Source organism: Vulpes lagopus, chromosome 20, assembly GCF_018345385.1.
Source record: "Vulpes lagopus strain Blue_001 chromosome 20, ASM1834538v1, whole genome shotgun sequence".
Lineage (NCBI taxonomy): Eukaryota > Metazoa > Chordata > Mammalia > Carnivora > Canidae > Vulpes > Vulpes lagopus.
The window spans coordinates 23771320-23843408 of NC_054843.1; the positions used below are offsets into that span (position 1 = coordinate 23771320).

General features: G+C 35.4%; 1 pseudogene; it reads left to right on the forward strand.

The window, feature by feature from the left end:
* The first annotated feature begins 23414 nt into the window (after positions 1–23414).
* Positions 23415–41353, forward strand: LOC121479366 (annotated as a pseudogene).
* The last annotated feature ends 30736 nt before the right edge of the window (positions 41354–72089 follow it).

Here is a 72089-nt window from a genome sequence, read left to right on the forward strand (position 1 = left end):
GATTTCCAGTTTCTCACCATTTTGGTCAGAGAAGATACTTGGTGTGGTTTCAGTCTTCTTGACTTTGCTATTACTTGTTTTGTGGCCCAACATATGGTCTATCCCAGAAAAATGTTCCATATGTGCTTGAGAAGAACATGTTCTATTCATATTAGATAGTGCTCTGCATATGTCTGTTAGGTCCATTTGGTCTGTAATGGTGTTCAAATCCACTGTTTCGTAATTGATTCTCTGCCTAGGTTATCTATCAATTTTTGAGACTGGTGTATTGAAGTCCTCAACTACTATTATATTAATATTTCTCCTTTAGCTCTGTTAGTTTTTGTATTATGTATTAGGTACTTTGCTGATGGATGCATAAATACTTATAATTGTTATATCTTCTTGATATGTGGAACCCCTTTATTGTTATATAATGATCTCTTTTGTTTCTTTTTATCATTTTCATTTTAAAATCTATTTTGTTTAAAATAAGCTACCCTGATTTTTTGGCCACCATTTGCTTCAAATGGTTTTTCCCATTCCTTCACTCTATGTGTATCTTTAAGGCTAAAGTTAGTCTCTTGTAGACAGCATACTGTTGGATCTTGTTTTTTTGTTTTTTTTTTATTCTTTCAGCACTTCTTAGTCTTTTAATTGGATAATTTAATTTGTTTATATTGATAGGCAAGGTCTTACTGTTTCCATATTGTTCACTGTTCTCTGGATGTTTTGTAGCTCTTTGTTCCTTGTTTCTCCTCCTGCTGCAATGTTTGTGTGTGTGTGTGTGTGTGTGTGTGTTTTGATATCTTTTAGTATTAGCATGCTTTAACTTCTTTATTGTCTTCTTTTTTGGTGAATACTGTGAGGCTTACATAAAATATCTTAAGCTTATAAGATATTTTTAAACTGATAAAAACTTAACTTCCATAGAACACACAAACTTTTTTTCATTTCCACTTCTCCCTACCCCCTCACATTTTGTGTTATTGTTGTTACAATTTAAATTTATTTTTATATTGTGTAACTAATAACAGATTATTGTAGTTGTGGTTATTTTTGCCATGTCCTTTTAACTACTAAAGTATAGGCATAGGTGAATTATGCACCACTATAATAATGCAGGATCTAACTATGACTATATATTTACCATTGCCAGTGAGATTTATGCTACTTTTTAATGTTTATATGACATTAACTAACATTCTTTTATTTCCACTCAAAGAGCTCTCTTTCATATTTCTTGTAAGGTAGGACTCTTGGTAATGAATTCTCCTAGATTGTGTTTGTTCAGGAAGGTCTTAATTCCTCCTTGGTTTCTGAACAACAGCCTTGCCAAATATAGAATTTTTGGTTAACAGGGTTTTTTTTTCCAATATTTTGAATATATTATCCCATTTTCTCCTGACCTGAAAAGTTCTTGTTGAGAAATTCCTTGCTAATCGTATGGGAGTTCCCTTGTATGTAATTTCTTCCTTTTCTCTCACTGCTCTTAAAATTCTTTCTTTGTCTTTGAGTTTTGACAATTTAATTATAATGTGTCTCTGTTTAGCCCTATTGGGGTCTAAACTATTTGGAATACTTTGGGCCTCGTGGATCTGGATGTCCATTTCTCTCGCCAGGTTTGGGAAGTTTTTGTTTTGTTTTGTTTTGTTTTGTTTTTAACTAGGCTCCATGCCCAGTGCAGTGTGGAGCTTGAACTCACAATCCTGAGATCAAGAGCTGAGCTGAGATTGAGTCAGACACTTAACTGACTGAGCCACCCAGGTGCCCCATGTTTGGGAAATTTTAAACCATTATTAGTTTGAATATACTTTCTGTCCCTTTCTCTTCCTTTTCTCCATCTGGAATTCCCATAATGTGAATATTGTTTCTTATCATTATATACCATAATTGCCATAGATTTTATTTGCTCATTTTCTTTTTCTCTTTTGCTTCTCAGACTGGGTAATTACCAGTGTTTTATCCTCCAGGTTGTTGATTCATTTTTCTGCATGGTCAATCCTACTTCTGACACTCTTTACTGAATTCTTCAGTTTAATTATTGTAGTTTTTTAACTCTACGTTTCTTTTTATTTTTTAAATGGTTACTATTTCCTTGTCAAATTTCTCATTTTGTTCATGCATTGTTTTCTTAGTTTTATTTGTCTGTCTGTGCTTTCTTGTAATCCATTAAACTTCCTTAAGAATATTGTTCTAAATTATTTGACAATTCAGAGAACTCTTACTTTAGGGTCAGTTATTGGAATTTTATTAGTTTCCTTTGGTGGCCTCATATTTACCTGATTTTTCGTGATCCTTGTTTTTTTATATTGCTATATGGACAGTTAGTAATTGGACTCCTCTTCCAAACCTTGTAGATTTGCTTTGGAGAGACCATTCTTCATTAGTAAAATCAGTTTGATTTCTGGGTGTGTCTTCCAGTAATGTCCTTGGGCAAACTACTATTATAGTCTATTTTGGGACAACTGTTTGAGCTCTAAGGATGAGTATGGGGATTTATGTCTCTAGTAGAGAACGTTTGGATAGGACTGCTGTAGATGGGCTCCATGGATACTGGATTGTCTGGTCAGGCTTACTACATGATCAGCACTGGGCATTACATTCAGTGATAAATAGTGATATGAATTGGCTGTAGTGCCATGGCAGGGCAGCAGGACAGGACCTAAGGGCAGTATAGCCTGTCATCTGGGAACATGAATCTGTCAAGGGTATGCACTGGATTTCCTGGTCAGATGAGGCCATCGATTTTGCTCTGTAGATGGGGAAATATATAGGCTATGCTCTCTGTTGAAGTCCACTCTATGTAGGGCTATCGAATAGGCTATGAAGTTTCCTGGTCAGATGAGGCCATCGATTTTGCTCTGTAGATGGGGAAATATATAGGCTATGCTCTCTGTTGAAGTCCACTCTATGTAGGGCTATCGAATAGGCTATGAAGTTTCCTGTATGTTCTGGTTAGGTTATCTGAGTGGACAGTCTGAAGGCCATACTCAGTGATGAGTTGAGCTATGAATTGGATTCCCTGCCTGGGTTCAGCAGAAAAAGCAACGTCAAAACTGGTGAAATTCTTTGTTATCTTAAGCTTATCCACATTCCAAGCTCCCTAGCCAAACAAGGTAATTGGCTTTGCGTTGCAAACTCTTGGCTCTGCTTGTCCTTCTGTTACCTTGAGTGCCATCGAACCACACAGCTTCCAGGGGTTGTTGCCAGTCCTCCTCAGATGGGGCTGGAAGATGCTCTTTACAGTGGTGTGACTATGTCTCAGCAACCTTGCCAGAGTGGGAAGGGGAAGGCCTACTCTAGAGTATTCTCAATTTTGATTTCCTAACAAGCTTTCTGGTGAGAGGTGCCAGGAGTTACTCTCAGCTTCGGCTATGAATTAATCACCCTGCCTATGCATAGCATAAGAATCCTCCATGCTTGGCACTGGCTTTACTCTGAGGATGATCATGGAGGATACTTCATAGTGGGTCAGGGTCAGACTGTGACATAGCATCTTTTCAGGGTGTGAGCAAACTAGGCTTTAAGTCCAGCAAGAATCCTTGTTTGAGAATGCAAATTAAGCAGATGTGTATCCCACTGAGTTCTCTGCTCATAGTATCCTGTTAATTTGTTTTTTTAGATGAGCAAACCCCTGGTTGGGATTACTACTTTGGCACTGTATGTATGAATGTGGTCTTCCAAGATCTGTGTGCTAATTATTGCAAACCCTTTCTTGCTCTTCCATCACAAATTCCCAGTGGTTGAGCCTTGCAGATTTCCCTGTAATCTCTATGGTGCAATATCAGAGTAGGAAGTCCCACAAAGTGATCCTAATGGTAGGGGTGCTGGTCGTCCCCCTGGAGTTCCCTTTTGCACCAGCGGATCTGGAGGTTCAGGGGAGACCTCTCCATGTGGTACAGTGCTAGCTTGAGGGAGAAGCAATGCAGTCAACATGTAGCTGCTTCTCTTCTCCCTTTAATATAGTCTATCTTGGCCTTTGTGAAACAGGAGGGCATATCAGCCTCACTCCCATATTCTAGGAATCTTTTAGTAGTGTCTTATTTGTAAATAGTTGCTAGTTTTTCTTCTTATGAGAACAAGCAAAGTCAGGAATAATCTATTTTGCCCTGTTGGTATTGTCATTCCCAGCACTTTAACAATTGCATATGACTGTTTGCTCTGCCCTGATTTAGTTTTCTGACCTTGGGCAAGTCACTTAATCTTCTCTAGAAACTCAGTTTTGTCTGTTCAAAAAATTAATATAAAAGGATTGGACTATATACTTTCTAAAATTTCTTCCAGACTTATTAAACTGTTTCTATGACTGCATAACAAAATCATTCAGAAGGATGCTATAAAATAAACAAAATAGAGGGGTATCTTGGGTGATAGAGTTAGTTAAGCATCAGACTCTTAGTTTTAGCTCAGGTCATGATCTCAGTCTCATGGGATTAAGCCCCATGTTCAGCTCTATGCTCAGTGTGGTGTCTGCTTCAGATTCTTTCTACCTCTCCGGCTGCTCCTCCCAGTCATACTCTCTTTCTCTCAAATAAATAAATATTTGAAAAAATAGACAAAACATAGACTTATTTTACACATGTCAATATTTGTTGTGAATGTGAGTGCTTTACTACTTTTCTTAAGTGTTTATAAGCCAAATTTGTTTAAGTAATAATTTTGAAGATTACAAATAACAATCATGGAGAGATTTATGCATAGTACAATGTTTTCTGATAAAATTGGTGATAAAATCTCTCTTTTTATTATTGACAGGTATATATTCAATAAAGTACAGAGAGGAAACATTCTCTGTCTTTCATATTTCTTCACAGCTTCATTTTAATTGAAAAATAATTGACCTCAAAAATTTTTCTTATCTTATTGCCACTACTTAAGTTTTAAGATTTGATATATCTCTCATATCAAAGAGTAGAAAATTTAATAGAAACCTAGAAACTGTCCTTTAATTTTTCATGTCTATATTGCCATTAATAAAATTAAATGTTGCCATTCCATGATGATTCCTTTCTTTTAAAAAAATACATTTTTTAGTTTTTATGTATTTATGTTTTTCAAATACTTTACGCATTTATTCAAAAGTGATCAAATATATAAACTAAATTAGAAATATCTTTCTAAATTAGAAATATCACAATTATTTTAATGATGGTTAATCCTAATAAATCATATTCTAAATTTTTAATATAAACATTGATAATACATCAGCAAAGGCTTGCTTATCACCCTATATGACCTCTTCCTAAGGAAAAAAAAATCTTTTTTTACCTATAAGTATTCAAAAGCAATATATAATAAATTTATTTTCAAAGAATTAGATAATTAAAAGAAGCATGATAAAATTCTAGTCAATTTTTTATTTAAATTTGTTAATACACATTCACTTCAGTTTTTCTATACATCTTCTAAAAATCTCAAACATGTTCTATCCCATTAACTAATTTATATCAATTTACTTTATGTGATACTCGACTGATGTCGAGGTCTTCTGATATAATTTATTAATGTGTCTCTTATAAATTAACCTCATTCTTCCAATAGTTTGAAAGATAGGTCTTTACCAGGAGAATATTTGAAACTTTCATGACATCTAGATTTTCATGGCATAACCTTATCCTTATTCTTTCTGAAGTCTTCTATTATTCATTATTTCCCAAATGTTTTCCAACATAAGGATTTGTATTCTTTTGCTGGGTGTAGTCTTCTCTATATGTTTATTAAGTCAAGTTGGTTGATAGTGTTGTTCAAATATTTCATATCTTTATCTACTTCATATTTACTTTATTAATTCATTGCAGGGAGAATTAAAATCCATCAATTTTGTTTTATATACTCAAAAGCTTTGTTATTGGGTGCATATACATAGTATTTTGTATTTTTTTGATCAGTTGATCTTTCACATCATTAATTTATTTTTATTTCTAGTAATTTATCTTGTCTTGAAATCTATTTTCTCTAATATCAGCATGACCAAGCCAATATTCTGACTGGTAATTTTTACATGTAAGTCATCTTTTTGTTTTTAATTTCAACCTATTTGTGTGTTTAGGAGTCAGTTGTGATTCTTTTTTCCTTCATCCTTTCTTTTCTTTTTTTTTTTTTTTTTAAGATTTTACTTATTTATTCATGAGAAACACACACAGAGGCAGAGATATAGGCAGAGGGAGAAGCAGGAACCTTTCAGGGAACTTGATGCGGGACTTGATCCCAGGACCCTGGATCATGACCTGAGTCAAAGGCAGATGTTCAACCACTGAACCACCCAAGCACCCCTCCTTCTTTTTCTTTTCTCTTTGTTTCTTTTCTTCTTTTTTTTGTTTCTTTTCTTTCTCTTCTTTCTCTCTTTCTTCTTTCTTTCTTTTTCTTTCTTTCTTTCTTTCTTTCTTTCTTTCTTTCTTTCTTTCTTTCTTTCTTTCTTTTTCTTCCTTCCTTCCTTCCTTCCTTCCTTCCTTCCTTCCTTCCTTCCTTCTTTCCTCTTTCCTTTATAAATAATACATACAGACTAATTTTCTTATGAAGTCTGGGAAATCTGCCCTTTAATTGGATCTTTTTGTTTGTTTACACTCAGTGTAGTTATTGATATGTTTTTATTTAAGTTCACTTCTTGTTATTTGATTTCTATGTGGCCCACTCACTCTCTTTCTTCATTACTTCTCTCCTGCTTTTCTTAAGTTGATTCTATTTTTTTTTTTAAGTTGATTCTATTTTAGATTTTACATATTTTATTTTAGATTTTACGTATTTGAAAGAGACAGAGAGTGAGTGCAAGTGGTACGGGGTAAGCAGAGGGAGAGAATCTCAAGCAGACTCCTTACTGAGCATGGAGCCTGATGTGGGGCTTGATCCTATAACCCTAAGATCATGACCTGAACCAACACCAACACTTAACCAACTGAGCCACCCAGATGCCACTCTATTTCATCACTTTTAATGACTCTCTTTTCTAGTGACTCTTTTAGGTTAAGACTCTTGGCAATATTTTTATGATAGTTCCTTTAGGAATTTCAACATCCTTCTATAATAATTGGATCTATGTACAAAAGAATTCTATCACTTCATGATTGTTTTAAGAATTTTATGACAATCTATCACTGAGAGATTGCCTTTCTACCTTTTATATACCGTTTTAATATATTTTTAGTTCTATAACTACTATAAAATGTACATTTATTTATTTCAACAACAAATAGTCTTTAAGGAGATTTAATTATATATATATATATAATATATATGTATATATAAAAATATATATATTAGGGTTTCTGAACTCCAGTACCACTAACATTATGAACTGGATGACTTTTTGTTGAGGAAAGGGCTTTCTTGCAAATCATAGGATGGTTAGCATCATCCCTACTCTCTACTCATTAGGTGCCAGTAGCACCGGCTTACAGACATTAAAATACACACAAATGTTTCCAAATACGAACATTAAAAAAATAAATAAATGTTTCCAGGTATCCAAATGCCCTCTAGAAGTAGGAAGGCAAAATTGTACTTACCCTTGGTTAAATACTACTGATCAAGAACACAAATCAATTGTATTTACTAACTTATTTACTTTTTCTGGTGTTTATTACTTGGTATCTATTTGATTTGTTTTTAAAGCTTATAGAACTTTATGAAGCAGTTCTTACACCAGTTTACTAGAGATATCTTATTTCAGTTTTGTCTCTCTGAAAATGTCTTTGCTTATAGGTTGTATACTGTACGTTGACAGTTTTTTTTTTTTTGCCACTGAAAAAAAATTGGGGTATAAAATGTCATATATGGACATGTCATATTTGTATCACTCATGAATCAGTGGTCTGCTAAAAACTGTAATATGCAAATAAAACATCTGTTAATTAAAACAGAAGAGGAAAGGGATTTAAATTGATGAATGAAAGAAGCAGTATATCTCAGGTTTCATATGAGGAGTACTGTAGGGGAAACTTTACTGGAACTGTGACTAGAGTTAGAAAGTGGGAATGATGAGGTGGGAGTTAATAAAACACATATCCATTTCTCTCTTATCTCACAAGTTTTGTTTTTTCTTTCACTCCTTTGTATCCAGTGCTAGCCATGGAGGCATTACTTTATAAGGCATGATAGATACAAGGGTGTATCTGACTTTGACTGCATGTATTGCAAATAAAACTTTAGGGGTGGATCTAACTTTACACTCTAAGGCTAAAAAAGTAAGCTAGTTGTGAAGTGGCTCCATTACCCAGTGGCAGGTACTTTCTTGTAATTTTTACCTATTGAATATTATGACATCATGCTGGACATTGGGCGAAGGAAAAAGTCTTAGTGTGAGCAGTGCTACTACTACCTGCTGAATATGTCTCAACCAGGTACTCAACTGGGGGAAGAAAGATATAGATTAAAATAAGTAGAAAGTGAAATAAAGGTAATGTGATGGAAAATGGAAGGAGGATGCACAATTTGATCATGACGCCAGGGAAAGTAGTCACTCCTTATCCACAAGAGTGTTTAAGAAACAAACAATACTCAGGCATTTCTCTCAGATGGATTACCAACAAGTGGCTGACACTGGAGAGGTCACTTGATCTATTTTGTCTGGAGAAGGGAAATTAGATTATTGGATCTGGATAATCTGGAAATTATGAAACAGTATCTCTTTGTTACTTAACTGACTAGTAGCAACTTGGAGTTTTTTTGATTAACAATCTATATTTAATACCTTTGAATATCACTGGATGGATACTGCTGAACAGAGGGGGATGAGGCTGTGAATAAGGGTGAAGTGAGATTGCTCTTGTCTACTCAATTCTTTAGAGATCTTTTACTCTTTCAACTATGACAAATGGGAGTGTGGATGCACTAACTCTAAGAGGCAGGGACCATAAGTAGGTTCGAGTGGTTTGGGTAAGGCAGGTGCGGAGGGGTCACATATCTTTTGAGGTTTGGAAGGTGCTACTTCTTTGAGGCTTTTTACGACTCTAAAACTGAGCTGTATTTAGAGGTACAATTTTGATAGTTTCATTGGACAAATAATACTTTAAGGAACAAACAATGTACCCAGATTGTACCCAAGTTATGAACATAAGTGATATCCCAACCTGTCATCAATATATGTGTTGGCTTAATCAGCAGCAACTCCACTAGGTTATACATAACTTGGGTAACTCATTTAATTTATCAAATTAAACTCTTCTGTTACCCAGCTCACTTTGGATTTTCCTAATTTTGTAAATGGAAACATTGATAGATGAGTTTGTTGATGGATATGGTTTTCTTCTCCAAGAGGACATTTTTGGTAATTTTCCCACTGGTTTCAATACAGATAGGATATTTTAAAAATATTATTGTTTTATTTGGGAAAGATAACAACAGTCTTTTCTGCAACAGTCTTCACGTCTCAACCACTGAGCCACAATAAAGGGAAATTAAGTCTTTGAGGACATGCATCAGGTTCATGCTTGAAACACGCTTAAAATACTCAACCTATAGGAAAGTAACCATAAGAAACAGTCTACATTCTTATTTTTGTCTTCAAGTACTAGATTAGAATGCAAAGGAAAGGTAATTAGATCATGGAGATCATCATTAAATAGAAAAATAACTGGAAAAAGCGAGAGATGGCTTTTATGAGCTGTCAGCTTTATTCTATTGGTGGAATGTAAAAGCCTTGGTGCTTTTACAATACTGAAGTTAAGTCACTAGGTATTCATAGGCACTGAATTGGAGGAAACTGCCCTGGGCTAATTGCCATGTGCTGTGTTAAAGCTAATAGAGTTTTATACTAAGTGCCTGATGAAGCTTGTTTAAGTAATGGATATTCCTTTAGGCCAGCAGAAATCCTGAGATACTTTTACCTAAATAAGAGAATGGATGATGAAGGAATAGGGAAAGACAGAGAATACGATTATAAAATTTATGAGTAAGAAAAGAAGTAAAAGCTTGGATAAATGGAAGCAGATTTAAATGTTACTTGGTTTCTCCTATCAATAACCTGGGTGGCTTTATCTATGTTGTCAAAGGCTAATTGAATGTATCATTTTTTATTTTAATACCATGAGACACTATTTATTTTATAATTATGCTCCACTCAAAACAGCATTTTAAAAAATTTTATAAAGTTACCTGATAATTTTCATTGAAACTGTTACTATGTTTTTTTCTAAATGATTTGAGACTCTCACTCTGCATTGTATTTTATTTTTTTTAGGATTTTATTTATTTATTCATGAGAGACACACAGAAAGAGGCAGAAATATAGGCAGAAGGAGAAGCAGGCTCCTTGAGGGGAGCCTGATGTGGCTCTGGGACCATGCCCGGAGAAGGCAGATAGATGCTCAACCACTGAGCCACCCACACGTCCCCTCATTCCACATTTTAAAACCACCATTTATTCCAAAAATAAAAAAAAATAAATAAAAAAAATAAATAAAACCACCATTTAACCGTAATTTTAGGCACATTTAAAATATTATAACTGATTTTTTATAAAATAGATTATAATTGTGCAGCTGTATTAATTTCTTATACATGTAAATGTGAATGTGTCAATCTAGATTAACAAATATTTTCTTTAATATATCTGATTAAGGCATAATTCCTATAAATTATGGTCTAAGTGTTTGATATCATATTTTACTTAGAGTTTCTTATTATATAAATCAAAAAGCCATGCACATTTATTAAGAGGACAAATAGGCAACCCAGAGTGGTAGATGATTTATGTAAACATATGTATTCAAACAACTCATATCTCAAATATATATAAGGAACTACAACTTGATAAAAGAAAGATAGATCAAGATATCTCTCCTCCAAAAAAAGCAAAATATTTGAACAGGGGCTTTAGAAAATAGAATATCAGAATGGGCAATGAAATATGAAAGTATATCCAATGTAATCATTATGAAAATAGAAATTAAAACCACAACAATATATTACCATTACATATTCACAACAATGACTAAAAAGTCAGAAGGCATATACCACTGAATCTTTTGCAAGGATATGGAGCAATTGGGACCCTAATTTGAATTTGAATACTATTTTTGGAAATTATTTGGCAGTATCTACTGAAGTTATGTATGTGCATACCATGTGATCCTTCACTTCCTCTCCTAAGTATTAACTGGACAGAAATACACATGCTCCCTAAAAAAAAAAAAAAAAAAAAAAAAAAAAGTTAATAGAACCATTATTCAAAATAGACCCAAACAGAAGCTTACCCAAATGCCAACTGACAGTGGAAAGAACAAATCAGCTGTGACACAGTCACACAATGTAATTCTCTACAGCAATGAGAAATAACTATCAGCAACTAAAGACAATACTATATATGAATCTAATAAACATACAATGAGTAAAACAAGCATACAAAAAGCAAACAAAAAAAAAAACCCCAAAATACAAAAGAAAAGTGTATACTGCATGATTCCATTTATATAAAATCCAAAATAGGCACTATTAATTTATGGCATTAGAAGTTAGGACAATGATTACTTTTGGGTGAGGTAGAGAATAAAAAGGGTGCCCTAGGGAAGCTTTGGGGATAATTGTTCTGGTGGCTTTGTGAAATGTCACAACTGAGCTTGGCTGAACCATGTTGCTGGGAATTCCCTTCTCTCTATATTTTTGGATATGATAGACTACAAGAGATCTTTTGAGTCAGAAGTGAAACGGTAGTCATTTCACGTTTCACACTTAGAAATTCAGGCAGGCACTTTTTGCACCTCACAGATACTATTGCTATGGCTCACGTGATTGCTGTGAGGCAGCAGTTGCACCTGCAACTCTTTGCCTCCTCTGTATTCATCTTTAGCCTCCCCAACTCCTGACCTAACTTCCAGAAGGAAGGTTGTCAGCTTCCCCTACAAGACATCCACAGCATTAAGTTCTAAACACTTAGGATAAAATGCCTGCCCTCATAATTATTCACTTGTATGACACTAAAAAAGTGGAAAAGTGTGCCTGAAAACATGTCTTCAAATATGCTTTAATGAATCATGAGTACTATATAAGGATCTTTATAGGAAAATAATGTCTTACCTCTCTCTCTCAGTCTCTCCTTAGATAACCAAGTTCTTGAGATGACCTTCAGACTAACAATAGAGGAGGTAAATACTTTGAGGTCATTATTGTTATTCCAGTGTTGCAAGAGGCCACATCAAAAGGAATGAATAGAGAAAAGAAGCTGGCAGACAGGAAGGATCTATCCTGGAGAAGAAACTGACCAAATGGGTAAAGCTTACCTTTTTTTTTTTTTTTTAAGATTTTATTTATTTGTTCATGAGAGACACACAGAGAGAGAGAGAGGAGAGAGAGAGAGAGAGACAAAGGCAGAGGGAGAAGCAGGCTCCATGCAGGGAGCCCAACTTAGGACTCGATGCCATGTCTCCAGGATCACACCCTGGGCTGAAGGCAAGCGCTAAAGCGCTGAGCCACCCGGGCTGCCCGGGTAAGGCTTACCTTTAAGATGAGCCCTAAATTTCTAAAATATCCTGACACTTAAGGATTCCTTAAGGAAATAATCATGAAGATCTGATCTCTGTGTTTATTTATTTATTTTTTTTAGAAGTTTCCTGGGGTTAGTGAAGACTTGAAATCCTACAAGTAAGTTGGAAGGGGAGTAAAATGGGAAACAAGGAAGGGGAGAAGAAGACGGGAGAGAGGAAGTGCTCCTGAGAACATCAGAGATTCAGAGAATGATCAACCAGGGGATAGCACTTGGATAGGCTTGGAAGATCACCTAACCTATTGAAGAAAATCTCCAGCAGGAAGCTAATGTTTTAAGGAGTCCATACTCTGTGCCAGGTAGTTTTTATAGGTTAATTCTTTAATGCTTCAAATTTTCTCATAAGTAATGTTCATCCCACTCCTGTCCCCAGTGCAGGGCACTCTACAGCTATGGAAACAGAGGCTCAGATATATTGTAACCCCCTCCCCCCACCAAATACCTCTGGGTCAAGAAATGGAACAAGTCTTTAAATGCACTTTAAGTAGAGTTCAACGACCATATTCTTTCCACTATAGCACACAGCCTTTGTGACTCCAAGTAAGTTTCAAAGCTACTACCCACAGGGAGAATGAAAAAGAAAATCCTGACAAAATCTGCTCAGATACCTTGGATCAGCTTCCTTGTTGTTAGGGAGAAAAAAAAAGCCATGTTCTGGTTCAAAAGCAGAGAGTCTCATCACCTAAGGCTTCTGCTGTACTTTTTGATCTGGTCATGATATTGCTGCAAAGGACATCCCGTATTGCACCAGAGAAGGAGAGAACCTGAGAAATTAGTAGCCAGTGGTAGTGATTTTTTTCATATAATTTTAAAAGCTTTACAGATCTAACCATAGTGTGTAATAGAACGTATATCTTTTTTGGTCTGTAATAAAATATTGTCATTTGGCATTAAAGCATACTTCGTATTTTATTTTATTTAAAGATTTATTTATTTTTTCATGAGATACACAGACTGAGAGAGAGAGGCAGAGACATAGGCAGAGGGAGAAGCAGGTTCCTCACAGGGCTGGATCCCAAATCCTGGGATCACGACATGAGCTGAATGCAGGTGCCCAACTGCTGAGCTATCCAGGTGTCCCACGCTTCATATTTTAAAAGCTTATTCTACATTCAGGTGGGGGCAAAGAAATAATCATTTGATTTCTAGTGCTTCAGACTGTCTTCCCCTAAGTACATTACTGTGTCTTCTCCACATTTCTTCAGAGCTAAATATTCAGTGCAAGTTTTTTTTTTTTTTAAGTCTAAGAGATTTTGTGTGTGTGCGTGCGTGTGTGTGTGTGTGTGTGTGTGTGTGTGTTTGCTTGTTTGGTAAATTTTCATTGAGATGATATATGTCATTTTGTAACCATTGTCTTCCATTATTTTAGAACTGTCTGAGTGAAAAGTTGAACTCTTGAAAAATACTAAAGTCCTAATTAAGTACTGGTGGTCGGGAGTTGGAATGATTTGAAATCCAATCTTCACCAATCACTAACTGTGACTTTGAATATATATGAGTGTCAAAATAAATATGAGGCTTTTATAACCATTCTATATGGGAATTAAGTGAGGAAACACATACGATCCGTGTTTGATACATTTCAAGTATTAATTATTTTAGTTTATTCATCTTTTATTTTCTTAAATTTTCTTTATGATGCTTTGATATCTTGAGAATGGGAGGTGGCCTGGGAGAGACTGCTACTCCCAGAGCACGCTAACTCTGAAGATAATGAACAACTTCTGGGAATACAACTTTCTTTTGCAAACCAACTATGTCCATGGTCCATATCCCCAACCATGTCCTTTCTCTAACTCTCACATACTGAGCCAGTATTTCCCTGCCCTAAATCAACCCCGCGCCAAGTAACAAACTAAAGATTTCAGTATGGCTGAAAACCCATCAACAGTATTCAAAAAAGCAATTCTACACTATTTCCCTGCCCTGCCTTGTCTTTCCCATGGAAAACACAATAAAGGTTCTGGGCTGTTTTTCCCAACCCTCTATCCCCTGACCCAAACTGGTGCTTCCCACATATGGCCCTACATGGTATGACACACCACCTTCTCTTGGCAAATATAATACATTCTTCCTTCAATGGCAGTGACGTCCTTCTCTTGTCACTCAGGCATCTATGTAAGTTAAAATGCTACAGATACAAAAGACATTTACCCAGCTGCCCCTTTTTCCTTTATTTCAGGGATCAGCTTTGTTCATGCAGCCATGTGGATGGTCTCAGCGTATGGATTATGATTGGTTTAAACTCCTTCTGATAAATTGAATCTCCTTAATCAGTCAAAAGGTTGACGTGTGATCTAGTACTGGCAAAGGAATGTAAGAGAAAGGGTAAAAGGAGGAATTATAGGGAAACACTATTCTTCCTGGTATTAGGGAGACTTAAAGGGAGAGAGGACTCTTTAATTCCCTTTGCATTCTTTCCTGTTTTGACTACTATTTGATGTGGACCTGAGCTTGGAATTGTAGCTGATCTCTTGCCATCATCAAAGGCAAGTCTAAGGATGGCAGAGAAGCAGGATGAAAGACTTGAGTCCTAAAGGGCATTGTTGACCCACTAGAACACCACCAAGGGAGCCCATCTCTGGGCATGTTGTTAAGGGCATTACCACATGTCCTATGCTTTAAGGTAGGCCATTTTCTCATTCATTATTTGTTAAGCATTTGTATTACTTCCATCAAGGGCAGCCTAAAGGATACAACTTTCACATCTATATTTATAAATGTATTTTAAAAGCCTGAATAATTGTAAAAGTCTATTCTCTTCCTCATGTGACATACTACAAACATGAGGAAATAACAGCCAAAATACGGTGAGATCAAGTAATGTGCCCAGTAATGTAGCTTCAAAAAGTTTCAATAATGTCATAGTAAGGAGTTTTTTCTTTAATCTGATGGGCCTGCAATATCAAAAACACTTCCTTTTTATGACAATGGATTCACTGATCTGTTTATTATATATTTTATAAGTTATTTTAAAACAAAATTGTTCCTATTTTGGTTTGACATATCAATACCATTTAAAAAATATATTAATTAGATTTTGCTTTCAGAATCTAACATTCAGATTGAAATTCAAATTCTTATTTTGGCAGAAGTGTCAACTGTCTTTCCTCTAATTAAAATGGTTAACCTTTATTCAACATACATAATGTGCCAGTACATGCTAATTATCTTGGATATATTATGTCATTTAAATCACAAAACACTAGGAAGTATATATTTCCATTTCCAGTATATATTTTCCATTTTTATAGAGGAGGAAACTAAAATCTAAAGATGATAAGTAACTTATCTAAGCTCACCAAACTAATCAGCAGTAAATTAGGAAGCGTAGCTTTCTGAAATGACCATATACTCTGGGCTCCCAATCATCATGGTTTACTGCTATAGTGCTTGACCAAATCAATCCCCTCTTTTATGCCATGAAATGCATTTGAAAATCAGAAAGTAAAAGGGATGCACTAAAATAAAAAACAAAAACAAAAACAAAACCCTCACGGTGAATAAGCAGGTATTCAAAAAGAAGAAATGCAAATAACTAGTTTGTGTGTCGAGACATGTTCAGGGTCACTGGCGATCAAAAAATGAAATTAATAAGAATTGATAACAATACCATATATTGTTTTCCCTACCACACATTTTAAAAATAATTCCAATGAAGAGTTGGAATAAAACAAAAACTCCAATACACTGCTAGAGTGGTTGTAAGTTGTTGTGACTTTTCTGGAGGAAAATTTTACAAGACCCCAAGAATCTTTTTTTTTTTAATTTTAATTTTTATTTTTTTTATTTATGATAGTCACAGAGAGAGAGAGAGAGAGAGGCAGAGACACAGGCAGAGGGAGAAGCAGGCTCCATGCACCGGGAGCCCGACGTGGGATTCGATCCCGGGTCTCCAGGATCGCGCCCTGGGCCAAAGGCAGGCGCCAAACCGCTGCGCCACCAGGGATCCAAGACCCCAAGAATCTTTAACAATTTTACAAGTAAACTTATTTTAGAAATGCTTCCTCAGAGAGTAATCAGAGATTTTCTCAGAGTTTATAGAATAAGATGCACATTAACAGAAATGCAGGGGCACCTGAGTCAGTTAAGCCTTAGACTCTTGGTTTTGGCTCAGGTCATGATCTCAGGAACATGAGATCGAGCCCCATGTTGGGCTCCATGCTCTGCTCAGTGTCTGCTTGTGTATCTCTTTCCTCATCTGCCCCTGCCCCTTCCCTTCTCTGTGGCAAGCTCATGTGTGCCCTCTCTTCAAAAAAAGAAGAAAAAAAGAAAAAAGAAAAAAAAAAAGAAAGAAAAGAAAAAAGAAAAAAGAAAAAAGAAAAAAGAAAAAAACTAAAAAAAGCTATTAACAGAAGTACAAAAAGTGCAACATGTAGCATTTATATATCTTAATACAGGACTTATGTATACTTTTTATGTAATTAATAATATTGGTAAATGTTTACTGAATAAAGTTTAAAAAATGAGTTATGACTTTATATTTTGTGATATATTGTCTAGTGTATTCTAGCTTACTATACTTACAGAGTATGGAGAGAGAGAGTGAGAGAGAGGGAGGAAGAGATATTGTCAGTCAACAAAGTCAGCTGTGCAAAATTGTAATTTAACTTTTCTTCAATTCAGCTTCATTTCTATCTCTAAATCCTATGTATTTTGACCTCAGTTCTTCCTATGGATTCCCTTAATGTCATATCACATATCTAGCAGGTTACAAAGTCCAGAGTCAGAGACTATAGGGGAGGGCATGGAGGTAGGGCTGAGGGTTGAGGGCTACATTCTGTGATAAGTTTCTAAATGTCTTACCAACACTGATGTGGCCTCTGACTCTAGTCTCTAATTTGAGAGACAAGCCCACAACTTCACCTCTAACACTTCCTTCAACTTTAGATGTTGGAAAGGACCAAGAGGTGAAATTGTCCTTTATCAGGTTACATTTTTTTTTTTTTAACTGTAAGAAGAGACTGGTTTTCTTTGTGATTATTTATTTCTTTAAGAAAATTAGAATTTGGGGATTCCTGTTTGGCTCAGTGGTTTAGTGCCTGCCTTCAGCCCAGGGCGTGATCCTGGAGTCCCGGGATCGAGTCCCACTTCGGGATCCCTGCATGGAGCCTGCTTCTCCCTCCACCTGTGTCTCTGCCTCTCTCTCCCTCGCTCTCTCTGTGTGTGTCTCTCATGAATGAATAAATAAAAACCTTTAAAAAGGAAAAAAAGAAAATTAGAATTGAAAACAGGGTCCTTAAAGATAATTACATATATGATTCCTTTTCTAGATATTCTGGAAAGTCAGGAAAATAAGTTTCATTAAACAAACAAATTCTTTCCCAAACAACAAAATTCACTGACCCTTTCTTTATTGCTTCTGTCAGTCCCCCAGGTTGCTGTTTTGTTTAGTTTTAACATCATTTTGTAGTACTTTGAATTTCTGTCTCATCAAGGTCTTCTGATGTTTCTGAGCAGTGATTCCTGAGAGTCCATTTCATGTCTCCATATCAACAAAATTATGAGCACTATAAATATATATGGGCATGAACTGTCACCTGTATCATCAGTCCTTAATTGTGGGTTTGTTTATGCAGAAACTCAGATAAGACCCTTCTCTGTAGCAGATAGGAAATTCAAAAACTGGAAACACAGTAATAACTAATTTCTTGCTCAAAGACTTCTATTACCAAACTAGTAAAGAAAAGCTTACTTCAGATCTTCTTGGATTTCCACCAGATCATGCCACAGTTCTGGGCTTTGGCCACTTACCTTGCTTCCTTAGTGGAGCTGTTCTATTGATCTGTTCTACTCAAAGAATAAAAGAAAACTCTGGATGCCAACCGCTGCAGCCTCCACCACAGTCCAAGACTGCCCCCATGCCACCTTAAACCACTGATGAGGAGACCGACAGGCATTCCCCCAGATGGCTCTGTCTTTACCCAACGGCTGCTCAAAAGTGCTGGAAAACCCAGGCCTGAACTGTGTGTTTGTGGGGCCTACAGAGTTACATCCTATAGCTGCTACACTAAGCTCAAAGATAGGAAAGAGATGGCAGATTAACTGCTCAATCTTCCTTTCCCCTCTTTCACCAGCAATGGCCTGTTTTAAAATGTACTAGTTCCAAGCAGCATTTCGGGAGATGTCCCCAAATGTTACAGCATTGGGTTGTGTTATGATGCTAAACTGGCCCCAATTTGGTGACGCATTGCTTGTATGTGCTCTCTCTCTTTCTCTGTCTCACTTCTTTTATCCCTCATTCCTATTTTCTGGGCAGTACACTCTGCGATTTGTTTGCAAATAGGCTCTCTGCCTCAGGCTCTGTTTTTCAGTGAAAGCCAGATAGTGTTGTTTCCTCTTCAGGAGTTTGGCTGCAGGCTCTGTATATAGATTCCTACAAATAAGGTGTGGATCCTCTCTGCTAAAATGCACAAATCTTCTTCTCTTCTCCCTTTTCCCCAGACATTCGCTTTATATGTCTGTTCTCATGCCTTCCTCTGGGGCCGGGCCTTTTGTTCAAAAGACGTAATTTCTGTTTGTCAATGGAGTCAATGAACAACCTGCAGTAATAAAGAAAAGGGAAAGGAAAGGAAACGGAGAAAAATATATAGCATATATTTCCTGCTACAAGCATTTGCAAACAGAGACGTCAGGGAAATGAAGTAGGGTTAAAGAACAAGGAAAATGTAGTAGTTTTAAAGTAGTTTCCTTTACCTAATTAGATAGAAGTTAAATTTTTCTTCTCCCCACCTTTTTATACCATTAGCACTTATATAATTTGATCAATGATAATAAAAATATCTATCACAATTTTGCTGTTTTATTTTTGCTTTGTTGTGAGAGACAAAGAGGTAGGAAAAGAAAATAAATCATGGAGTCCTAATGATGAAGACGGAGCAAGTAGAAATACACAAGAACGAGCGATGAATAAAGAGGAATGAGGAGAAAAAAAGGAAAGTACTAGAATGTGTAGTGCTGGCTCTTCAATGTATAGTCACTCCGAATAGTTAACCTGAAGCCAGTTATCTGTCTCTTTGTAGCAGAATATCTATTAAGGTAGAGATTATGTTGGTTGTCCAGCCAAAGCTAATAAACTAGTCCCTCTGATGTTACTCAAAACAACGACCAATGTAGAACAGAGTGGGTGCTCTGTGAAGGAAGACTTGAGTGATCCATCTTTGCTCATGTGTATTTTTGGCCAGGAGGCATCTCCAGCCCTCAGGAAAAAGACAAAGCACATACTAAAAATGTTCTGAGGTTGCAAACCCAAGCCCTGAACATATCAGTGGGTTTTTAGAACTCCTCTTTAAAGAGGTAGTGATAAGTACAAGAGAGTACAGTGCCCACAAAGAAGTAGTCACCAGGAAGATGGGAAAGTGTGGCTTTATCTTATTTATTCTAAAATGAGAGTTTGAGTCTTCAGAGATAGAGGCTGTTTGGGGCATGACTTACCTGCCCTGTGAAACTTTTCTTGAACCATGCACCCCAAGTAAAGCCAAAATAACTGAGCATGTCAACCAAAAGCATGTTATTGCTGAGGCTCAAGCATGGGACACTATCAGGTAACTCAGCCTCACAAGTTCCTTGACATGTCTAGAGTGTCACTGTACTAGCACCCAACCAGTTTTTGAATAATCCAGAACCATGGTCAACAGCACTGGTGAAATGGTTAGACTCCTGTTCACCTGAACTTTGCAGTAAGAGTTGAATAGTGTCCCCACCTCTACCCACATGGAATTGGAAGTAGACATGAAGAGGGAAATTCTGGAATTCTCCTTTAAAAGGAAATGTTGATCATGATAGAGGTGGGTAACTATCATTGATGATTAACAAGAAAAAGAAAAAGCAATAATAAAAAGTGACCATTAAAGATTTAGTGAAACAAATCATGCTGGATTTATTTGTGATGATTATGCTTTACCAGTCTGTGTGTTCTATTCCCACTTTCTCCACCCAGCATCTGCCAGGTACATTCTAATAATGTAATCAATAATTATTGGAGTAAATGCTACAGATAATATTTAATATGCCTTTTAAAAAGAAATAGGGGCATCTGGGTTATTCAATTGGTTGAGTATCCAACTCTTGATTTCAGCTCAGGTCATGATCTCAGAGTCGAGAGATTCTCTCTCTCTATCTCCCTCTACCACTCCCCCGCTCTCAAAAAAATTAAAATTAAAATAAAAAATTAATAGATTTCAATTAAAAAACACTAGAGAATATAGAAAATATGATGATAATAGAAAAATCATCTGTTATCTCACCAGCAGATAAGAACTCCTCCTAATAGTTCCTATATTTCTGGTGCCATTTTATTTATTCTACTTTTACTTAAGAACTCTATGTAAGACAGGAGATTTGGTATCCATGTTAGTCAGGGTTCTCAAAGAAATAGAACCTACAAAATATATAGAGATACACATAAGAGAAGACTTGCTATAGTAATTGCTTTTCACGTTTATGGAGGCTAAGGAGTCCCAAGGTTGGCTATCTCAAACTGGAGAACCAGGGAAGCTGGTGATGTAATTTGAATTGAATTCAAGACCTGAGACTAAGCAGATGGTGAACAGTGTCTGTCCCTGTCTGAGTCTGAAGACCTGAGAACCAGGAAATGAGATGTCCGAGGACAGGAGAAGCTGAATGTCCCAGCTCAAGCAAAGAGCAAACTCATCCCTCCTATGCCGTTTAGTTTCATTGAGACCCTCCATGGATTGGCTGGTGCCTGCCCACATTGGTGAGGGGGATCTTCTTTACTGCATCTATAGATTCAAATGTTAATCTCTTTAGGAGATATCCTCTCAGACAAACTTCAGTAAAAAGATTTTACCAGCTATCTGGGCATTCCTTAGCATTGTCAAGTGAATACATAAAAGTAATCATCACAGGAAGGATCTAGTTATGTTTATTTGTAATATATACAATTAATTCATTTTATCTGTATAGAAAATAATTTATTAATAATGTGCAAATTATCTATATTTCCTTATAAATATCTATAAGTTTTGCTTATGAGCAGGTTGTGAGCACCAAGGTTATGAACTTGTGATCACATGGTCCGGTCTTGGTATACTAGGTTGCTAGGGCTGCCATAATAAAAGATCACACATACCAAGTGGCTTAAACAATGAAAATTTATTTTCTCACGATTCTGTAGACTACAAGTCCAAACTCAGAGTGTCGACAGTATGCTTATTCTGAAGTCTCACTCTCTGGCTTATAGATGGCTGCCTTTTGTCTCTATCTTTATAAGATTTTACCTCTTTTGTCTATGTCTTACTTTCCTCTTCTGATAAAGATTCTAGTCATTGCATTAAGGCCCACTCTAATGACCTCATTTTAACTTAATTACCACCTTAAAAACCCTGTCTCCAAATACAGTCACATTCTGAGGTGCTGGAGGCTAGGATATAAACACATGAATTTGGGGGAACACAGTTCACCTTTTAACAGGGGGATAAACTTCTGGCATCACAATTAATTAGCTACATGATACTAGGCATATTATCTCCATCTTCAGTTTCATTATATAAATATTTGAAATAAGGAAAATGTTATAGCATATCGTAAGAAGGAAGTGATAAAATACAAAACACTTTATAAAGTAATTGGAATATGTTGAATAGTCATAGATGTTAGAAAGATGTACCTTTTGTAGATGGGTACACCTCTTAGTGAAAAGGTAGACTTAATCAGAGTATTATTGAGGGTCAGATACCACACAGTAGGGATACTTTAACAGGAGAACTGTTCATATCTTTGTGCTCATTTGTTTTCTCTTTACTGTTCCATTTTTTAAAATCAGGATTTCCACATTGCTGAGAAGTTACGATTCTGGACTAATATATAGTCACTAGTCTGTGTATAATATAAATCCATAAATAACAAGATAAGTAGTTGATCTTCGAGGGATTAGAGAGCATTCAGGGAACAGAGAAAACTTAGATAATTCTAATTCACATTTTTAATATCATTTTTTGTTTTCAACATTACTGAGTATCTATTAGGTAAAATATCAACTAGATGTAACATTCCTTATAATCCTTTTAAAAGTCCTTCAAAGGGAAAATTTTTATTCTTTTTTTTTTCTAGATGAAGAAACATAAATTTAGAGTTTAAGTAAAAAAGCTATTCATGGGAAAATCTTATGTTTTTCAAACTCTGTAGTTTATTCAACTTTATTCTTTTCATAGCTGTGTATGCTATCACCCACTGGGTATATGTGATTGATATGAGGCTTTTCATAGCAATCTTTGTCATTACCCACTAGGTACACGTGATTTATTTGAGAGCTTTAAGCTCTTGAGAACATGGAAGACTCATATCTATCTACTTCAAGTAAATTATGTAATCTCTTGAACCAAATAAATGACTTAGCATTTAATTCCATTCTCCCCCGAAGATTTAACAAACCTTATATTTTGCCTAGTTAAACAATATAAGTGTTTTTGACAATATTTCTCATTAGATAATTTTTTTCCCTTAGGAGGATTTTATGCTACTGTGTTTCAAAGATGGTTTGGAGCATTTGCTTCCAGTGCCATTGACTGCATTCACATTATAATACTGAAAAATGTTCTTTGTGTTTCAAGGCCATTATTGGAAATCTCCATAGCTTTCAAATAGTCTCTTCAAGTTTGACATGGAAACCCAATGAAATGCATTTATTTCTTTCCCTCTCTAAAATACAAAGTACACAAAAATAGTCAAAAGCAATTTTTAGACTTTTGTGAGAAGTAGGATACAATGGACCAGGGACTTTGATTCTTTTCTGAAAAGTCTAAGGCATTTGATTTCATATGGAATGATTTGCCAATAGCATCGTTAACCACAACAGAAACCAGGAATTAGAGAAGTCCATGGAGGTGGAATTATTTCTTCCATATTGAAACCTGGAAACAGTGCAATCTTGGAGTCAGCAAATCTAATAAGTAGAAATAGGTTACATTTCTAAGTAATGACAGAAAGAACGGCAGCAATGACACTGGCCTACATGTTCAAGCAGGTAATGAACTTGGGTGCCACTGAACACCTAGTGTGTGTATGGGCACTTTAGAATTAAGTTATATTTCTTTGGGGAACACAGATGGAAAGTGGAGAGAGCATGAGGCTGTATTCTGGGCCCATATAACCTAAAGTGAAACCAGTCAGCTGGCATGTCTCACAGAAGTAAAAGTCAAGTTGTATCTTCAGGGAAGGGGCCAAATGTGTAACAGAATTTTATGTGAAAGAGCGATCCAACCAAGCACATGTAATTAAACAAGCCATCAAATTTAAGCCAAAAAAGCAGGTTTTCATTTTTAAATATGAAAGATATAAGGAATTCATGCATATGAGGAAAGTCGGCAACGCTAAAGTAATTTTAGAGATACCTAAAATAATCCAGGAAACAGATAAAAGTTACATAGATAGTTTTAATTAGTATTTTAGACAGACTCATGAAGAGAGCATCTAGAGAACACTTTACTCTGAGGAAAGGATAATCAGAGACCGTGGCAGCAATTTTGGAATTTAAGGTAGGATTGTGACAGTAAAATATCTGCTTGAAAGTCTGGAAGGACCCTAGGAAATTTCTCACCATGTAAAGTAAAGGGAAAGAAAAAAAAAAATTGACAATGCTTGAAAAAAAATTTCAAAATAAAGTGTATAGGGACAAATACCTATGAAGTTAATACATTTTCTAATAGATGATCCAGAAAAAGACAACAAAGAAAAATGAAAGAAATAATCAAAGAAAGAGCAAAAATAAATAAATAAATAAATAAATAAAATCCCTGAGTGGAAAAAAAAGTACAAATTTTCAGACTGAAAGATCTCACTGAGTTCTAAACAGCATGAATCTTAAAAAAAAGATAGATATTTAAATACATTTTTCCTGAACATTTAGAACATCAGACATAAAATGTTTTTTTAAATAACAGTTTATCTGTAAAAGATAAAGCTCAAGTATTCTATTAGACTTTTTTTTCACCATTAAGACTAACTTTTAGGGGGATCCCTGGGTGGCGCAGCGGTTTGGCGCCTGCCTTTGGCCCAGGGCGCGATCCTGGAGACCCCGGATCGAATCCCACATCGGGCTCCCGGTGCAAGGAGCCTGCTTCTCTCTCTGCCTCTCTCTCTCTCTCTCTGTGTGACTATCATGAATAAATAAATAAAATCTTTAAAAAAAAAAAAAAAAGACTAGCTTTTAGAAAGCAATGGAATGAAATCTTTAAAATTTTTGATGATAACATGATATTGAATTAAAATTAGTATTCTACAAGGCAATTAAGACTTGAGAATGGAAGTAAGGCATTTTTAGATATAAGCAATTAAAATTTGGTATATGCTATGGTGTGAATGTTTGTGTCCCCTCAAATTCATATTAAAATTGTATCCCCACATATGCAGGTATCAGGGGGTGGGCCGTTAGGGAGGTGATAAGGTCAAAAGTGTGGAGCCCTCATGATGGGATTAGTGCCTTTATAAAAGAGACCCCATGGAGATCCCTGTCCCTTCCACCATATGGGGACAGTATGGGAAGATACCAGCTATAAACTAGGAAGAGGGTTCTCACGAAAATCCTACCATGCTGGCACATTGATCTTGGGACTTCTCAGCTTCCAAAGATGTGATAAATAAATCTCTATTGTTTGTAAGTTACCCAATCTATAGCATTTTTGTTAGAGCAAATTGAATGGACTAAGACCATGTGTTATTTGTTCTTTCTGACACAAAGAGGTTGAGAGAAAGAAAAGAATATAGTCTACCAAAGGGAAAATAAATCCAAGAAATAAGATTACACAAAGTGATAGAATATGGTAGTATCAGGAAAGGAAGGCCTTAGGAGGAATGACTCTACATCAGAACAAGGCAACCCAAGTCTAGGGAAAAACATCAAGAAAAGAATAGGTATGTTGTTATTTTTAATTAATGGAACATATCACAGGCCTTGCTATTGTCCCTTCTAATGTCTTCTCTTTTTCTCTTATAACAATAAAAGTTTTACCTCAGCGCATGATAGTGAAGGAAAAAAATATATTAGCTTCCCTGCAACAAACTCTGGCCACATAATTAGTTTCTGGTCAATAAGTAACAAAAGAAGTAGTAATAGTAGTAAATAATTTTACTGTGCTTATTATTTTACTCAGGTATTATTCCAAGTGCTTTATAAATGGTAGCTCACTGGATAATCACCACATCCATAGGAAGTATGTATTATCACTATTTGAATTTTACAGATGAGAAGAGCTATAGCATCTTGCACAGATTAACCCTGAATTACTAAAGTACATTACATATGCAATTTCTTGGTGCTATAGTTGAAAGGCAAGCTCATACCCTCCTCTTCCTCACTTTTCCCCTCCCACTGGCTGGAACATGCTAGTAGCTGGTACAGATCTTTTAGACTGCAAGATGCAAACCTAATGATGAGGTTGGAAGAGAATCAAGATAAAAATAGCCCAAAACATGAAGATGACATACCAGCTTTGTTTTTTAAAAGAGCAGATTATTAGTTAAACAGAAATAAGTTTTTGCTTTTTAACAAAAAATGACAGTTGTTTTGATCATTGGTACAGCAACCAAATTTCATCAAACCTAGGATATTGTTAAGAAATTGGATATTAGAATTATGGTAATGACATGCGATTCTTCTTTCAACAAAAACAACAAAAAAAACAATTAGAAATTTCAAGTAAAAGTGTTCAAGAATCATGGTGCAATCATAAAGCAAAATAGAATATGGATTATTTTTAACAATATATGGAATGTAACAATGGTGGATGAGGATCTGTCCTTGACATTTGGAAATTATTCCTATTTGCATCAAAGAGCACAGGGGGTTTTACTATGTTTAATCACAGTAGTTGGGGGGGGAGGGGCAAGACGGCAGAAGAGCAGGGTCTCCAGGTCACCTGTCCTCAGCAAATTACCTAGAAAACCTTCCAATCATCCTGAAAACCTACGAATTCGGCCTGAGATTTAAAGAGAGACCAGCTGGAACGCTCCAGTGAGAAGAGTTCGCGCTTCTATCAAGGTAGGAAGACGGGGAAAAAGAAATAAAGACACAAAAGGCCTCCAAGGGGGAGGGGCCCGCGAGGAGCCGGGCTGAGGCCGGGGCGAGTGTCCCCAGGACAGGAGAGCCCCGTCCCGGAGGAGCAGGAGCTGCACCGACCTTCCCGGGCGGAAAGGGGCCCGCAGGGAGGTGGAGCAGGACCCAGGAGGGCGGGGATGCCCTCGGGCTCCCGGGGACAGTAACAGGCACCTGCGCCCCGGGGAGTGCGCCGAGCTCCCTAAGGGCTGCAGCGCTCGGCGGGACCCGGAGCAGCTCGGAGGGGCTCGGGCGGCGGCTCCGCGGAGGGGGCTGCGCGGCTCCGGGAACAGCTCAGCGGCAGCGGCAGCGGCTCGGGCGGAGGAAGAAGCTCCACGGAGGGGGCGGCGCGGCTCCGGGAACAGCTCGGAGGGGCTCGGGCGGCGGCTCCGCGGAGGGGGCTGCGCGGCTCCGGGAACAGCTCAGCGGCAGCGGCTCGGGCGGAGGAAGAAGCTCCACGGAGGGGGCGGCGCGGCTCCGGGAACAGCTCGGAGGGGCTCGGGCGGCGGCTCCGCGGAGGGGGCTGCGCGGCTCCGGGAACAGCTCAGCGGCAGCGGCTCGGGCGGAGGAAGAAGCTCCGCGCGGAGGGGGCTGCGGGGCTCCGGGAACAGCTCGGAGGGGCTCGGGCGGCGGCTCCGCGGAGGGGGCTGCGGGGCTCCGGGAACAGCTCAGCGGCGGCGGCTCGGGCGGAGGAAGAAGCTCCGCGCGGAGGGGGCTGCGCGGCTCCGGGAACAGCTCGGAGGGGCTCGGGCGGCGGCTCCGCGGAGGGGGCTGCACCGCCGGGAGCGCGAATCCAACAGCGCAGGCGCCGGAGCACAGGGCGCCGGGACACAGCCCAGGATCCGGCCTCCCCCGGGACAGGCAGAGGCCGGGAGGGCCCAGGACAGCGAGGACGCTCCTGCCTGGAACTGAGCAGATCAGCGGCCCCGCCCCGGAGCCCCCAGGCCCTGCAGACGGAGAGCCCCGGAGCTATGCGGGAGCTGACTCCAGGGTCCCAGAGCTGCCCCCGCCACTGTGGCTTCCTCCCGGGGCCTCACGGGGTCAACAACCCCCACCGAGCCCTGCACCAGGCAGGGGCAGAGCAGCTCCCCCAAGTGCTAACACCTGAGAATCAGCACAGCAGGCCCCTCCCCCAGAAGACCAGCGAGACGGACCAGGTCCAAGGGAAGTCAAGGGACTTAAACTACACAGAATCGGAAGATACTCCCCCGTGGTTTTTTTTGTTTTTTGTTTTTTTTTTTTGTTTTCTTTTGTGCTTTTTTTTTTCTCTCTTTCTTCTTGATTTCTGATTGCTTCCCCCACCCCCCCTTTTTTTCTTTTTTCTCCTTTCTTTCTTTTTCTTTCTTTTTCTTCTCTTTTTCCCCTATTTTTTTCTTCTTTCTCTTTTTTCTTTTTCTCTTTTCTTTCCTTCTCTTTTTCTCCTTTTCCCAATACAACTTGTTTTTGGCCACTCTGCACTGAGCAAAATGACTAGAAGGAAAACCTCACCTCAAAAAAAAGAATCAGAAACAGCCCACTCTCCCACAGAGTTACAAAATATGGATTACAATTCAATGTCAGAAAGCCAATTCAGAAGCACTATTTTACAGCTACTGGTGGCTCTACAAAAAACCATAAAGGACTCAAGAGACTTCATGACTGCAGAATTTAGATCCAATCAGGCAGAAATTAAAAATCAATTAAATGAGATGCAATCCAAGCTAGAAGTCCTAACGACGAGGCTTGACGAGGTGGAAGAACGAGTGAGTGACATAGAAGACAAGTTGATGGCAAAGAGGGAAACTGAGGAAAAAAGAGACAGGCAATTAAAAGACCATGAGGATAGATTAAGGGAAATAAATGATAGCCTGAGGAAGAAAAACCTACGTTTAATTGGGGTTCCTGAGGGCGCGGAAAGGGACAGAGGGCCAGAATATGTATTTGAACAAATCCTAGCTGAAAACTTTCCGAATCTGGGAAGGGAAACAGGCATTCAGATCCAGGAAATAGAGAGATCCCCCCCTAAAATCAACAAAAACCGTTCAACACCTCGACATTTAATAGTGAAGCTTGCAAATTCCAAAGATAAGGAGAAGATCCTTAAAGCAGCAAGAGAAAAAAAGTCCCTGACTTTTATGGGGAGGAATATTAGGGTAACAGCAGACCTCTCCACAGAGACCTGGCAGGCCAGAAAGGGCTGGCAGGATATATTCAGGGTCCTAAATGAAAAGAACATGCAACCAAGAATACTTTACCCCGCAAGGCTTTCATTCAAAATGGAAGGAGAGATAAAGAGCTTCCAAGACAGGCAGGAACTGAAAGAATATGTAACCTCCAAACCAGCTCTGCAAGAAATTTTAAGGGGGACTCTTAAAATTCCCCTTTAAGAAGAAGTTCAGTGGAACAATCCACAAAAACAAGGACTGAATAGATATGATGACACTAAACTCATATCTATCAATAGTAACTCTGAATGTGAACGGGCTTAATGACCCCATCAAAAGGCACAGGGTTTCAGACTGGATAAAAAAGCAGGACCCATCTATTTGCTGTCTACAAGAGACTCATTTTAGACAGAAGGACACCTACAACCTGAAAATAAAAGGTTGGAGAACCATTTACCATTCAAATGGTCCTCAAAAGAAAGCAGGGGTTGCCATCCTTATATCAGATAAATTAAAATTTTCCCCGAAGACTATAGTGAGAGATGAAGAGGGACACTATCTCATACTCAAAGGATCTATCCAACAAGAGGACTTAACACTCCTCAATATATATGCCCCGAATGTGGGAGCTGCCAAATATTTAAACCAATTAATAACCAAACTCAAGAAATACCTTGATAATAATACACTTATACTTGGTGACTTCAATCTAGCTCTTTCTACCCTGGATAGGTCTTCTAAGCACAACATCTCCAAAGAAACGAGAGCTTTAAATGATACACTGGACCAGATGGATTTCACAGATATCTACAGAACTTTACATCCAAACTCAACTGAATACACATTCTTCTCAAGTGCACATGGAACTTTCTCCAGAATAGACCACATACTGGGTCACAAATCGGGTCTGAACCGATACCAAAAGATCGGGATAGTCCCCTGTATATTCTCAGACCATAATGCCTTGAAATTAGAACTTAATCACAACAAGAAATATGGAAGGACCACAAACACGTGGAGGTTAAGGACCATCCTGCTAAAAGATGAAAAGGTCAACCAGGAAATTAAGGAAGAATTAAAAAGATTCATGGAAACTAATGAAAATGAAGATACAACCGTTCAAAATCTTTGGGATGCAGCAAAAGCAGTCCTGAGGGGGAAATACATCGCAATACAAGCATACATTCAAAAACTGGAAAGATCTCAAATTCAAAAGCTCACGTTACACATAAAGGAACTAGAGAAAAAGCAACAAATAGACCCCACCCCCAGCAGAAGAAGAGAGTTAATTAAAATTCGAGCAGAACTCAATGATATCGAGACCAAAAGAACTGTGGAACAGATCAACAGAACCAGGAGTTGGTTCTTTGAAAGAATTAATAAGATAGATAAACCATTAGCCAACCTTATTAAAAAGAAGAGAGAGAAGACTCAAATTAATAAAATCATGAATGAGAAAGGGGACATCACTACCAACACCAAGGAAATACAAACGATTTTAAAAACATATTATGAACAGCTGTACGCCAATAAATTAGGAAATCTAGAAGAAATGGACGCATTCCTGGAAAGCCACAAACTACCAAAACTGGAGCAGGAAGAAATAGAAAACCTGAACAGGCCAATAACCAGGGAGGAAATTGAAGCAGTCATCAAAAACCTCCCAAGACACAAGAGTCCAGGGCCAGATGGCTTCCCAGGGGAATTCTATCAAACGTTTAAAGAAGAAATCATACCTATTCTACTAAAGCTGTTTGGAAAGATAGAAAGAGATGGAGTACTTCCAAATTCGTTCTATGAGGCCAGCATCACCTTAATTCCGAAACCAGACAAAGACCCCACCAAAAAGGAGAATTACAGACCAATATCCCTGATGAACATGGATGCAAAAATTCTCAACAAGATACTAGCCAATAGGATCCAACAACACATTAAGAAAATTATTCACCATGACCAAGTAGGATTTATCCCTGGGACACAAGGCTGGTTCAACACTCGTAAAACCATCAATGTGATTCATCATATCAGCAAGAGAAAAACCAAGAACCATATGATACTCTCATTAGATACAGAGAAAGCATTTGACAAAATACAGCATCCATTCCTGATCAAAACCCTTCAGAGTGTTGGGATAGAGGGAACTTTCCTCGACATCTTAAAAGCCATCTACGAAAAGCCCACAGCAAATATCATTCTCAATGGGGAAGCACTGGGAGCCTTTCCCCTAAGATCAGGAACAAGACAGGGATGTCCACTCTCACCACTGCTGTTCAACATAGTTCTGGAAGTCCTCGCCTCAGCAATCAGACAACAAAAAGACATTAAAGGCATTCAAATTGGCAAAGAAGAAGTCAAACTCTCCCTCTTCGCCGATGACATGATACTCTACACAGAAAACCCAAAAGCCTCCACCCCCAGATTGCTAGAACTCATACAGCAATTTGGTAGCGTGGCAGGATACAAAATCAATGCCCAGAAATCAATGGCATTTCTATACACTAACAATGAGACTGAAGAAAGAGAAATTAAGGAGTCAATCCCATTTACAATTGCACCCAAAAGCATAAGATACCTAGGAATAAACCTAACCAAAGAGGTAAAAGATCTATACCCTAAAAACTATAGAACACTTCTGAAAGAAATTGAGGAAGACACAAAGAGATGGAAAAATATTCCATGCTCATGGATTGGCAGAATTAATATTGTAAAAATGTCAATGTTACCCAGGGCAATTTATACGTTTAATGCAATCCCTATCAAAATACCATGGACTTTCTTCAGAGAGTTAGAACAAATTATTTTAAGATTTGTGTGGAAACAGAAAAGACCCCGAATAGCCAGGGGAATTTTAAAAAAGAAAACCTTAGCTGGGGGCATCACAATGCCAGATTTCAGGTTGTATTACAAAGCTGTGGTCATCAAGACAGTGTGGTACTGGCACAAAAACAGACACATAGATCAATGGAACAGAATAGAGAACCCAGAAGTGGACCCTGAAATGTACGGTCATCTAATATTCGATAAAGGAGGAAAGACTATCCATTGGAAGAAAGACAGTCTCTTCAATAAATGGTGCTGGGAAAATTGGACATCCACATGCAGAAGAATGAAACTGGACCACTCTCTTTCACCATACACAAAGATAAACTCAAAATGGATGAGAGATCTAAATGTGAGACAAGAGTCCATCAAAATCCTAGAGGAGAACGCAGGCAACACCCTTTTTGAACTTGGCCACAGTAACTTCTTGCAAGATACATCCACGAAGGCAAAAGAAACAAAAGCAAAAATGAACTATTGGGACTTCATCAAGATAAGAAGCTTTTGCACAGCAAAGGATACAGTCAACAAAACTAAAAGACAACCTACAGAATGGGAGAAGATATTTGCAAATGACATATCAGATAAAGGGCTAGTTTCCAAAATCTATAAAGAACTTATTAAACTCAACACCAAAGAAACAAACAATCCAATCATGAAATGGGCAAAAGACATGAAGAGAAATCTCACAGAGGAAGACATGGACATGGCCAACAAGCACATGAGAAAATGCTCTGCGTCACTTGCCATCAGGGAAATACAAATCAAAACCACAATGAGATACCACCTCACACCAGTGAGAATGGGGAAAATTAACAAGGCAGGAAACCACAAATGTTGGAGAGGATGCGGAGAAAAGGGAACCCTCTTACACTGTTGGTGGGAATGTGAACTGGTGCAGCCACTCTGGAAAACTGTGTGGAGGTTCCTCAAAGAGTTAAAAATAGACCTGCCCTACGACCCAGCAATTGCACTGTTGGGGATTTACCCCAAAGATTCAGATGCAATGAAACGTCGGGACACCTGCACCCCGATGTTTCTATCAGCAATGGCCACAATAGCCAAACTGTGGAAGGAGCCTCGGTGTCCATCGAAAGATGAATGGATAAAGAAGATGTGGTTTATGTATACAATGGAATATTACTCAGCAATTAGAAACGACAAATACCTACCATTTGCTTCAACGTGGATGGAACTGGAGGGTATTATGCTGAGTGAAATAAGTCAATCGGAGAAGGACAAACAGTGTATGTTCTCATTCATTTGGGGAATATGAATAATAGTGAAAGGGAATATAAAGGAAGGGAAAAGAAATGTTGGGAAATATCAGGAAGGGAGACAGAACATAAAGACTCCTAACTCGGGGAAACGAACTAGGGGTGGTGGAAGGGGAGGAGGGCGGGTGTTGGAGGGGAATGGGTGACGGGCACTGAGGTGGACACTTGACGGGATGAGCACTGGGTGTTTTTCTGTATGTTGGTAAATTAAACACCAATAAAAAAAAAATCACAGTAGTTGTTTTAGTAATACAGAGCGGGTTCATAATTTTATCCTCTCCTTGTTTTTAATGTCTACACTTAACCCATAAACACAGCATGAGACCAGCATGTTAACACTTTTATATAACAGGTATACACCTTGCCAACATAAATTAAAAAAACAAACAAACAAACAAACAAAAAACTAGAAGAATTAGCAAAGTAGAAAAGCTGGAATTTGAAAAGTAAAAAAGGATATTTGATACTGACAAAAGTTTAATAGTACATATTTATTTATCCAACTTAAATGGAAGCCAAAATAAACTGCTTGCAGTTAAAAGAAAGGGCCATAAATATTTTATGTAATATATGAAAGTAATCAATAGAAGAAATGAAGAATAACCTTACAGAGATATTTAAGAAGGGGAAAGAGGGTTTATTTATTCCTTTTTTTTCACAGTAAGGAGTTAATTGAAAGTAAATTGACAAATCAAGAAATGGAGTTAATATATATAATATAATGTGACATAGAATCAACAGATGAACCAATAAACAGAATGGTGAAATGTGTTGCCTTGGGGCAGTGTCACTGGGGCTGAAGGTGACAGACTTTGGTAATATTTCTTTTTTATTATGTGCAATTATTTATGTTGCAATAAAATAGTTCATGTGGCAGTCACCTCATGTTTTTAGCTGTTCTAATTCGTAAGAGGCCTCTGCCAACATCAAGTACATTGTATTTACCTGGGATCTGTCTCTAATTTTGAAAAATTCTAATAATCCCCTTTCAATCATTCAGCCAAAAAAATCCTAAACCATTCAAGGCTTCTCTTTCGACTGCATGAAATGATCTTTATATGTCAGCTACAGAATTTCTCAAACTTAAATGCTAAGATAAATAGTTCAACTCTGCAAAATAAGCAGCAATGTCCTTGATATGTTTTCAATTTTGTGAGTGATAATAATTAAATATAAACTGATATCTGCAGAGTCATCAATGATAAATGATGAGATATGACTCTGTAACCCATGCACGGCATTTATAAAATGGTTTAACTTGGACAACAGTACAACCTTTAAGGTGAATGGTGTTAATTCTTTCTCTATTCTAGGGGATATTTTTCTGGTAGGCCTAAACTACAGTCATGATGCGTTTTTAAAACTTTATTGAAGTATAATGTGTCTATGCAAAAGCACATGTATACTGCATATATAGCTTGATGAATTTCAGTCACTAATGGGAGTATGATAAGACATTTGTTGTTGAATTTGACAATAGAAAGTTCCTTATGAAGAGAGAATAATTAGGATAAAATTGAGGCCAAAAATCATAAGTAATATCAACACATAATGGAAAAGGTTAAAGAAAAGTGTGCTCTAGGGTGGTGGAAGGGGAGGTGGGCGGGGGGGGGGGCACTGGGTGATGGGCACTGAGGTGGGCACTCGATGACATGAGCACTGGGTGTTATTCTATATGTTGATAAATTCAACACCAATAAAAAATAAATTTGAACACCAATAAAATAAATTAAAAAGTGTGCTCTATACAAATACCATGAAAAAAATGACATGAAAAATTATTGTATACTGTAAACACTGAGCTTTTTAAGTAATAGTTCAGAGTATAGAGTTTTATGTTAAAAGTAGGTGTTCACCTTCCTATTTGGGATAGGAAGGTTGAGAATGTGAATGAATTCTAATCTCCAGCAGCACCGGTGGCCCAGCGGTTTAGAGCCACCTTCAGCTTGGGGTGAGATCCTGGAGACCCGGGATTGAGTCCCACGTCAGGTTTCCTGCATGGAGCCTGCTTCTTCCTCTCTCTCTCTCTCTCTCTCTCTCTCTCTGTTATGAATAAATAAATGAAATCTTAAAAAAAAACCCAAAACGAATTCTAATCTCTTCTATTTGTTAACCTTTTAATATAATGGTGTTTCAGGGAGCAAAAACTGAGAAGACATTTGAAAAATTTCATAACATTTTAAGAGTAGATATCTTTCATAGTGCTAAGACCAAAAGTTATAAAGAAAAGAAGAAAGGCAAATTGCATGGGATACCAAGGTTGGGAAGTAGGTGGTACTCAGTGTGAGCAGAGAAACCGAAAATGAACTTATCACCTATAACCATTGAAATTTTAGTAGAATTATCATTTATTCACTCTGTTAACATAAAAAGTTTATTTTCAATAAGAAGTATGTTCAAGCCAGATATAAACAGATAATTTTTAAACTGTTTCTGAAAGTATTAGAAAAAGCCAAAAGTAAATCAATATTTGCATTTCAAGTTGATAGAAAGGTGGAGAAAAATGTAATATGTAAAACCATAAATAAGATTCTTGTGAGTGTTTCTCTATTGTCACTAAATATAGGAAAATATTTAAAAATTTCTCTTTCTTTAGCTGGTAATAATATTGTCTCTCTCTCTTTTTTGAAGTATATTATGAAATATACTTCTTTATGCCCAGGCAAGCTCTGAAGCAGCTGTAAGTTTTGGTGCCAAAGGACCTTTCCCCCTTAGCAAACTTATCTTCAATTCCATATTCCTAGGGTAGCAACATGTATCAAAGGTTCAGTAACTTAGAGTCTCCTTGGCTGACTCTAATTTTTTAATGTCATTTGTATCTATAGTATTTTCTAATTATCCTTTGAGCTATAACTGGTAGTAATAAGTACACATTTCTATAACAAATAATATTTTTATAAAAGAAAATGTTTTCATATTTATGTAATAGTTTTACTGTGTTAAAATTGAAAAAATTCACTAAAAAAGAGAGAGTTCCCTAATGACAATATTGGCTGCATTCTAAAAGACATGATAACAGTATTTAATTTATTAATTGAAGCATATATTTCATATTACATAAGATGTAGGAAATGACTTAACCCATCCACCAGGAAAGGGGAACATCTCCCTATTAACAGCAAAAACGTGTATAGGTTTAGTACGCACAATAATTTGTTACAGGGGTGGACAAAGGACGATCTGTGGACAAATCCTGCCTATTGCTTGTTTTCATAAATTTGTATTGAAAACAGAGCCACACTTGTTTGCTTATGTCTAGTCCATGGCTGATTTTCTGCTAAAATGACAGAATTGAGTAGTTGAAACAGAGATGTGTGGCTAGCAAAGCCTAAAATAAGCCATACTTGGCCCTTTACAAAAAAAGTCCCCACCGCCCCCCCAAAAAAAGTTTGCCAAATCCTGTTCTATGAGATATTGTTCCCCTTGCGAAAAATATAGTTTAAAAGTTGTAGGCTATATAGCTGTTTCTCATTCAGTATAACAAATATTTCTGAAGAGCACATATCTACATTCATAACTGTTACAATGTGTATGTAATCATATGAAGGCATTGAGCTAAAAACAAAGAGGAAAATATGGAAAACCTTACTTTTTTCTAAGTGTAGCCATATGTGTAATCTTATTTACCACATTATATGTAGAGCAATTTTGATGTCAAATTTTTTTAGTTATAAAAGGTACATCTTAAAATTTTGTGTTGCAATCTAAAAATTCAAATTTGCTTGTATGAAAGCCATTGTTTATCCTTGCTAGGGTGCTGAGAGTTCTCAAATTTTACAAAAGGAAGTAGTATATTGTTAGCTCATTAGATTTTCTAGTACCCTTTCTTATAAATATATAAATAACCACACTTTAAGGACTATTTAGTGATTTTACAATTTCATTCCCCTGCAAACATAAAAACTCTACTTTTTGTCAAGAGCTACATTAAAAAAAAAAAACCACAAACCGGTATACTCTTTGTATGTGGGAACAAATAATAGACCAGTAGATAGTATATAGATATTCACTTCTGCATATCAAATACCTAGCATAAAACCTTAAAACATAATTGGTAATACATAAATTTTATCCAAATAACTTAGTTAAAAATACAAGTAATTTCTTCTGGAATTCATTTTCTCTTTATAATATTTTGAAGAAGGCAACAGAAAAAATATTAAAAAATGAGAAAGATAGCAATAACTTTGCAACATCTTTTCTATTGAAAAGTCTATAATGCCATTTTATAAATAGATGTTTGTAAATCATTACTTCTTTCATTCTATGAAGGCTGCAATATCTTATTCAACATTAAAGTCAAACATTGCTTACGAAGCAGAGGCATACCTCACTAGCCACAGTTACAAATTAGCAAGGAAATTAGAATCTTGGTTTGGATATGGTTGTGTACCTCAGTAGATTAAGTCCCACAAATAATATTTAAATACTAGATAACTGCATAAGCAAGTAGTTAATAATAAAAGGCCCCAAATCTGTGAGAACTATGTGCCTATCAGGAGATCTTTAGGGCATACCAACACCTTTATTTTTAGAAAATTTCTTATTTTGGAACAGCAGCTTTCAAATCTGGCATGATTTTTTTTTCTTCAAGGGACATTTGGCTATGTCATATTTGGGGATGTTTTTGATTGTCACAATTAGGTCTGCGGACAAGTGAGACTAAGATATAAATAGGAGAGGTCAGGGATGCTGCCAAACATCTTGCAATGCACAGATGGTCTCACAATAAAGATTGTCCATCCCCCCAAAGTGGGAAACTCTCTTTTAGAAAACTTGATATTGGTTTTCTTATACTAAGCAAGTTTCTTTCAAATATGTGTTTATTAAAGACCTCAATAAATTTCAGAGCAGAAAGTAATAACTGAGAAGTCTATTTTTGGTACTCTGGGTACCTAGCATTTTAACATTTAACCCACCCAGAATTTAAATGCCAAATGGTGTCAAATAGCTTTCAGCAATTACCATCTTTCCCTTGACCCATTATGTTTATTATTAAGAATGAAGAAAATTTCATATTTAAATATTATTAAACATAAACTGATATTATTTTTAAAATTTAAACCAATTTTAGAGCTATGATATATACTAAATGTGATAAACATTTTAGCTTCAAATATTAATATGTATAAATATATAGAATCTTAAACTTTCTTCTTATAAAATTCAATTAATATCACATAATTTATTTAATCTTTAAAATGAAGCAATGTTTTGCTATGATATCGCAGAGAATATATTATGTACATTAAATGTAACTAATGACATTTTGTTGAATTTTTTTTAAATTTTATTTATTTATTCATGAGAGATACAGAGAGAGAGGCAGAGACATAGGCAAAGGGAGAAGCAGGCTCCATGCAGGGAGCCCGAAGTGGGACTCGATCCCGGAACTCCGGGATCATGCCCTGAGCAAAAGATAGATGCCCAACCACTGAGCCACCCAGGCATCCCATCTTGTTGAATTTTTTTTTTTTAAAACAAGGATTTGTGTAAATACATTGCATAAACAACTTAAAAGTTTAGGAATGATTATTTGGCTTTTGTTGAACAATGTTTAAAATTTAACAGTCATACATTTTTAGTAAAATTTAATTATGTTGGTTTATTTTTCTAAATGGACTTCATGTTTGTGAAGGAACTCCTATTTTTCAGACTCTTTAAATACATAAAGTGCAAATACCATGAAAGTAGAAATTTTCACATGGGAAAATTTAACATACTTGAGTTTCATAAAGTTCTTGATTTTGCAGATTGTTGCTCTTACTCGTTTTGGATACTGTTGGTCATTATCTCTTTAAATAGTGCTTCTTTCTCATTTTCTCTGTTTTCTCCTTCTGGAAATCTATTATACCCACTGTAAAATTGTCAAGATTTTGGATGTTTTTTATACTCTAAAATTTTATTTTTAATATATATTCTTCTCAGTTTTTTCACTTTGATAATCTTCCAGTGATCTGTCCTCCAATTTGATAATTTTTAACCTGCAAGGCCTAATCTATTTTTTAATGACATGTTTTACTATTAATTCTCTTATGTAGATTCTATTTATCTTCTGAAATCTATCATTCTTCCACTTATTTGTTCATTTCTTGTTTGCAAATTAATCATATGTATTAGCCTTATCTGCTACCTTCAGTAACTAGATCATCTCTATAAATGCTTCTTTCGTCTTTTTTTTTTTCCTAGCTCTTTAGTCATATTTTCTTGACTCACGTTTATTCTGGAAATAGTGTGTAAAAGAATTGCTAAGGATCTAGATGTTCTTATCTTGCAAAAGAGAACAAAAGAGAGTTCTCTTTTTACTCTGTGAAATAGAATGAATGGCTGATCAACTTAAATCCAATTTGGTGTTGTTCAAAAGAACTTTACAATCTCCATAAGCTACAATCTACTTTTGGTTTATCCCATTCCTTGCACATGACTCTCCCTGGCTTTGGATTATTTGGTGGATATCATTTTCTGAAAGACAAGTGGAGGTTGACCCATCTGCCTTTCATATCTTCTTGGTAACACTAAGACTCCAAAATCATAGAGCTTCAAAAGCTGACAAATGATTTAAAGATAAAATAGTGGTACTTCTTAAATAGATACAAAGACATACAGTAAATGACTGTGTTTTTCCTTATAGGATAAGTATCAAATTATTCAAAAGAAAATATGAAATATGTCAGATACACTTATACATTTCATTCAAACTAACTCACAAAAAATGACAGTACAATGTAAACTATGTTTCTTTATGCTCCATGTTCTATCACCATTGCATAAATTCTGGTGTTTGTATGTGTCTGTATGAGACAGAGATGAAGGGGAGAGAAATAGAGAGACAGAGAGAGAGAGAGAGAGATGGTCTTTGTGTAATTTATTTTCTAAATGATATTTGACATCTCCAATCCAAATTTTAGGATGAATTTAACTTCAGTTATTTGTGCAACAATTGAAATAGAATTATCATGATTGCCTAAAAATGTGAGCATTCATTTATTTCTCATTTTCTCTTCATCCACTTGGAACTTCAGCGCAAACTAGATGTCATTTTAAAACGCATAATATAAAGCTAAACTGCCAACCAACTCAGTATGATATTTGAGTACACATAGTGAAAATGTAATTAAGAATAAAGAATTAAAAAAAAATTCCTACACTTCCAGTATCTATGTTTAATTTTATAACTTTTAACATAATATCTTATTGATGTGGTGTAGCAACTGGCATAATTTTTTACCACCCACCCACCAATTTCCTCAGTTAAAAATAATCAAATATACAATTGAATATTTTTGCTCTTACTACCTAGTTTGCATTACTATGGATAAAGAAGTTAAAATAACACAATGCTTTTTTTTTTTTAACACAATGCTTTATATCATTAGTAAAGTTTGCCATTTCAATTCAAATTTAGTTTCTAATTTTTGATTAGGTACTTTTAAGTCTTTTTTCATTTCACCTTGGATTGTGTTTAATAGTTTATTTAAATATGCTCATGGTTTTATAAGTTTCTCAAGCCAGGATGGGAGCAAACTATTTATGTTGCTTGGTTATGATTTGTAAATACCTGTATTTCAGTTCTCACAAAAACTGTAATGTCCCAATTTTCATGTGTAAATGCACTCTGTGGAAATTGTTGTATTTTCAATGTTTAGGAAGACAGAGTTTAAAGAGTATCACAACTCTAACATGAAAGCATAAAACAAAAGCAAAAACAAACTATTAGGACTTCATCAAAATAAAAAGTTTATGTACAGTGAAGTAAAAAACAAAGCTAAAAGGCAACCTACAGATTGGTAGAAGATCCTTGCAAATGACATATCTGAAAAAGGATTAGTATCCAAAATATATAAAGAACTTATAGCCTTCCATTGCCACCTTCCAGACTAAGCTTGAGCCAGTGGCCTTCCGGCCTAGCACAGCTTTCTCCACGGCCCTCAGCTGATGCTGACAAGTAGAAGCAGATTAAACATATGATGGCTTTTATTGAATAAGAAGCCAATGAGGAAGCAGAGGAAATAGGTGCGAAGGCAGAGGAAGAGTTCAACATTGAGAAAGGTCATCTTGTGCAAACCCAAAGACTGAAGATTATGGAATACTATGAGAAGAAAGAAAAGCAGATTGAGCAGCAGAAGAAAATTCAGATGTCTAATTTGATGAATCAAGCAAGGCTCAAAGTCCTCAGAGCAATAGATGACCTTATTACAGACCTACTAAATGAAGCAAAACAGAGACTCAGCAAAGTGGTAAAAGATACAACCAGGTACCAAGTGCTGGCTGGATGGACTAGTCCTCCAGGGTTTGTACCAATTGTTGGAGCCCCAAATGATTGTTCATTGTAGGAAACAGGATTTCCCTCTGGTAAAGACTGCAGTGCCAAAAGCGATTCCTATGTACAAAATTGCCACCAAAAAAAGATGTTGATGTCCAAATTGATCAGGAATCCTACCTGCCTGAGGAAATAGCTGGTGGAGTGGAGATCTATAATGGGGATCATAAAACAAAGGTTTCCAATACTCTAGAAAGCTTGCTGGACCTCATAGCCCAGCAGATGATGCCAGAAGTATGGGGAGCCTTATTCGGTGCAAATGCCAACAGGAAGCTTTTGGACTAAACCTTTAGGAGAGGTAGAGTTCATCCACTTCTCTCCTGCTGTGGCATGGAAGTTTCTGATATTTGAAGAAATGAGACATCTGTGTGGCTTCCTCTTCGCCGTTCTCATCGTCTGTATTTGTCAGTGGATACTCTGTATAGCTAATGCCCTTATCCTAATTGTTAACAATATGAGAAAGTTTCACTTCATATAATCAGGAAAGCTCCTTCTTAGCTTATCTAAAAGTAGTACAACTTTCATTGGCCTCTGTAGCATGAAGATGAGGTTATCAGATGGTGGTCACAGGAGCTTCACCAAGTCTCTGCTCTTCCTCCAGTCCTCTGCTTCTAGTTCTTGAGCCTAGACATGATGTGTACAGTGTTCTCTGACATGAAGTCTCTGCTCTTAGGCTTAAAATGCATGAGGGCCGTGCATTCTTCCCGGCAGTAGTACTTCACCGCTGACCTATTTGGGCCTAAAAGTGTTCCTCATCTGTAAATGTGATTTAAAACCTAAGCCATGAATATGTCTTATTTATTAAAACAAAAGGTTTACATGGAAACAAAAAGAAAGAACTTATAAAACTCAACACCCCCAAAACAAATAATCTAATATAGAAAATGAGCAGAAGACATGAATGTCTATTTTTTTCCAAAGAAGACATCCAGATGGCCAACAGACACATGAAAAGATGCTCAACATCACTGATAATCAAGGAAATAAAAATCAAAACTAAAAAAAAGAAAAAAAAAAAATCAAAACTAAAAAAAAGAAAAAAAAAAAATCAAAACTATGATGAGATAGCACCTCATACATGTCATAATGGCTAAAATCAACAATACAAGAAACAACAGGTGTTGGCAAGGAAGTGGAGAACAGGGAACCCTCATTGCACTATTGGTGGCAATGGGAAGTGGTGTGGCCACTGTGGAACACAGTATGGCGATTCCTTAAAAAGTTAATAATAGAACTGTCCTACAATCCATCAATGACACTACTAGATACCCAAAGAATGCCAAAATACAAATTCAAAGGGATATACGTATCCTGAAGTTTATAGCAGCATTATCTACAATAACCAAATTATGGAAACAGCCCAAGTGTGCATAGACTGATGAATGATAAAGAAGATATATATATATATATATATATATATATATATATATATATATAATATGACTATTACTCAGCAATAAAAAGAAGGAATCTTCCCATTTGTAATGACATGGATGGAACTAGAGAGTATTGTACTTAGTGAAGTAAATCAGTCAGAGAAAGACAAATACTATATGATTTCACTCATATGTGGAATTTAAGAAACAAAAGAAATGCACAAAGGGATAAAAAGAGAGAGAAGGAGACAAACTAATAAATAGACTCTTAACTATAGAGAACAAAATGATGGTTACCAGAGGGAGGTGGATGGGGGAATGGGTGAAATAGACAATGTGGATTAAGCAGTGCACTTGGTATGATCAGCACCAAGTCTTATATGGAAGTTTTGAATCACTATATTGCACACCTGAAATTAATATTACACTGTATGTTAACTAACTGGAATTTAAGTAAAAGCTTAGGGGTGCCTGGGTGGTTTAGTTGATTAAGCATCTGACTCCTGGTTTTGGCTCAGTTCATAACCTCAGGGTTGTGAGATTAAGGCCTGCATTGGGCTCTGTGTTCAGTGTGGAGTCTGCTAGAGATTCTGTTTCTCTTCCTTATGCTCTTCCTCTGCCCTTCCCCTCATACAGGCATGCTCTCTCTCTGTCTCTCTCAAAAATAAAATCTTTTTTAAAAAATGTTAACAACAAAAGGAATAGTACAACTTCAGTAATCTTTTTACATAAATTAATTGCTATTATTTTATTGCATTTCCATCTCTCCATGTCTGTGTAAATATGTTTCCTTTTTTTTCCCGAGTCATTTAAAGGAAATTAAAGACATCGGACACTTCATCATTCAAAGTTTGATATATAATTCATAAGGAAAATAGCATTTCTCTATATAACCACATAATATTAGCATATTTAACACCCATTTAATAAAATTATGAATTATATAAGCCTTATTTTCAAGTTACTACAAAATGTCTTATTTTTATATGTTCTCTCAAGGACACAAATATAATTCTTGCATGACAATAGTTTGTTTTGCTATTTTCCCTCTAAATATAGAGGAGTTGCACATTTTAAAAATTTTTTCATGACCTGGAATTTTTGAAGGATCCAGGCTAGTTTTCCTGTTAAATGCCTCACATTCTATACTTACCTGATTATTTCCTCCTGTCTGTATTTAACACAGAGATTTCTTGGCAGGTGCATTACAAAAGTGCATAGTAGGAAATGGATTCTTGAATTAGAGGTCAAACAGAAGTCTGTAGCTCTGGCTACATGTTAAGACTCAAGAACAAAACCTTTGCTTATGGTACCTTGTTACAGGCTCCAGGTTATTCCCATCTGGTGCTAGGAATAAGGCTTCTACTTTATACCCAGGCTTGGACTTGATAGCTTGAAATAATAGAGAATATGTCCACAATCCACTATTCTGTACTTACAGTTAGAAATGTAGAGAATCGAATGAGATGGTGCTGATTCACGGAAAAAGGAAGAATTGAATTTATGTAAAACCTAATTACACTTAAAATGTTTATATTGCTGACAATTATTTTGATAAATAACATCTATGTTTTTTGGATTGTATATTTTAAAAAGTGATACTGTTTTAACTCAAGTATTACAATCTCTAAAGGGAAATGAAATTGTGTAATTACTGTAAATATACCAATGAACATTTGAAACCATGTTTTATTTAGCTCATATTATAATTTCAGTAAAATTGATATTGTTCTCATAATGCTTACAAATACGTTAACTTTAGGCTTTCCCGTCTTATAGACATACTTGCTTCTTTTTACCCCTAAAGAAATAGAGCAGACTATTTAATTCCATGATTTGTGAGTCAAAGAATTATGACTTAATTCAAAAATGACTTTGCCTGAAATATATTTGAAATAATATTACTAAAATCAAATGGTATATGATGTAGATGAATTGGACAGATCAGATATAATACTGTTTTATACTTCTAATAATTCTAGTCTATATAGTTGTCAAGTTCATTGTGGTAAAACTTTTAAAATCACCGACAGTAATAAATCTAATAGATTTTAGACTTAACAGGATTATTTTTTAATATAATATAATTTCCAAAATGGGAAGCTTTCCACTGAAATCTATTAGGCCGTCTTATCCTAACATAATGTTCATTTCAGTAATACTTTGAACTTCTGAATAGTATTCACTTTACTCAATGATTTAGCTTGTTCTTTCTACAACCATGTTTTCCTGACAAGTCTTTGATTAACCATATCAATGCACACTCAGGTATGAGTTTATGTATGTGTGCGTGAATATGTGTATGTACCAATTTGCACCAAATAAATGTTAAGATAAATTTTGTTTTACCGTACACACACATAAACATGGTCTAAATATTTAACTATTTTTATATACTTTATTTATGTAAAGGAACCCTCTCCAACACCCAAAATATGTTAGATGCTTCATCCACAGTTCCTCAGAATGTGATCTTATTTGCAGATAGGATATTTACAGATGTAATCAAGTTAAAGTGAGGTCACTAGGGTGGGTACTAATTCAGCATGACTGATGTCTTTATAAAAAGGGGAGATTTGGATATAGACAGACATGCATCATAGAGGGAAGGCTATGGGGGCACATGGGGGAGACCATCTATAAGCTAAGAAGAGAAGCTTGGAATAGATTCTCCCCGCCCCACCAGCCCTTAGAAAGAACCAGTAAAGACCTTGATTTTGGACTTTGAGCCTCCAGAATTGTGAGGCAGTAATTTTCTGTTCTTTAAGCCACTCCTTTGTGGCACTTCATTACAGCAGACCTAGCAAACTAATACTGAAACTGAAAAAGAAAATAAAAACACACATTATTTTTATTAGTTTTCCTTTTCTTTACATTTGGATTCTTTTTCAGACTTTCAACATATATTAAAAATGCAATAGCTATTTTCTAATAGTTACAGCATGTATATTATATCATTTGATTTATAAATACCATTTATACTATACTACTTTAAGAAGTTAATAATAAATTAAACATAAAACATGCTTTATGTGTAAAATTGGCACGAATTGCTTTCTTCGGGAGACAAAATGTTTCCCTACGGACATTATTTGTATTTAGTGAAGAGTAGAATTTCTTCAGTTCTTTGTTCCTTTTGTTTTTTTTTTTCTAGACTATGTACTTTTTCAAAGACGTGCTATTTGTTAGGACATTATGAAAACACAGTCAAGATTTACTCGGTAAATAAAAATTAAATTAAGGTGAAAATTTAAGAACCTACCAGTTTTTCTTCTTTAATTATCTATTTTTTTTCTTGTTAAAGATTTTATTTATTTGAGAGAAACAGAGTACAAGCAAAGAGTGGCAGAGGGAGATGGAGAAGCAGGGTCTCCACTGAGCAAAGATCCAAATGTGGGGCTCGGGGATCCCTGGGTGGCGCAGTGGTTTAGCGCCTGCCTTTGGCCCAGAGCGCGATCCTGGAGACCCGGGATCGAATCCCACGTCGGGCTCCCGGTGCATGGAGCCTGCTTCTCCCTCTGCCTGTGTCTCTGCCTCTCTCTCTCTCTCTCTCTCTCTCTCTCTCTGTGACTATCATAAATAAATAAAAATTAAACAAAAAACAGAAAACAAATGTGGGGCTCAATCCTAGGACCCCAGGATCATAACCTGAGCCAAAGACAGATGCTGAACTGACTGAGACAACCAGGAATATCGCCACAATAATTATCTATTTTACCTGACTCCTTGAATTAATATAATGCGCAAGCATATTCATAGCATGGATTCAAAAACTTTTACATACTCTAATAACATTCAAAATTAAAATATGCATGTATATTATGACATTAAAATTCCAGTCAAAATGAAGAAGTTACTCATTTATCTTTCTATTGAGAAAATAAAAATACTATCATTGTCCTGGTCTTAGCTGTAACAGACAATTCCAGACTTTTATTTATTGTGTTAAGCACCATGGGAAAGCAAAATCTTAAATTATTATTTAATACATTCTTTAAAGTTTATTTAATTGGAACCAAAGGCAATATGCTAACAAGAATTAGAGAATAAGTATGTGTTTATTTTTATTTTTAAAATTATAGTTATAGATAGGTAGAAATCAAAAGGACTATTAAGTAAAAACATTGAAAAATAAAAGGTAGAAGGATTTAAATAACAAATTTAATTACTTTAGAGCTACTCTCTTCCAGTATATTTCCTTAGTATATTTGCTGAAATACATTTCCATTTGAATATATAATAAAATTCCATTTATCCAAAATGGAAATGAATTAGTTTTAAATTTAAAATTTTGATTATTTTAGACTTTACCATCAGAGGAGACATACCAAGAAGGAAAAGAAACTTAGGTGTCATAGTCTCAAATGTCAAAAACTTGTGTGATAACAAGGTTTTGCTTACAGTTGTAGAATATTCTAAGTAGTGAAAGAAAGCTGGTTGCAATCAGGAAGCATTTTTATGAAAGCATTTTTGGTAGATTATAGTAGCTTATTGTTTTTATTTATGAATCTAAATAATTTTGCTTTCATATAAAAATTTTAGTTTTGTAATTTTGAATTATTTTTCCTTAAAGGTCTCCTCAAAGTATATAAGCTTCAAGCTTCACTAATCTGGACCTGGCCCAGATTCTCTGATATCTCCATATTTAAATAAATACTTTGGATGAAAAATATTTTAATACACAGATTACTCAACTAGCAAGTGAAATGTAATTTTCTATAGTTATTCATTATATTTTAAAACCATCCATAACACTCAGTTATCACTGTAGATATAAATACAGAAAAATACTAAAGTATAAAATGTAAGAACATGTTGGGATCTGTGATGGATTCAAATCAGTAAGAACTTAAAACATACACATAAGAACAAAAAATTAATTTGACTTTTTACAGGTTGGCATAGAATAAAACTGTGAGATTACTAAATACTACCTTGTAATTGAAGGAGACTTTATATAGTGGGGAAACAGTAATAAGGAAAATCACAGTAATCATATTAGGAATTCTATCTAAACAAAATTGCACTGTAACTTGTCATTGAAAGTGACATAATTACATATTTTAATGGGTATTACCAGCCTAAAAGTAAAACAATAATGATAGATGTCTAATGCTCAAAATCCATCACTTGGACTACACTGAAACACATGTAAACTAAGAGTATAATAAATTTGTAATTTTCTTAATAGATCAGCATATCAAACTCCTTAATGAGCAAGCAATTTTTTCTCTGCTTTTGCATATTCTATAACTAGGAAAGTATAAATTGCAGAGGTAAGCACATTCTGTGGTATACCTAACATATTTAACTATAGGAACTTCAGCCAACTATAATTTCTTTTAATTCATAGCCTGGATGCCACATATAACAAAGCAAGTCAGAGAGTTGGCCAATTGTTGGATAATTAAGTATTTGTGAATCAGTGTGTGTTGCACACATATATGTGTGGGAGTATGAACACATGTGCATTGTGTCTACTTTTTCATGTAGGCAGAAACATCGTGAATTATGGAATTTCTCTCTAGCTAACATTTATAAAGAGGACAGAATCATGAGCACATTACAGTGTGTTTATTTTTAGTTTTCATTTGCCAAGGCAAATTGCTTTGACTATAGCAGTAATAAATTTAAGTGTTGTTCTGTTTCACAATTCTTGTATTTTTTTATTCTGAGAGCTTTGGCTAAGCAAGAAACTATCTTCAGTCATAGAATGCAAAAGAAATATATATGATTTACTCATTAGTTAGAGACAAATTATCATCATATATTGTGTATATGGCAGCCATCTTCTCCTTCTATCTTACTGGTAAAGCTGAATTTGTTCCAGCATCTGCATTATATACATATGATTCATGAATAGTCCTTGTAATTGAAGTCAATCTTGGTAGATTTACTCCCTTGAAGGTGAGTAGTTGATGGCATCTTATCAATTTCTGGACAATAAGATGTAATGGAGGTCTTCTAGAGGGTAGTATTTCTCCTTTTTTTTTTTTTAAGATTTCATTTATGTATTTGAGAGATAGGGACAGAGAGCAAAAGCAGGGAGGAGAGGGAGAAACAGGCTCCCCACTGAACAGGGAGCCCAACACAAGTCAATCCCAGGACCCCAGGATCATGACCTGAGACAAAGGCAGATGCTTAATTCACTGAGCCATCCAGGTGGCCCGGTGGTGTGTCTCCTAAAAGAGATCTTCTAGCTCTTAGAACCACATTAGAAATGTGCCATTTTCACCCCAATATTGTCAGGTCTTGATGTGAAATTTTGCAACCACAAGGGGAAATAGCCTGAAGATCAAACCAATACTTTGAACATGAGACTCCAGGTAGATGAAGAACATTTCTTAACTCTAAAGCAAGACACCCCACAAACAGAGTTATGTAATCAATACATCTTTCGGAAGAATTTAGTAAGAATTTCCAAGTTTGATTTCTTTGCAATTTTTCATGTTACTACCAGATTAATATTCTCTTAATCACTATAAGTACATTAAATTTTTTAAACAAAATTTATATTTTTTTGTGGCTATAGCATCAAGAATGAAATTTTCAATATTTTCCCCCAAACTTCTGCAATTTGACTTCACTTAACCCAGTAAATACTTATAAAATAGTAGATTTCTTAGAGGAAGGATCCTAGATGCTATCTAAAATAATGCAGGGATTACTTCTATAGTACCTGTTGCCAAAGATCATTCACTTTTTGTTTAAATATATTCAGAAATAGGACATTATTTTGTTATCATTATGCTATTTCTAATGGTTGATTCTATGGGAACCACTCACTATTTTGCTAGACCTCAATTACTTGTAATTTCTATCCAGTGTTTTGGCTTTGCACTTTGACATGATTTACAATATTCCAATCTCTCTTAAATGACAGCTCTTCCCATGTTAACAGACAAGTTTTATATTTCTTCTTGATCTCCCCTTTCCAGGCAAACCATCAATATTATAACTAAAAATTAATGTATAGAAACAACTGGTAAATATACTCTTAAAACATTTTTCATAAGCATGACTTCATTTTCTGTTCATTCCTCATAAGCCATAATTTCTAGACTTGTGTGACTATACTGTATACAAAATGTAGAGATTACATTTTCTATGTCTGTCTTCAAATAGAGAGTTCCACAGAGTGTAAGATAGTTGACAAATCTAGTAGTACCATGTCTCAGAGTGGCTTCACATCAGTCAGGTTACTTTCATTTCTGTTCCATAAATTTTTTTATGTGTCCTGATGTTTATATACTGTAGTAAACTAGACACCCTTCCTTTTTCTGTTCCAATTAGCTAATCCTATATATCTTTAAACATTGAACTTAAGTCAAATTTCATCTGATAATATTTCCTCTTTATAAATAAATGTGAAAATTTCTCTTTTGTGAAGACCTATTGTTCTTAAGCCTTTATTGTAGGATTTTAATTATCTATGTTCAATGTTTCTTTCTCTCTCCTTTCTTCTCTCTGTTTACATATCTCCCTTTATCTCTACCTCTGCCTCTATCTCTCCTCCTTTGTTGGGTGGTTTTTCATAAAAGGGAACAACTTCACACTTCTTTTACCACTTTCATTTTGACTGATACAGCCTTAGGCCTCCAGTGTATGCTCAACATCGGTAATTATAACAACAACTAAAAACTATTTGCATTTATAGATCAAAGACAGTGTAATTCAGAAATAAGAATCTTGGAAGAAAAAAATATTTTTTCAAGGTCCTAGTCTATTAGCACTAAAACCCTGACATTTAAGGAATTCATTTATCAAACAAAAAAGAATTACCTAATGCTTTGTAGCAAAGTAATTAAACTCCAGGGTCTCTACAAACTGTAAGGTAAGACCTTTCTTCCTGACCTAAATGTAGGGCAATCGATAAACATGATGGCTAGGGACAAAGATCACTAGACTTAAGTACCCTTTCCCATTTATGCCGTCATTTATGCAAAGAAACCTACTCTAATTTGCTAGATGGACCCAGTTAACTCTACCTTTAAGTATAGTTGAAGAGCCAATTTTCCTAACCATGGGGGAAAATCAATTTATATTCATAGAACAGGATCAGCTAATAAAATATTTTCTGCCTGGTAGATGTCATGAGTTAAGTACTCTATTGCATGTACCTCATTAAGTGCCACCACCTCAAATGTCATTTAGGTAAGTAGTGATTTTGGAAATCCTCCAAAATGTAAAGTAGCTGCATGTGGCTTATAAGCTGAGTCTAGTAAATGCTAGCATCTTTGCTGAATCTGCAAAAATGCTGATGCATTTGATCTAATTTTAAAGAAAAGATGTTCTATATCTATGTTTTAGTTGTAGTTTGACTATGCAGTGTGATAAGTTAAATGACTACGTAAGAGCACTCTCACTTTGATTTTTGAAATTTACTCCATTGTTTGTAAAATGCATATTTATGCTATATTAAGAATTTCAGTCTCTAAGTCACTGATGAGAGTTTCATCTTCTACAGGAAGAATGAGAAGTATATAACAAAACTTCTTAATCATCCATAGAGTTTATATTTAAAATAGAAGCTGCATGTTATAAATATTATATATTCAAAATAATTGTGAAGATAGATTACAACTTGAGATATTAAACTGTCATATTTTACAGACCATATAGCTTGAGGCAAAAAAAAAATGGCTTGGCATGGAGGGACAAATATGGACTCTTGAGTTAGAGCAAATCAGTCAGTGATGTTCACATTGCTGAAGACAAATCATTCAAGCTAAAACAATCGCTGTTTATAATTTTGACTTGCAAAAGAAATTCCTGAGAATCAAAAGGAAAGAACTAAAAGAAATTGGCACTGAATTTTTGTCATAGTCAGAATTAAAATTATAATATAAAATGAGCTAGACTTCTTGGTTCCTGGGAGATAAATGAAGAGCTTCTTAGGTACACTTAGGAAGGAGAGGATGAGGTTTGACCCTGGAGGTTAGAGCCAGAGACAAGAAGACTATATCTAAAATGCTATAAGCACCTTGTATGGACAGTGCCCTAAAATATAAGTAATGGTCTATCATTAAACCCCTGTTAGCTGTGGGGTATAAACCTTCCATCAATAGTTTCCAGTAATTTGATTTTAAATTTTCTACCATAATAATGTCTGTCAATGCCCCAGAACCTGGATGAAACCCATTTGAACTGTCATAAGTTCATATACATTTTAATAACCTAGTCACTCAAATACTCACACTTGCCAAATTAAATGTTTAAGTACTTGACACACAAAAGAGAAAAAGCAGTGTAGAAGGGTTTAACTTGGCATTAATATTGAATGAAATTGCATGGTAGGAAATCACTCCCCCTAAACAAAGCATTCCCCTTACATATTTCCGTTTGAAATCTTCATCTTTAAAATATGTTTATTTTCCAATCATTTAAAAATATTATCTTTGATATTGAATAAAATGATAAAACATTGCAAAAAGCAAATATTGAGCTCTTTTTAGCAGCATCATGCTGGAGAGTGTACAAGAATATTAGTGTATTACCAATACACTTACAGCACAGACCGAATTTTGTGAGTTTATGCTTTTAACCTCACCCCTATTTTCAAATACATTGCAATGATAGAAAAAAAGAAAAAATATTGGGGTGCCTGAGTGGCTTAGTCAGCTAAGTGTCTGTTTCTGGATTTTGGCTCAGGTCATGATTACAGGGGTCATGAGATTGAGCACCCACATCAGGCTCTGTGCTGGGCATTGAACCTGCTTAAGATTTTCTCTTTTCCTCTTCCTCTGCCCCTCCCCTGCTCTCTCTCTCTCTTTCTAAAATAAGTAAATAAATAAAATTTAAAAAAATATCTGTCTGGAAATCAAAATTTAACTTCCTTTAAAATAAAAAAAAAGATTGGGTGGGTGCTTAAAGTAACTAGTTTACTGAATTTATGGTTCAGAGATTGCTCTAATTTGATTTGCTAGTTAATAAGAATTAAAATTGGTGTGAAAGTGTTGTTTTAGAGAAAGCATACATTCTCAATTAAGATTATGAAAACTAGGTATGCCTGAGTGGCTCAGTGGTTGAGTGTCTGCCTTTTGCTCCTGGGATTGAGCCCTGCATCAGGCTCCCTGCCCAACACAGAGCCTGCTCTCCCTCTGCGTATGTGTCTCTCATGAATAAATCAATAAAGTCTTAAGAAAAGATTATAAAAACAAAATTCCAATCCTTTTGTGTTGTAGGAATACTAATGGACATTAATAATAAGAAATATCAAAACTTTGCAATTATAAAAGAAATATTAAAATAAACTCCAACATAAAAACAGTAAAAAATGAACCACTCCCAGAACTAAGTAGAAGAAATACTGAAGGATGTATATTAGCAAGAGGAAAAGCGAGCCAGAGAAAAGGATTACAAAGCAAAAAAATGATAAGCATAGAAATAGACAAACAAATTGATAATCTTGCTAGTTTATGTCTACAGATGTAAGAAATATTTGTGAGAATGGATTTTAGGTGTCCTTGAAAAAGGATCCAATAATGTTGGGTCACTCTCTCTCAGTGTGTCTCTCATAAATAAATAAATAAAATCTTTAAAAAAAATAAAATCTTTAAAAAAAACTAGACCAAATGTTTCATGCCCAACCTGCCAATAGCAAAGGTCACATTGATCCCTTATAGTCAATCAATTCCCTAGAAAGGAATAAGCTGGAGTATCAGAGAGCTGCAAACTTTCATGTTATTTACAATTTGCTTTTGGATTTTATATCAGCATTATGGTAGATTATTTGTTTACTTTCCTTGACTCCTATCCTCCAAATTTATCAGTTTGATATTTGTATCATAGTCTCATCTTTCTTCAAAAGACCTGTAAAGATTAGATTCTAAAACCCACAGTTAAATTTGTTGAGGAAATGTGGTTGAGGCCACTGCACATTATACCATTCATTATCACTGATGAAGAGGCCCATTAAAAGAAAAAAAAAAACAGAAATAATTACAGGAAAGCTTATTTCCTCAGAGGAACAAACATAGAGTTCTTACTCTATGAACAATAATAATAATGTTATTGCTTTTATTAGTATTTTTCACTTAGGCTTCCAGTGGACTAAGACTCAAATATGGAACTCATCCATGTCCATCTTAATCTCCACCTCTGTCTCTTCAGGTATGTGACTTCTAATCTGTGCCTTGTTCTGCTCTTCATTTATTTGTATTTTTTTCTTTTTTTTTTTTTTTAAAGCATTTTTTTTTTAATTTTTTTTTATTTATTTATTTATGATAGTCACAGAGAGAGAGAGAGGCAGAGACACAGGCAGAGGGAGAAGCAGGCTCCATGCACCGGGAGCCTGACGTGGGATTCGATCCCGGGTCTCCAGGATCGCGCCCTGGGCCAAAGGCAGGCGCCAAACTGCTGCGCCACCCAGGGATCCCATGTATTTTTTTCTATATACACCTTTCAAATCATCTGTGGTATGAGGTTGGTGTTCTAATAGTTAATTTATTTTGTAATTCATTTAATGAAGAGAGTAGGATATGATTGAAGTCCCCATCTCAGGACAGGGGTCTTAAGGAGGAGAGGTTCAAGAAGATAAGCAGCATTGTCAGGTGGTAGATTTTGTAGGTGCTAAAGTGAGTTAGTTGCTGCAGCTGCTTCTGTATGAATCAAGCCAAGGAGAGTTGGGATACAGGCAAAAATCCTAGGTATTCCCTAAGTGGTGTCAGATACAATATCCAAACTGCAATTCACATATTTTTAATGAGGGCTCAATCCTAATTTACTTCTATTTTACTTAATTTTGGAAATTATGTACCAGATTTTATTCTTGTTTCTTCCTACTTTTTTTTTTTTAATTTTATTTTTTTTAACCTGTCTCATGTCCTGTTCTGCTTCACTTTACCAGGTCTGCAGTACAAATGTAATCTGCTTTTCCATCAGATTATTATAGTAGGCCCCTAAGATGTCTTCTGCTGGTGATCTCTTCCAGCTCAACTTCACACTGTCTATTGTTTTCACAGTCATCTTAAAAGATAGCTCCAAATCATTTCTATGTGACTCAGTGGTAACCCGTTTATAAAACTCATCAGAATTCTTCTCTCTTTCAGTCAAGGCTCTTCATCACAAGGCTGCAGATGTCTTTATGAGAGCATCTCCTGCCTCTCTTCTCACCAACATATGTTCCTGGCATATGAACCTTTTTTGGTTCTCAAATAAATTAACCTGCTCCTGACCCATCTTATCTCAGACCTAAGCACATTCTCTTTCTTCCCCTGGAAGGCCATTCCTTCAGGGACCAGCATGGTTTAGTCTTTCACATTGCTTCAGATATACCTTTAAATGGTTTGTTCTTTGAAATTCCTTCCCTAATCACCCTAAACAAACCAGCACAACAGTTCTGATACTGCCAAGTTTTTTGCCAGGATTTATTTTTTCTATATAACACTTGCCATTAACATATATACATTTGTTTCTTTTTGTTTCCACCCATTGGATTTTATTTTGGTCCCCATTGTGTAACCTGTTCATTGAAGAGTGCATGGTCTTCATAGATACTCAATAAATTGATGTTATTAATGTGATCATTTCCAGTCCCTTTTTCTGTCTCCATTTATGTCATTTATTTTCAGAAGAAAAAAAATCCTGCTTATTGTCCCTCAAACAATGCCCTTTCTTGTGTCTACATGCTTGTTGTATTGTATTTTATTGGTATCTTGTCTAGGTATCACATGTTATTGAAATTATATTAATTCTTCAAGTCACAGTTCTTGATAAAACTTTCTCAAATTCTTCCCACCATTGTGACCATATGTTCTCATAATATGCAAAATACATAAATCTCTGCATGACATGCTGTATCACTATTGTTTTATAGTTATTTCTGATCTTGCTTTATGCCTTATACTAGATTATAAATTCCTTGGAAAACAATGCCAAACACTAAACTTATTTATAATTCTTGGAACTTCTAAGGCAAATGATAGCACTAAAATGAATCGAAAATATTTGGGTAGCAAGTTAGAAAGAATGTAGCTATTTAATTTGCAATGTTATTTTAGACACTACCAGAATATGTTAAATTGATCTCTCAATGTTAAACTGAAGATTTTTCAAGAGTTGACTCTTCAACAATTTTTCAAATGCATATTAATTTGCACTGAATCACCACCAGGCATTGTGAAAGAAAGGCACATGCACATACTTTCAAATCGATAAGCTGAGTGAGGCAGAAGAATGGCCTTCAAATGTGTCCAGAGATTAGTCCTTAGAACTTCTCCTTTTTTTTTTTAAGTCCTTAGAACTTCTTAATATGTTAAACTGCAGGGCAAAAGGGACTTTGTAGATGTGATTAAAGTTATGGATCTTAGAGCGGGGAGATTATCCCCTATTTTGGGGGGATTGTCCCAATCTAATCACATAAACTCTTAAAAGCAGAGAATTTTCTCTGGTTGGAAGTAGGAAATAGGAGGTAGAAGGAGAGGTCACAAAGAATAGAAGTATAGGGACCCCTGGGTGGCTCAGGGGTTGAGCGTCTGCCTTTGGCTCAGGGCGTGATCCCCGGGTCCCAGGATCAAGTCCCACATCAGGATTCTTGCATGGAGTCTGCTTCTCCCTCTGCCTAAGTCTCTGCCTTTCACTCTGTCTCTCATGAATAAATAAATAAAATCTTTATTAAAAAAAAGAATAGAAATATGATGAAAATCCAACCATCCATAATGGCATGGAAGATGAAAGTGGCAATGAGTCAGAGTAGGTGGGTGGCTTTGACAAGTGGAGACTCACTCTCTGCTGAGCCTAGAAAAAGAACCTCAGTCTGACAAACCCATTAAGCTGAAACCTGCCAACAACCTGAATGTGTTAGAAACCTATTCTTCCCCAGAGCCCTCAAAAACAGCAAACCAGGAAACCAAAACAAAAAAATAAAAAACAAAAATGCAGCCCTACCGATACCTTGGCGTCAGCTCAGTAAAACTCTGAACTAGAACCCAGCTGAGCTATGCTGTGCCTGGACCTCTGGTCTATTGAAACTGAGATCATAAATTAGTGTTGTTTTAAGTTGATAATTTTGTGGTACTTTGTTATGGCAGAGATAGAGAAACTATCGCTGATAGACTTCACATTCTAATGGGGGAGGGGGAAACATACAACTTACAGTAAAGAAGCAAATAAGTAATACGTATAGTGCCCTAGATAGGAATAAGTGCTGTGGAGGGAGAGAGAAGCAGGAAAAAGATAGAGGGAGTAACAGTGAGTGTGGGGAGAGGTCAAACCAAAAGAGTGTCAGGTAAGATCTCAGGGAAAAAGTGCTGTTTGAACAAAGATTGAAAGACAGTTGGAGGAAGACCCACATGGATAATTTCAGGAAGATTTCTCCCCCAAAATGGAGCAACTGATGCAAAGCCCAGATGTAGGAGGACAACTGGCATATTCAAGGATCTATTATGAGGCCATTTGACTAAGACAGCATGAGTGATGTAGGCAGTAGTAGTACCTGAGTTCCCAGAAGCAAAAGGAGGCCAAATCAGTTTAAGAACTTTGGCTGATACTCTTATTTTGAAAGCAGTGGGAGAGCATGAACCAGAGCAACTTCCACTTTAAGGTATAATTGTGGATACTATGGTAAGACAGAGTAGAGAGACCAGATGTGAGGTAACTGCAATAATACAGGCAAGAGACGGTAGCGGCATAGGGTGGGCTAGAGGCAGACAAAGAGGTAACAAATGGTGAGATTTGTAAAAAATAATGTGTTAATCTGTTCAGGCTGCCATAACACAATATCACAGACTGTGATAGGTGGCTTTAGCAATGGACATCTGTTTTCTTACACTTCTGGAGGACAAAAGCTTAAGGCTGGTAAGGCTCTCTTCCTAACTTCTAGACAGCTTTCTTCTCTCTGACCTTCTTTCTGTGCTGGTACACACACACACACACACACACACACACACACACACACACATGCACACACACACATACACGCAGAATCAGAGAGAGAGATCGAGCTCCACTCTCTTGCTATTCTCTGGTGTCTCTTCTTCTTGTTATATCACACTTATCAGATGAAAGCTCCATGCTCATCACCTTATTTAATCTTACGTGACTCCCGAAAGATCTTGTCTCCAAATACAGTCACAGTGGGAGCTGTGACTAACATACTAATTTTATCTTAATAACGTAATAGTATTATGAACAATTCTGTCTATCACAGATAGTCTGAAGAAGATTACTGGAACCATTGCATTTTAGATGGGGGAGAAAGGAGTCAATGATAACTCTAATATTTTTGGCCTAACAAACTAAAACAATTGAAGTTTGATTAATTGAGGTGAGGGAAACCAGGAGAAGAGAAGTAACTGTCGTGAGAAAGTGAGTTGGATTTGCTGAGTTGGGAACTATGTATTGAAATGAAAATATTGAGTAGACAGTGAGATACATGAGTAGCATACAGTAGAGATACATTTGGAAATTGTCATGTGTGGAGAGTAATTAAAGCCTCTAGATGTAGTAAAATCATCAATGGAGTGAGAGTAGATAGAAATGAGAGAGGTTGGCGAACTGTTCTTTGGAGCACTTGGGTGTTATATGGTCAATGATGTGAGGAAGAGCCACAAAAAGAGACTGAGAAGGAACAGAAAAATGTACGTAGTATACTGCAAATCAATTGAAGGAAGTATATCAAGAAAGAAAATCATCACCTGTGGCAAATATTTTTTCCTTTTCATGCCTAAGCATCTTGAGAAATGCTTTTAGATTATTCTTCACATATTTAAAACATACATTAATACACTTGTAATGATTATAAAAGTGTACAAATATTTACTTATCATCTAACCAAATATATTTTTATTATTGCCATAGGTATTTTTCTTGATTGAAAAATTTTCTGATTGTTATAGGACTTCCCAAAATTTTATTGACTACTTTATAGAGAAATGATGTGTTTAAAGAAAAAAAATTAAAGCCAGGTATCCATCAAATGTGCAACAAATATCTTATCAATACTAAGACTAGTGTGCTATTCTTTATTTTCAAACTGAATTTAACTTTTTATTTGATTTTCATATCTTGAAAATGCTATTATGTAGTGTTCTGTCTTCCACAAGTCAAAGCAATCAGCACTTGAGATTTATAGTAATAATAAAATTGAGAAAAACTTGGTAATGACTACCTAGTATGGACTGACCCTTTTTGATTTAGTATGTGCTAAAAATGTGTCAGTTTTATTTCTTATTAATAACTCTGAAAGTACATCAACCAAATGTAGTACAAACAATTCAAGAACTAAATATGACATGTGTATTTTTAGATCTTTTAAAGACTCTTCAGATGAAATACATATAAATTCATAATTGAATTACTTGGTATTTCATAATAAAAGAGTATGGTATCAGAAATATTCATATGTTCCTGTAAAAGAGCATTCTACTACAAGCATTCCTATCTGTTCTTCTATTTAAAATGTTATTATGCATTCCAAACAACTTATCTCTTATCATATTTCCACTCTTTACATAACATTTTTCCTCTTCATATAAAAAAGCAAATGATTTAGAAAGCAGTAACCCATCACACCCTTGTCACTGTTTGACTACACAAAGAATATTTGGGGTATTAAGCTGTATCTAGCGTGGTTATTTGGAGAGCTTTAGGCCATAACTCCTTAGAAATGAATGAATTATTTTTAGCTGGGAAAGCAAAATCTATAAACCAGACTCAACCATTGGGGAAAGAAAATGCCATATTTTCTTGTCCTTCACTTAATTGTTATATGGTGACTCTGTATTCCCAGTCACTGTGTGAATATAGAATTGTATATAGCAGGGCAGCCCGGGTGGCCCAGCGGTTTAGCACCGTCTTCAGCTCAGGGCGTGATCCTGGAGACCTGGGATCCAGTCCCACGTCGGGCTCCCTGCATGGAGCCTGCTTCTGTCTCTGCCTCTCTCTGCGTCTCTCATAAATAATTAAATAAAATCTTAAAAAAAAAAAAGAATTGCATACAACAAAGAAAAAAGATTTGTATACCTTTTATTTTTAGTTAGTGAAGAAGTCTCTCCATAGTTCTCCCAGCCGACTTCCTCGACTTCCTTTAGCTTGTATCAGGGAGCCATATGACTATATCTGTTAATCTTTAGAAAAACAGTCACTTTTGTACATATGTCTCTGGAGGGTTGGCCCTACCTCACAACTGTGTATCTGCCTTCAGCAATCTCAGTTCTTATCAATGAGACTTGGTTTTTCTGAGGTCATGATTAATTTTACATTAGGAGTTTTTACTTTCACAAATTGCTACTCTTTACATGAAGTTTATAACTTTGGAAGCACTATGTTTTTATTTTTTTGAAAGTCAAGTGAAGTATCCAAATGCAAATATGAATTTGTTAATTTTATTTTCAAATGTGCTGAGACTTAAATAAACCACACTTTAATCCTTTCCTTTCTTAAATTGAATTTAAGAAGTTTTAGATTCATTTTATAAACCTCTACAGAATAATTTTCTCACATTTTAATGCCAGTATCTAGAAAGGAACATCAAGAGAAAACCACTCGACTTATTTAACTAAATCAAACATTTAATAATACAAGACATCACTTAAAGATACTTGGGTGAGTATGGCATTATCAATACCTTCTCCAGTTTGGCCGCAGAAAAAGAATAGATAATTATGCTATTTTTATTTCAGTATAAATGAATGTCTATTTATCATGTATACTTGATCTAAGAAAAGACAAGAACAGAAGGTAGAAATTTTCTGCTCAGAAAGGATGACATTTATTCTTGCCATATGCTAATGTTACAGGATTTTTGTTCCCTTAATCCCTGGCATTCTTGATCACCCTACTTGGAAGAATGAAGAGGTAGACCAGACAAAGAGCAGTGAGCAGCAGAGCAAAGTTTATTGAGTGTTAGTACAAAGCTCCCAGAGACAGAGGAGCCCCGAGAGCATTGCCATTTTGACATTCGAAGATGGGTTTTTTTAATAAGTTCTTTTGTAGAACTGTCTTGAGCATCCTAAGTGTGAGTCCCCTCTGGATTGGCTACTAAGGTGTGCTAATCAGGGCTTGGACCATGCCCCAGTATACCTAGCGGGTTATTGTGCTGATGGTCTTTTGTACTGATAAATGGAGACTAACTGCCTAAACTTGCAATAGTGACCAGTGTTTTATGGTTAACAGTTTTTTTTTTTTTTAAGATCTTATCTATTTATTCATGAGAGACACAGAGAGAGGGGCAGAGACACAGGCAGAGGGAGAAGCAAGCTCCATACAAGGAGCCCGATGTGGGACTCGATCCAGGGACTCCAGGATCACGCACTGAGGCAAAGGCAGATACTCAACTGCTGAGCCACCCTATGGTTAACTGTTTTGTTTTGGAATGTTTTGCAAAAGTCACAACTGTAGTTGCTGCTAGACGGGGTGCTAATGCAGTCTCATCTAAATTATAAAAGAGGACCCTAGTATGGTTTTATCTTAGCTGTCTTGGCTCCCCATATTCTGACTGAGGATCCTGACCCTGACTAACTAAGTGTCCAATGAAATCCTAACATTAATTCTAAAAAGGTATTTGGTCAAGCAAAGTGATTGTTCTCTTGTTATTGATTCCAAATTAACTTTTATTTTTGGCTTCAAAATGATATTTCATGTTGTAGGAAACACTTGCAATAGAACAAATATAGTATTTGGGAATAGATGATATATTAAGTTTCTGAAGAAAAAATCATGTGCCCCAATTATCAAAGTGATTTTCTTTTTGTTCACATATACACGTACACGTGCACACAGACACAAACAGGCATATACCTCATGCCATAATCACAGAGAACATGCAGTATTTCACATTTGGATTAATACATGCTTTATTTGTGTTTCAATTTGAAAAGTGAAGTCACTTTTGTTTCATTAATCACAGAGGTTAGAAGACTTTTAAAGTAGTGTTCTCAGGGAACCTGGGTAGTTCAGTTGGCTAAGCCTTCCACTCTTGATTTTTGCTCACATCATGATCTCAGGGTCCTGGGATGAAGCCCTGCAGAGGACTTGCTGCTCAGTGGGGAGTCAGCTTATCCTTCTTCCTCTGCCTCTCCTCCCTTGCTCATGCATGCTCTCTCTCAAATTAATAAATAAAATCTTAAAAAAATAAAATAGCGTTTTTCTTTTCATTTAGATGTCCTAATTTTCTAGAGCACAATATAGTCAAACATTTCAAAAATGCTACGACACAGATTTGGCAATTGAATTAATGACAATGAGAACACAGAAATCTCATTCTAAGTTAATTCCTTTTAGGAATCTAAGAAAAACAGGGGTGCCTGGGTGGCCCGGTTGATTAAGCATCTGTCCTCGGCACCTGTCATGATTTCAGAGTCCTGGGATTAAGCCCCTCCCATTCCCTCCCCATTAGGCTTCCTGCTCAGTGGGGAGTCTACTTCTCCCTCTCCCTCTGCCCCTTCCTGCACCACCCTTCTGCTTGTTTTCTCTAAAATAAATAAATAAAATCTTAAAAAAATTAATCTATGAAAAACAGCATGACTGCACGTATATAGATAAAATATTCATTACCATTTTTAAGCAATTAAAAAAATTGAAAGGAACTATCAACAGTGAAATTGTAGATATTAAGGTACTCACACACATGGATCTATTTATAAAGATCATAAATAGATGCATCATAGCTGATGCATAGGAAGAGGACTAGAATATTGCACAGCAATATGTGTGCTAAGGATAATGCCATAGAATAAAAATGGGAATGATAATTATTATTTTATACCACTTGAAAATTTACATCAGTGACATTCATTCTGTTGATACATTTTGAGATCTGTTTTCATGACACTTCAAAGATAAAACATGAGAAACAGTATTTTTCCATACTATTAGTTTAATTTTCCTTTTCTAAAAATGATCTTCCATTGATTTTCTCCTCTTTTGTTCTTTTTAGAATTTTATAAGATTTTTTGTTTGTTATGCATTGATGATTTGCAGTTTACCCAACTGGTATTTAGCTGGATGGCCATGACAGAGGCTCCTTTTCCCTCATTCTTCTCACATTCTTTGTTGCTGCCTTGGTATGTGTGCAGTCTAAATAGCAGTTCCCAAGGCATTTTCCCTGAGCTCAGGCTCCAACCCTGTTCCTCTCTTACAGCTTTTTTCTGGAGTATATCTCAGGTGATGGCATATTCTGGCATTTAGTTTATTCCAGAGCTTGAATACAGATGATCATAGAGAGATCATTCTTCAGTAACACTGATGATTTGTGATTAAGTGAAGATGCAAGGTTTTTTTAATTAGAAATTGGAAAATGAGGGGCACCTGGGTGGCTTAGTCAGTTGAGCGTTCTGTTCAAGTCAAGATCCCAGAGTCCTGGGATCAAGCCCCCAATCCTGCTTCCTGCTCAGCAGGAAGCCTACTTCACCCTCTTCCTCTGCTGCTCTCCCTTTTCATGCACTCATGCACTCTCTCTCTCTCTCTCTCTGTCTCATAAATAAATATAATCTTAAAAAAAAAGAAATTGGAAAATGAAATAGAAGAAAAATCCACTTTTAAAACCTTTGCTATATAGAGTACAAAATAAATGAGCTCCTTCTGGTTAAATGAAGTTATACATTTTGACTTTTCACTATCATCTTTTTTTTTCCACTATCAGCTTCTGATGTAGGAATTAAGAATTTGGATTCTGACAGCCTCAGTTCACAACCTGATTTCCCTTTCACTCTATAACCTTGGACCTATGGTATATTCTGCTTGTTATAATTAATATATTAATAACTCACTAGGTTATTTTGAAAATTATTGCATTATTTAACCTTTGTTTTCATGATACATGAAATGGAATCACTAAATTGAAATTATGATTTTACCACCATGAGAGTGAGTTTTTTCACTGCAAGAGAAATTGTGTTAAACTAACATTTATGAAATCTTTCAAATGTTTACCTTCAAAAAGGTGATAACTTCACACAGTGGGGTTTCAAAATGCCTTTTTATAAGTTCTTAATAAACTACAGGAAAATAATAAAAGCTGGCATTAGACAGCAAACAAAAGCCCTTACATTCTTTATATATATATATATATATATATATACGTATTGCATTCTTTATATATAATGTTACAGTTCAAACCATTTATATATATTTTATATATTATATATCTTTATATATGTGTTATATATTATATATATTTTATATATATTAATATATATCTTTATATATATTAATATGTTGCAATTCAAACCATTACAGTTGGTGCTGTGAAGTGATTGTATTCTGTATTCACTAGCAAACTCAAACTCTCAAATTAGTCTAAGATAAACTAACACAAACTATATTTGCATAGAATATAAGCTCCTTAATGAACCACAAGCAATAACAAGACATTTCAAATAGGTGAAAGTGATCTACAATAGAAATATATCAAATTATTTATGATGGATCAAAAGGAAGAATGGGAACATGGCTACAATAACATAGCTTACTTACATCAAGTTTTTTTTTTTTTTTTGTCCTTGCCCAAATAGAATATGTTCATTTTTCTTGTGGTTTCCTTTGGAGTTCTATTATTTTTATTAAAGAAGTTGAAGTTTACCTTTAATATATACACAATAGCTGCCACAGTTTTAGGCATCCCTACTGTGTCATGTAACTTCGGCATATATAAATGCAATAACTTTGATACATTCCTATTAATATATTTTTGTTTTTGTTTAGAATTAGTCACAGCAGAGAAACTCCTAAGTGAGTTTGTTATGGGAAATATTTGTGCATTATCAGTTGTGGGTTAGCTATGTGATATTTCTGACTCAATGACTATGAAATATACTAACTTATCTAGATTGATGACTGCTATTTATGCTAAATAAGAAAATGTTTTTATACACAAAATTTTTCATGAGTATTGAAATGTAACAGCACCAGGTGGTAGCTCTTCATTTCTTTAAAATGATTGAGACCACAAATGGTGCCAGCAAATCTTCATGCAAAAAAATGAAACTAAAACTTTACTTCATACCATATGCAAAATTTATTCAAAATGTAGTATAGACCTAAATGTGGGAGTTAAAACTATAAAATATTAGAAGAGAAAAAATAGTAAAGGATAAAGCAATGATCATTTAGATATTACATCAAAAACACAAATGAAAAAGAGATAAAGTAACCTTCATTGGATTTAAAGCTTTTATCCTACAAAGGCCCCCACAAGAAAATGAAAAGACAGCTCACACAAAATGAGAGAAAATATTTACAAATTATATATCTGATAAAGCACTTGTATCTAGAATATATAATGAATGACTCAAAAATAAAAAAATAAAGCTTAATTTTAAAAATGGGCAAAATATTTGAATAGACACATCATCAAAGAAGATAATACAAATGGCAAATAAGCACATGAATAAAAATTTCAACAACATTAGTCATTATGGAAAATAAATTCAAAATCCTGAGAGACCACTTCATATCTACTAGGATGGCAAAATTAAAGACAGAAAATAATGAATATTGAGAACAATGTGGAAAATTGGAATCATAATACATTGTGAAGGAGATGGTAAAATAGTGCAGTCACTCTGGAAAGCAGTTTGACAGTTTCACGAAATGCTAAATATAGTTATCAGATGATTTGACAATTCCACTCATATATATACATTCTATCAAATTGAAAACATATGTCCATACAAAATGTACAAGAATGTTTATAGCTGCGCTATTAAAATTGCCAAAAAATGTGGAAACAATCAAAATGAATCAGCAAAATATAACACGCCAATACCATGGAATAGTACTTAATAATAAAAGAAATGAAATAGTGATATATTCTACAACATGAATGGAACTTGAAAACATTAGGCTAATTGAAAGAAGCCAGTCACACAAGTGTACATGTGGTGCCATTCCATTTATATGAAATGTCCAGAATAGACCAATCCATAGACTCAGAAAGTAGATTAGTGATTGCCTGGGGATGGATAGAGGTAAGAATGAGGATTGACTGCCAATGAGGAGGAGATTTCTTTTAGAGGCTGTGAAAATGTTCTAAAATTAGCCAGTAGTGATGATTACACAATTCTGTGAATATACTGTTGCTGAGCCTGTTTACCACGAATACCATTGTGTGTACTTTAAAAGAGCGAATTTATGGTGTGTAAATTATATTTCAGCAAAGCTATTATTAAAAAAAAAAAAAAAAAGATCTGGACCAGAGACCAGAAAACTTTCTGTAATGGGCCAGAGAATAAATATTTCAAGTTTTGCCAGCTATGTATAGTCTGTCACATACTCTTCCATTTCATGTATTTATTTTTTATATAGTACCTTAGCAATGAAAATCATTCTTACCTAAAATAGATTGTGGGGGATCCCTGGGTGGCTCAGCGGTTTAGTGCCTGCCTTCAGCCCAGGGTGTGATCCTGGAATTCCGGGATGGAGTCCCACGTCAGGCTCCCTGCGTTGGAGCCTGCTTCTCCCTCTGCCTGTGTCTCTTCTTCTCTCTCTCTCTCTCTTTCTCTCTCTCTCTCTCATGAATAAACAAATAAAATCTTAAAAAGAAAATAAATTAATAAAAAATAAAATAATAATAAAATAATAAAATAATAGAATAAAATAAAATAAAATAAAATAAAATAAAATAAAATAAAATAAAATAAAATGACTGTGGCCCAGATTTGACCTTGGAGCTGTATTTTTCTTTACTCTTGACTTGTTTTTTTTTTTTAATTTTTTTTTAATTTTATTTTTTTTTTTTATTTATGATAGTCACAGAGAGAGAGAGAGAGAGAGAGAGAGGCAGAGGGAGAAGCAGGCTCCATGCACCGGGAGCCCGATGTGGGATTCGATCCCGGGTCTCCAGGATCGCGCCCTGGGCCAAAGACAGGCGCCAAACCGCTGCGCCACCCAGGGATCCCTTTACTCTTGACTTGTACCATTAGTTCTCAAATTTGTTGGTCACTCAAATAACCTAGAAATTTAAAAGTACAAATGCTTCAACTCTACCCAGGTGTTCTCAAGCAAAATGTAAAGAAATAGACTTTGGGAATCTTTATTTAGCATTCCTATAGGGTTCTTAAGCAGACAAGTACATAAAAAAAGACTAGACAAATGAAACCTAATATATTTATTATAGTTATTATATATATATGTGTATATATGTATGTGTGTATATATACGTGTGTATATATATATGTGTTTATATATATATGTATATATATGTGTATATATATATGTGTGTGTATATATATTCCTCATGGCCCAGATTAACTATCAGTGTGACTCACAATTTTATCCCTAAAGAGTGACACACTAATATCAGAATTAAGGCTTCTTATTTGCTATCCACATTTCAGAACAGAAAATACTTTTTATATCAAGATATTTCACTGTGTTTGTCTTTAATATTTTCCTTCTTTATTATGGTAAAGACCACATTTTCCTGAAAATTTTCATTGCCATTATATTAGCATTTCTCAAAGTATGTATTAGAACTAGTCTTATGAGGTATTGTAAAGAAGTTTAGAACACTCAAAACAGACATTTTCAATTGAAAATGTGGCATATCTATCAACAAATGCAGAAAGAAATTTACTTCACTGTAACACAGTATTTCTTACACGCCCCCCCCCATTCTGTAGCACTTCCCCCTTTTTTTTTTTTTTAATACTTGTGTCAGAATCATATACTTTTGAGAACTCTTTCATTAGTTTATTTTGTTAGGGATACTCCATCCTGACCTATCATTAGCAGCTATAAATATTATCAAGACAAAAGCTGTCAATTTAGTATTCATGGAGATATCTGCTGAAATGAAGAGATTAATAGGAAAAGCACACTTATGAAAAATAAAAATATGAATATTAATCTTCTAGGAGAGATCCAATTTATTTATATCTCAACAGGAATCTATGAATTTGAGAGAATACTAAATATTTTCTGCATCATTGAGTAAGGAAAGTTTCTTCAACAAGAAAATAATATAGAACTGAAATCTTAGTATATCTCATCTTTTTAAAACAAAACTCAATCAGTAAAATTCTCTCAGGGATCATTCTCTATAAAGAGCATTGCTGCTTGGATACTTCCAATTTCAGATAAAAATAATAGAGAATTATATTTAAATTTGAAAATATGCAAACCATGAAACAATTATGGACACTGCTATAAAACCTAAACAAATAAACTTTAGAATATTCAGAGGTGATATTTAAATCTCCAGAATAACTAAATTACTAAGAAACAGATTAAAAAACTTACTTTAGGACATGAAAAACAAAGTTGCAGTCATTATCTTTTTTAAAGATTTTATTTATTTATTTGTCAGAGAGAGAGCAGACATGCAGGGGGAACAGCAGAAGAGGGAGAAGCAAACTTTCCGTTAAGTAGGGAGCCTGATGCTGGGATCATGACCTGAGCTGAAGGCAGACACTTAATTGACTGAGCTACCTAGGTGTCTCTCAGTCATTATTTTGTAGTGCAATTATTTCACTGAATCTTCTCACATTTGGAGAATAATGGCAAAAGTTATTTTTTGGTATTTATTAATTCAAAAAACAACTATTTTGGAATTGATACTTTGTGAAGCATAATTTACTAGGGAAGTCACTATTGAATAATGTAATTAATGTAAAATTACATGGAAAGTTAACATGAAGTAAACATAAAGGACCACTTAGAAATATATTTTACAATTACTAGTCATTTTTAAAATGAATACAGATGTAAGAGTGAATTATATATTCTTAGTACATTTAGACTGTAATTACCCCTTTTTGCAAAGTTATTGAAAACTTAAGTCTTCATAACTGGTTTGCATTACTCATTTAAAAAATGATAGAGAATAAAGTTTCTAAATGAAATTTCTTCTCCATTTATTAGTTATCACAGACATCTATTGATTCTCTGAGATTTAGAATTAAAACATTTACAAAGCCATATCAAACTTACTATTTTCGTTTTCTATGGTAAATAGTATATAATTTGCTACATAAATATGATTTAAATCATTTCTGACACTGGCAGAGTAACATAGGTTGCTGGATTTTCCTCCTTAACCTAAGCCTGGGAAATCAAAATTACAAAGATCTGAAAAATAATTGAGAACCTTCTTATGACTTTCTTATGGCTAATTAAAACAAATGGCACTGGGGTAGTGGTAGGGTAAGTTTGAAGGACTCTGAGGCAGGTAAGGCTTGAGATCCAGGGAGTAAGTACAGATAGTAAAAATATTTGCCTGCCCAAGCCTAGTTTAAGGGAGAAATAAAGGAAGAGCTCTAGGGACTTGGGCCCTTCTGGGGGTAAAGGGTGCATAGGAGATTTGGTAATGCCTAATAGAACTTAAGCCTTCCTTCTTCTTCTTCTTCTTCTTCTTCTTCTTCTTCTTCTTCTTCTTCTTCTTCTTCTTCTTCTTCTTCAAGATTGTATTTATTTATTTATTTATTTATTTATTTATTTATTTACTTAAGAGAGACAGAGAGAGAGCAGAAGCAAAGGAAGCAGCTGACAGAGGGAGAGGGAGAAGCAGACACCCTGCTAAGCAGGGATCCCGATGCAGGACTCAATCCCAGGACCCTGTGATCAGACCTGAAATGAAGGTAGACAGTTAACCAACATGAGTCACTCAGAAGACTTCTAAGCATTTCTTCTATTTCTGCCTTCAAATCTTAAAGATCAGAATATTAAAGTGAGAACTTTTCTAAAGGAAAAGGGTCTTAGACAGTGCTACCGGTAGAGACTCTCAAGTAAAGGATAACACTTTCTAATGTCTGGGAACAAAAAAAAAAAAAAAAAGAAGAGTATGAAGCCCTGAGCAACATCAGAAGCCTGTGCTCTGGGGATGCCTCGGTGGCTCAGAGGTTGAGCCCATGCCCTTCAGCTCAGGGCGTGATCTTGGAGACCCAGGATCGAGTCCCTCATCAGGCTCCCTGCATGGAGCCTGCTTCTCCCTCTGCCTGTATCTCCACCTCTCCCTCTGTTTGTCTTAGGAATAAATAAATCAAAAATCTTAAAAAAAAAAAAAAAAAAGAATCTTGTAGTCTGAATTGCATGCCTTACCACCTCAATACAACACATTCAGTAGAGAGGGAAGAGCCACAAGCTATAGTCCAGATTTTAGCTTCTGCCCTTGGGCACATAGTACCAGTTACCAACTCCATGGCAATATATCTTCTTGGAGAAATATTACTAGACATATATACTGGCTACCTACAATAAATAAATAAATAAATAAATAAATAAATAAATAAATAACCAAACAGAATAGAAGTAAAAAGTAGTCAATTCAAAATGTTCAGATATAGGGGCACCTGAGTGGCTCAGTGGCTCAGTGATTAAGCATCTGTCTTTGGCTCAGATTGCGATTGGGACTGAGTCCCTATCAGGCTCCCCACAGGGAGCCTCCCTCTGCATGTCTCTGTCTCTCTCTGTGTGTCTCTTATGAATAAATAAATAAAATCTAAAAAAATAATAAAATAAAATAAAATTTTCAGATACTGTAATGTGAAGCAGAAAATACTAAATTTAAAAATTATAAATTATATTACAAAATAATAGATAAAATAACAACAGAATAATTAAACCAAGGTCATCTGACCATACTTGCATTAATTTAAAATTACTTAATAAAAAATACAATTTAAATTAATTATTAGATAATTTAGAAATTGATCAAGTGAGCTCATAGCCAAAAATGAGATTATGTTTGTGTATGGAGGGTAAAGAATCACTGACAAAAACATAAAGGGGATTTTCAGATGATAAAAGAGCTTGGCATCTTGATTATGGTTGTGCATAAATGAGTGCATAGATTTACTTCAACTTATTTAATTTTACACTTAAGATTTGTACCTTTAAGATGTATACATTTTACCTCATAAAATAAAAATATTTTAAAAATTCAATTTCATAATCAGGAATGATAGAGGTCTTTAGAGATCCAGGAGTGAAAATAAAGACATTATCCAAATTGCTTCTAAGTAAAAATAAATTCATTAGTGAGTTAAATAATGAAGTAAAATAAACAAGGAAAGTTATTTCATGTGAAATGTCAGATTGAAGAAGAAATACAGGAAGTAGGTTGTCCAGGGATCATAAATAACCAGTTTGTAAATTTACAGTAAGAATCATTTTGATGTTTAAGAAAATTAAACTAAAATTAAAATAATAATTGTATGTGTATTGACAAGAGGAGAATGAAATTAAAGCATTTTGCTTTATATTTGTTAATCAGAAAGAGAATACGGATATTAGCAGCCCATAGTCACTGATCACTAAATATCAAAATAAGAAAAATACATATTTAAAATTAGTATTAATTAATTTAGTGCCAAATCCTGAGTCAAACTGAGAGGAAATTTAATAATAATTTCCATTTATCCAAGTACGATTTTAGTTGAATTGGTATTGGTTTCACAGCATATTATTATTTTATTTTATTTTATTTTATTTTATTTTATTTTATTTTATTTTATTTTATTTATTTTATTTATTATTTTATTTTATTTTATCTTAAGAATTATTACCTCACTCAAGAGACATTAGAGTCTATCTGAGTTAAGCTGATGTTCACTAGCATTGTTTTTATTTTGTTTATTAAGCTGGGTGCCTCATCTAATTCTGGGCTTCAGGGAAGGATTGAGGTCGTCAAAGGCAGACAAAGAGTGCTGGAGGAAACAAAAACAATTATTTTTTGGTAACCAAAACCTTAACCCTTGAGGATGATCAACTATATGCCTATATCCCTCCACAAAATATTTGAGTTCTGGGAATGCTCAAGGGGCCAGGGACTTAAAGTGAGTTCCTGTCTTTTTGAAGGCAGAGTAAAATTCCCTGCATTTTCACTATGCTCAAGGAACAAAGCATATAGCTAATCTTTGCCTCCAGATGATTTCTAGAGATTTGTTCTACACTGAGTAGGAGACTGGAAACAGAAACTGGGGAAATGTTTAAGAATTAAGATGAATATTTATTGTCACATCTTTCAGGAGTGAGGCCATAAAAACCAGATAAAGTCTCAATCAAAAGTCCTAAGAGTGCATGCTCAAGGAAAAGAAAGGAAGCAGACATATGCCAAATATCCTCAAGTTTCCATCCATTACTGTCTGTGTTTGGATCGAAAGGATATACTTGCACTATTGGCATAACAGAGAAGTGAGAGAATCTTCCCTGGTGAAAGAACACAAGATGTAGATTCTCTACAATGACTTTAAATATACGGTTTAGTATACCATAAAAATTGACATTAGAATAGACCAAAATATGACAGATGTTTTAGAGAAAATTAACAATAACAGAAAATGTGAAAATGGTCAAGAATTTTGACTTAGCAGAAAAAAATGGGTAAACTGTGCCTAATACAGTGAAAAAGATATATGAAATTGTGACTAAAATAGATAAAAGAATCATGAAAAAAATTTGACATTTTAAAAATAATCATAACCATATTCTAGATTGGGAAAATTCAATGTCTGAAATTAAGCTAAAGGTACAGAATTAACATCGTCAACACACAAAAAAATAATTAGCACACTATAAATAAATAAATAAATAAATAAATAAATAAATAAATACTGAAGAAACAAGAGAAAAAATACAATAGAAAGAAAAAGAGTAGAAATGCCAGCGGAAATTCAAAGACACGATTAAGTAAAACATGTGAAAAACATGAGTGAACCTAAAAAAAAAAAAAAAAAAAAAAAAAAAAAAAAAAAAAAACATGAGTGAAC